The following is a 72,089-nucleotide window of genomic DNA, read 5'->3' as shown; positions in this document are numbered from 1 at the left end:
ACAAGAATCACTATTCGAAAATTATATCAACACTCTGTACATCGTATGTTTTCAGCGAACACTTTTATACAAGTCCATACGGATTGACAGAAGTACGGTGTACTTCAATGCTCACTCGAGCATCTGACACTAACTATGAGAGTATTAACTCCCTAGTAGTCTAGTTGTTGCTAGGCTTCCGGTTACTGATGGATCCGGCTAACCGGCTCCCCAGCTCACCGGGTGCTCACCGGCTCAGGCTTATTCAGCCAATCCGGCTCCAATTGAGCTTGCCGCTCAACAAAGACTACATCATTACTACGATCAGTGTCCAGTTCTCTAGGTCCCATAGTCGGTAGTTGAAGTCCCCATTGGTTCCATAACTGAGAAATATGTATTTAGGTGCATGAGGCGCCAACTTGGTCCTTTTCTCCCTAGGGATGAATGTGTAGGCTTTGCATCCGAATATATTGAGCCTATCATAGGTTGGCTTTTTGCCTGACCATAGTGCCTATGGCACTTCGAGCTTGATTGCTTTCAATTGTGATAGATTTATCAGGTATACTGCCGTTTGAAATGCTTCAACCCAGAAATCCAACTTCAGTTTGGCTTGCTGGAGCATTGTCGTCACCCTCTCGGTGTTTCGTAATGTAACCAACCACCATCAGCCGATCGAGTCCGGCTTGTGACATATGGCCGAGTTGGCCATGCCATAGGTTCGGGTCGGTCTTTCTACGTTCACGGGCCCTTCTGGATTGATCGCCATTATTGGATACAAGTTATTGTACTTGTGTCCGTTTCCAATCTTTAGATTTCCTCGGCTGATCATGCATGTCGACTCACTCATAGTTGTTCTGTACCTGTCTTCGGCTAACATGTCGATGGACACGAGACTCCTTTTTAGTGCAGGTACATGCCAAACTTGGTGTAGGGTGATCATATTGCCATTTGACAATCGGATTGGTACTTCAACAATTCTTACAATTCTGCACTCTTGCCCATTGCCTAGTCGGATTGTGCCACTGGCTTCAGCCAAATAATTCGAAAACCATTCGACGTTCGGGGTCACATGGAATGTGGCACCAGAATCTAGCAACTACGCATGTGCATCTTGCGCATTGTAGAAGACTTCTCCGATCATCGAGTCCTCTAAGGAGAGGATTTCTCCCGATCAAGTGTCAGCAACATTGAGTTGGTTGCCGATTGGAGAGTGGTTCGAGTCAGATCGTCCTCAATGCCACTCAGATCACCGACCACTCTCTTTCCTCTTGATCGACCAGTAGTCGGAAATGTTGTGATCGGTTTTTCTGTAGTGAGTGTAGAATTCACCCGATCGACTCATTCTCAACTTTGATCGTTGTTGGTCTCGCCTCATTCTCGATCGACTATGATTTCAACTGGTTCTGTCGGCTTGTTCTCTCGATCGACTCATCGATGGTATGTCCCATTGATTTTTGCAGAATGTCCTCTATGAGAACTTGGCCGACTATTTCCTCTAGATTTAGATTTGGTCGGCTATTGGCAAATGTCGTGTAGAATACCTTCCAACTTGCCGGCAAGCTCCATAGGAGGGCAAGGGCTTTCATTTCTTCTTTGAAGTTAATCCCTTTGGAGGAGAGTTCAGACAACACCCAGCTAAAGGTGTGGATGTGGGTTGGCTGGATTGGTTTCTCTCATCTTGATGTTGAATAGTTGTCTATTCAATATCAATTTTCAAGGGGAGGACTTCTTTTCGCACACAGCCTGCAACTTCTCCCATAACGAGAATGTTGTCATCTCTTTGGCTAGGCTAAAGTAGACGTTTTCAGCCAAATGCATTTGGATGGTGGAGCGCACAATTTCTTCTATGGATCTCCACTCCTTAGCTATCATAGAAGCAGGTTTTTCACTCTATCGAATTGCTTCGACCTGTCTTCTGATGATCAACACATCCTACATCATCTCCTTCCATAGGGCAAAGTTTTTGCCATCGAACTTTCGGATTTCATCTCCTATTGAAGCCATGTTCTTTTTGAAAGTGAGATTTTTACTGACCGTGTCTTTTCTTTTAGCTTTCTCTGTTGTTTTGTTGCCGCTAAACAACAAGTCGCTCTGATACCAGTTGTTTAATATGGTGGTCGATACGTATGCGGAAGTATGTGAGGACCTGTCGGTTATGTGTACAACAAACAACACAGAGAGTATGATAGAATAAAGAATGGAAAAGTAGACACACTTCAAGCTCTAATGGAAGCTCTCTTAGTTTGTAACTCTTACACTCTCAAAGACTCAAGATACAAGAATATAGATATTCGTTACAATGTTAGGTTAGAGCTTATATACTAAACCCTATTTATTTGGACGTGTTCACTCTAAGATACAAAGTGGAAGGAGTCGGCCTTTTATGCCAAGATTTTGTACTTAGTGGGGATGCATTCAAGATCCTCCACCACCAAGTTCATTAAATATAGGACTTACATCCTTGTACCTATATTCTCCTCACATATGTGCACCCTTGCACATGAGATGTATATATACCTCATTGTGGGCATCTTTGTTCTTTGATGCGTATTAATATAGAGAAAGTTCTTTAGCTACACTCTTGTTAATCATCCCCCATTTATCTCATTGTTCATGAGTGTAACTTCCTCTATCTCTTTCTCTCACACACATACACACATGTCACATAATCTTCCGCAGCTTAATCACGTACGTGATTAACTTCTCACATAATTAGATACTCATTAACCCTTAATTAATTACCTAATTATTAGTATGGTATCAGAGTGTGAGGTTTAGCAAACCATTAAGCCCACCCGATTCATAGTGACTATGTGTTTGACATGCCGACAACAAATCTGGCTATCCATTACTGTAGTGCTGCTACGTAGCACGTTTACGTGACCGAAAGAAGAAAAACCATAAAGGAAGACACTACATCAACATAAATGCACAAATGGGCAGCTCGTTTCCTAGTGAAAAGTTAGAGCGGAGCAATTAATCATCTTGGGAGTACACGATGAACCAATACCTAGTCGGTCAAGGGTATTGGAGCTACATCAACGACGCATTCAAAAATAAACCTGATATCACAAATGCCAACTACCCAATGTGGGAACCAGAAGCAAGTCGGGTAATGTATTGCTTGGCAACATGTGTCCACGATCACATGCTTAGCCACATTCGAGACGCAAATACGCCTAAAGAAGCGTGGGAGAACTTGAAAATCTTTGCTGCCAACACGACTCCTTGCAAGCTTCAACTCCGACAAGACTTGAACAACATTCGGCAAAAAGATATGTCTGTGTCGAACTACACCTCCAAGATCAAGAGCATTTGCGACTCACTTCGCTCCACATAAACATTGAAGAGGACGAAATGTTGCAAGTGTGCTTGGGTGGCCTCGCACAACGGTTCGACTTGATAAGGACAACTCTCACACTTCCAAAAGCTCAAGAGCCAAGTCGAAAAAGAAACCGGTCATCACATTCGATAGTTACAATCGGTTGGAGGCAAGGAGTACTTCTCGGATGAATTCATCTCCTATGTCCAAGGTGAAGGCATTTAGAGAGAATTTTCATGCTGACACACACCCCAACAAAATGGAGTAGCTGAAAGGAAGAATTAGCATATACTTGAGGTAGCATGGGCCATGTTGCATGAGAAGCACATGCTGAATTTCTATTAGGCCGAAGCGACATCCACAACCGTCTATCTCATGAATCGATGCACCACTAATGGAGTGCATGAGCTAACTCTATACGAGATCTTTGTCGGAAGGACACCGATCCTCTCTCACCTCAAAGTGTTCGGAAGCATTGAGGATGTACGCATCCCGAACAAAAAACGACAGAAGCTCGATGCGAACTCGGAGAAATATATCCTTGTAGGATACTCGTCCGAGAAAAAGGGATACAAAGATCTTTGTCGGAAGGAAACCGATCCTCTCGCACCTCAAAGTGTTCAGAAGCATTGCGAATTTACGCATCCCGAACGAAAAACGATAGAAGCTCGATGTGAAGTTAGAGAAATGTATCCTTGTAGAATACTCGTTTGAGAGAAAGGGATACAATTGTTTCAACCCTTCGACCCGAGCAATTCAGGTAAGTCGGAACTTAGTTTTTGACAAATCGGCATCATGGTACGAGCCCGATTCGGCTCCATCTGACCCAACCGAGTAAGAGTTGAACGTCAACTCGGATGATGATATTTGGCCAAGTCCTCTACCAAAGGACAGTCCAAGCTCTACCAAGCTTAGTGGACTACATGAGCCTTCACGTGACAAAAGCACATCGCGCCCAAGTCCGAAATTGGACTAAGGCAAAGGTAAGATGCTCGAATATGAGGTTGACCACCCCAACTACAGTGATTCGGATGTGTCGGCTTGCTCGTTAAATAGTGAGTTTGGTGTACCCATTATGTAGACACCCGAAGTACAAAAGATGCTCACATCGGCAAACGAAAAACTCCGACACTCATCTCAAGAGAAGAACCTAGTCACTTGGTTCGGCTACAACAAGTATATGGCCCATCATTATGCCTTTGCGATGAAGCTTATGGCCAAACAAAAGCCTGAAAGCTTTACAGAAGCTACTCATAACCGCTGATGGTTAGCATCCATGGATGTAGAGATGCAAGCACTCGGCCCTCTACCATTTGGCGCTACAAGCCTTCATCACAGGCTTGAGGGGGAGGAACCGAAAATGCTGACGCCGAAAACCAAACTGAAGCCGGAATCGAAAACCAAACAACGCCAAAAGCAAAACCAGATGTCGAATGCCTCACACTTGAGCTTGAGGGGATGTGTTGAGATATCAAGCTCGTCAACCATGGAACTAAGTAATTACATAATTAGAATCTAGTTAGAAGTATCGACCTTAAAGCCTTAAATAGGATTTTGTACTTTGTGGGGATCCATTCCAGATCCTCCACTACCAAGTTCATATAGGACTTACATCCTTGTTCCTATATTCTCCTCACATATGTGCACCCTTGCACATGAGATATATATATACCTCATTGTGGGTATCTTTGTTCTTTGATGCGTATTAATATAGAGAAAGGTCTTTAACTACACTCTTGTAATCCCCCATTTATCTTATTGTTCATGAGTGTAACTTCCTCTATCTCTTTCTCTCATGCACATCCACACATATCACATAATCTTCCGCAGCTTAATCATATACATATGTGATTAACTTCTCACATAATTAGATATTAATTAACCCTTAGTTAATTACCTAATTATTAACATTTGCAAACTATGGATTTCACCCTCGTTTCAACATTTCCATTCCTGCAATTTCGGTCAATCCTTCGGTAGGGACGCATGCCTGCACTTTACACCATGTCCATCATGACCTCTCTTGGAGCTCCGTATCGCTGGCGACTAGTATAAGGATCAAGCTAACTAACATCGCTTGGCCATGCCGACATTTGCAGTCAAGGGCATGCTTTGGCTGTTACGTCGCCACATCGCCCACCACACGTCCCCACACAAAATTGGACTACAAAAAGCTAGGCCCCTTCCATATCATGGAGTGAATAAACTAAGTCCTCTTCTAGTTAGCACTTTCCCTAACATTCAGGAATCACAATGTTTTTCACGTTTCCCTCCTCAAACTCTACCATCCTTCTCAAATTCCAAGACGACAACCTCCTCCATCGTCACCTATGGAATTGTCGACAACAGAGGACTATGAGGTTGCCCAGATCCTCGACTCTTGCTATCGTCATCGGCAACTCCAATATTTGGTCTTATGGAAAGGTTACCCCATTTTGGATGCCACATGGAAAACTAGTTACACATTTACAAAATGCTCTAGAGGCCATTCGAGATTTTCATCAACAATACCCACATAAGTCGGGCTCGGATCCTGGGAGGCGACCTTGGAGGGAGGATAATGTCATCCTGATGCATTTTCTAGAATATTCCTAGCTTACATGCATACCTCCACATTCTTGTATAAATACTCCGGTGCATCTTGATTACAATCAAGGTGAACAACACCAATTACGGAAACATAAATTTCGTTCTTGTTCTCTCTCTCTCTCTCTCTCTCTCTCTCTCTCTCTCTCTCTCTCTCTCTCTCTCTCTCTCTCTCTCTCTCTCTCTCTCTCTCTCTCTCTCTCTCTCTCTCTCTCTCTCTCTCTCTCTCTCTCTCTCTCTCTCTCTCAGTATTTAACGTTGTCTACTCGTTCGCGAGAGTTTCCCCGTTCTGTTGTAGTTAGTTGCAATATCTGTAGTATAATGTGTGAAGTGTGAACCTCCACATTTGTGTCATGTCATGATGATACATTGGCATTGCAAAAAGGCCTCATTTACAAAGGAATCTAGTGGTGCATCATGAAGCAAGAGTTTCTTGCATTCCATCTAGAGAGAGAGAAAGAGAGACGTCAAAGAGAGAGAGAGAGAATAGAGAGAAAGATACTTCATTATTTCATTCATTCCCCATAAGGGGGTTAAAATAATGCAATGAGGGGGTTAGATACATAGGGGTGCATACCCCTTTAGCCATCCACACATACCACTCGCTCATATACCCTTTCCTATCTGTTCACACACATGTACGTGTTCCCACACTTACGCATATACTCACACTCATAGTTACATTCGTATTCGTGCACATTTGCACATACACAACAACATTGTAATCTTTCACCCTCAAATCTCCATACATCTCGTACGGTAACAGGCACAATGACTCATGATACAATTATACTTGCATGAACTTCCATACCTTATCTAAGATTTGGATAAGAAACACGGTAGATAGAATATAAGACTATTGATTTTGTTGTTATGATATTATTTAGTTCTATTTTTTGGTATGTTTTAAGAAACCATGTATGCATGCGTTGTGCCTTTTTGAAATTCTGCTCAAATAAGGCATTTTTTAACATCCCACCAAGATGTGAGAAAAGAGAATGCAACATATTTACCAGCAATCGGAAACATTGTGGCCAACTTTTCTGCAATGTCTGCAGAATTCACCTGATCAGCCCATTCTTGACTTCAATTGTTGTCGGTCTCCCCTCGTTTTTTATTAACTATGGTGTCGGCCGGCTCTGTCAGTTTGTTATCTTGATCGACTCAATCGAGTGGCGGGATTCTACCGATTTGTCAATGGTGAGTCCCAGCGATTTTCGTCGAATGTCCTCGGTGAGGACTTGGCCAATCGTCTCATCCAGATTTAGGATTGGTCGGCTATTGGCGTATGTCGTGCAAAATACCTCCCAACTCGCCGGCAAGCTTGATAGGAGGGCAAGAGCTTTGACTTCTTCTTCGAAGTTGATCCCTTGTGAGGAGAGTTCTGACAACACCTGGCTGAACGTATTGATGTGGGAGGTAGGTGGATCGGTCTCTCTCATCTTCATGTTGAACAGTTGTTTGATCAAAATCAGTTTTGAAGATGAGGACTTTTTCTCGTACACGGCTTCTAGTTTCTCCCATAGTGAGAATGTTGTCATCTCCTTTACCATGCTGAAGTAGATGTATTCGGCCAAATGCATTCGGATGGTGGAGCGTGCGATTTCATCTGTAGATCTCCACTCTTTTGGCTGTCATCGAGGCAGGTCTTTCACTATGTCAAATGGCTTCGACTTGTCTTCTGATGATCAGCACGTCCTGCATCATCTCCTTCCATAGGGGAAAGTTTTTGCCATCGAATTTTTTGATTTTGAATCCTCTTCCGGATGTTGAAGCCATGTTCTTCTTTGAAAGTGGGATTTTATTGACTTGGTCTTTTTCTTTTCAGCTTTTTTTTTTGCTGTTTGTTGCTACCAAGCCACGGATCGCTCTAATACAAGTTCTTGATCGAATATGTGTGGAAACGTATGTATGAGGATCTGTCATAAAGTTCAACAAACAACACAGAAGGAAGGAAAGATAATAAACAAAGAATGGACATGTTCTAAGCTTTAATGGAAGCTTTGATATATTACATTCTTTCTTACTCTCACTCTCACTCAGAGATCGCTATAAAAGATGATCAAGAATTTCTCTCTCTTTTACACCGTTAGGTTATTGCTTATATACTAAGCCCTAACTCTTTTGGACGAGTTCACACTAGGATACAAATTGGAAGGAGTCGGCCTTTTATGCCAACAACTGTCTTTTCCTAATTGTCGGGGTGCATTCTGATTTGATTATAGCCATTGAACCCATCAAGAAAGCTATATATTTCATGCCCCTGTGATTGCATCCAACATGCTATCGGTGAACGGCAATGGAAAAGCATCAATAATTGTTGCCGAATTTAGTTTCCTATAATCAACACATACCCTAATTTTTCCATTCTTTTTAGAAACGACAACTATTGGGCTTAGCCATGTGGACCTTTTTATTGGTTAAATGAACCCGACTCTTAGGAGTTTGTCGATTTCCTCCTTTACTTTGATTGCATAATTAGGATTCATCCGATATCGTCTTTGTTGGATCCGCTTAGCATCTTTACGGAGATGAATCTGATGTTGATATAATGCTAGATCTAGTCATTTCATACATCCATGCAAAGATGTCTTTGTATTCCTTTAATAAGCGGCTCGACTTCTTTGGCAATGTGTACCAGTTTTGATTTGAATTCAGACCCGAGGTTGACTTCTTATAGTGTCGTCGCATTGTTCTAGAGTGTGCACCTTCGAATGTTAAATCGGGCAATGTGTGCGTAGTGTGCATTCGATTGTGGAATGCTCAGGGTTCAAGCAAGTCATACATTGAATTGCTTGTCAGAAACTTAATTCCTCCTGATTCGGTAATGATTTTTGCAATGAAGCCATAGACATGCTATTACTAGTTTGAGCACTCTATCAATTACCTGCTCTAGTGATTCATCCTTGAAATTGAGAAAGTCGTCCAAAGTGGCTCTTGGAGGGCCGTCAAAAAGGTGTCCATCAAAATCTTCCTTGCGAGGGGAAGATTTTGAAACCAAATAATGAATGGAGGAATTGTTTCATGAGCTTTTTCATAGGTCCCATAGAATTGGCTCATAAGTTCTGGTTACGCGATCTCCTAGTGAAATAGTCTGACAAATTTGTCAATGAGTTGTTTAAAATATTCGTACTTGCCCTAGTCGTGCTTCAAGTACCAGTTGGCTTATTGTCCTTCTAATGACAATCCGAATTCCACAATTTTCGACACATCCACGTCGGTTGGTGATAATCTCTGTGAGACATGGTTGCAACGCTTGCCATGTCATAAGGCACACACATGCACTTCTGCATCTGTTTCATCATTGTATTTGGGATAGGGATACAATATTGTATCCACTTAATCTAAAACTTCTGTCGAATTGATTAGTTGTAGGTGTTGGTCGGACATCCCGTCATCCGAGCTACTGTCGGTCGTAGTCTCCAAATCTGGAATTGCGTATAGTTCCTCTTCAGCCTCTTGTTGAATAAATTCAAAATACTCTGAATATGTCGAATTCTCCTCTTGCGCACATCGAGTTTCCAATCGCATGCGTGGTCGTCTACTCCTCGCAGATTGTTCTGTATTATGTCGACTAGACAACATCCATCTTTGTTCTCTATCTTTGACCGATGTAATTGGCCATGCCAAATTTGTGTTGTCATCTCCCTTGGTCGGAAACACAAGGTCGCATATTTAATTCCTAAGTACTCTATCAAGAAGATTGTGGTTGGAGAATTGGATCACTAGTTAATAACACCGGGTCATTTGAAATAGGTAATATGTCGCAATTTTAGAACTGTCCATCCAAAAAAGACACAAAGTAGGTCATTTCAAAAAAAGGACCATCGCATGCGTAAATGTTTTTGGAAATTGAATCAAAATATATTGATTTATACCATGTCCAAAAATTAGGGCTTTCAGAAAAATGCCTAAATAATCGACCCGTGAAATTTACAAGAGAACATACAAAAATTACAAAAGGACTAACACCTATATTTATACATATTTGTGAGTCGCCATATTGATATAACATATAATATTTACATTGCATACATATATGAGAACCATCACTTCTCAAAGATACGACTTCCCCTTTAGACCCACCCGATGAACTAGAAGAGCTTTGTGAGGTCTCATCCTCGTCATCACTAGCAACCAATGCATTGTCTTCATCCAATTGCAATCCAATGTCATCATGAAAATGAGACATACTCCTTGTTCGTCTCTGTGTAACACCTATATTTATATATATTTGTGAGTCGCCATATTGATATAACATATAATATTTACATTGCATATATGAGAACCATTACTTCTCAGAGATACAACTTCCCCTTTAGACCCACCCGATGAACTAGAAGAGCTTTGTGAGGTCTCATCCTCGTCATCACTAGCAGCCAATGCATTGTCTTCATCCAATTGCAATCTAATGTCATTGTGAAAATGAGACATACTCCTTGTTCGTCTCTGTGTTGCGTCAACATGCACATCTAGGATCTTCTCTTTTATTATCTCGATTGTAGTCTGTCTTAGATGGCCTGTTTTGGTCAAGGAGAAGTCATACACGAGTATGTCGACATTATCAAGTTGAGAGTAGACGTGTTGGGTAGATTCTTTCTTCTCCGCTTTCTGCTTGTGCCTCCAACATCCTTAACCATCTCTAAAGAGTACTTCCCAATAAATGCATCTTTGGAAAAGGTATAATACCAATGAACCACAATGGATTGAACTTAATTGCTTTCATCATCTATAATAATTTCAATGATTTAAGCAATCCAAAAGGGATGGCCCAACCTATCACCCTCAGCTAATATTGCAACCAACATACCAACTTGTAGCTCATGTAGATTGCCTTGCCATCTCACCTCAGCAGCATGTGATAATCTTGGTCCCACGTAAATATCTCTTTGTCGTGGACGAACTAGATTATTCAATTTAAGATTATCTAGTTGTTGTAAACGAGTCATGATCGCCATTGATGGGTCACTAATATTCTATTCGAATTGATTTTGTAGTGACTAGTAACCTTGCAAAGTGGTTATCTAATATTGTATGTTGATGATTAAAGAAGTTATCCCACCATTCCACATCCTGATCACCAATGTACTTTTTGGTTCGCTTAATATTTTTGTGTTTTTACTCAAGGCACCACATCCAATATATCTTTTGCTCTTCAATCAAACTACCCATAGCCAATCTTTTGTGGTCATCATAAGGCATTTGTTTTGCACCATAGATTACTACATCTAGGAAATGCAATAAGAGCCTACATCCGTCTTGTGGCTCCCATTGCGAACTAGATGAGTATTGTTTGGCATACAACATCATTTGGTTGTTGCCGACCACACTTTTTTGGATGAGGAAGACGTGGTTAAAACTTATATTATTAAGCTTAGCAAGAACCCTACATCAAGTCCCATCACCATCCACATAGAAGTGTTTAGAATTGTAAACTTAATCTAAATGGTGTACATCTGGCTTTGGGGTATAAGCTTCAGTGATCAACTTTGACAGCATAGGAAGTGTGAAAGCATCACATCTTGCTAATTTCCTGGAGAACCTACTAAATATTTGATCTATGGTGTGTGACCGACCAACTAGTAAGAAGTTGACCTTAATCTTTTTGTAAATACCCATGTCTACTAACATGTTTAAATAACCAAACAAAATCGAGTTCTTGTTTTCTCTTGTCGTGTTGTCTACTTGCACGTATAGTACCGACGGGAGAATACCTTGCTAAGTCTGCAAAACACTTTGCATGGCTGTTACTATAAGATTAGGGTCGTCGTGGATATTTGGATAAGTTAGGAACACTTGAGGCCTTATTTTCTGACAATATATAATACAACCTACTAAGTGCATTTGCACTAGGCATTCATCTCCAATATCCTTGGGCAACCTTCAAAAGTGTGGCAAACAAGTTTTCTTCTAATCCATCCCATCTATAATCAAGCACTTATACCTTTCCGGTGATTGAAGCGCTTTTTGACGATGGTGCATAGCTTTATCTTTCCAATGCTTGGATTTATCGATGTTCTTTTAATAAATTCTTATAATTGTTTATTTCTTCATCTGTTGTCTCACTCTTTGCCATGCTTTTTTAACTTGCACATACAGAAGAACCTTACAGGGTATGACCACATTGTTAAACTTCAAACTCCATAATCGATTAAAATGCTGATATTGTATGTAAGGTACACTTTCTAATAACACGACATCCTTATACAGTTGGTACACCTCACGACGAGTGAAGTTATCTAACAAATGTAATCTTCCAGTGGTGGGCATAACATCATAACATCACATTGCTTCAAAAAAATATCTCCATCCATCTAATAGCATGTCGATGTCATGATATAGCATGCTATGGCGCATGGTATGGCTTCAAAAGGATTTGAACCCATGATCTTGTGTCACATGGGTTAAAGCATCTTGATTCTAACACATTCTGCCAAGATGATAATAATTGATTAACAACCCAAGACATTGAACACTTCACTTGCCTTTTGGAGTTGACTACATTCCACCAATGTGTTTCTACTCTTACTTTGCCAAACTTGATGCCAATTCTCTAAATAAAGAAAATCACCATTTCTATCCATGGTTGTGTGTTTGCAAACATAGAAATGAGTAATGAAAACCTCTGAGCTACCATATACTCATATACATTCAATAATGCTGCTCCACCAAGCCATTTTGGAGTACAAATATGATCCCATGCCAACCAAGAAATGCCATGTTTCCCTTTTTTCTCCCATAATAATGAACGCATGGATTGGGTAACCTTTTCAACAGCCTTCTTAGACCAGGGCAACAATGGAAGATAATAAGAAACCATGGGTATCATAATGGATTGCACAACTTTAACCCTTATATGAAATGGCCATGACTGAGATCTCTAATAGATGAACTTATTTGCAATCTTTCTCGACACCCAACCAACTAGTTTAACATATGAAACTTCTACTCTAATAGGGTAACCCAAGTGTCAAAAAATTTCCCCATGATTAACAATCTTTCCTGACCAGCCAAGCTCCAATATATTTTGCTCAGTACATGAAATAAGAACTGATTTATGCATATTAATATTTAATCCTGATGCAAGAGAAAACAATTCCCAAACCTTTGTTTGTAGCCTTTGTAACATTATTACAGGTAGCTCCCAAAAACATAAAATGATCATCTGCTAGCGCTTGAGCAATACACTGTCTCCCAGATGGCAATCTTAACCCAACCAAATCTCCATCCACCGTCATATTATGTAGCTTAACAAGTATAGAATGAGTGAAAATAGTAAACAAAAGTGGACTAAGGGGGCACCCTTGTCTAACTGACATTCTCACCGAAATAGGTTGTGTTACTCCTCCATTGAAGCATCCCCCAATGTATATATCAAATTTGACATACGATCACCAAACCCCATTTGATGCATCACCTGACATAAAAAGGACCAATTAACATGATCGCATGCCTTCTCTAGATCCAATTGCAACATCACAATCTCTTGTTTAGTTTCCACAGCAAAATCTATTGCCATCTGAACATTTAAAATATTATGCAAAATATCTCTGTTGGCCAAAAAACCATATTGAGCATTATGGATAATAGTTGGCAATATTGTATGTAATCTATTAGCCAAAATCTTTGTGAAAATTTTATAAATCCCCCCCATCAAAGATATGGCATTGAGCAAAGGACACTAGAGATGGCACTTTAGGTAACAGTTTTTTTAAACCAATCTTCCAAGATTGTGGTATGTGCCCTGTGGACCAAACATTCTGGAATAGAATTGCAAAGGACCTCTTCAAGTGTGTATTATATTTCTTAAAGAATTATTTGTTAAACCATCCTAACCAGGACTCTTTCCATTCACAAGATGAGAAATCACATTTTCTACCTCAACCTTTGATATATCGGTATCTAAAACATTAGAAACCTCTATTTATACATGATTTGTAACTTCCTTCAAGGACACCTCTCGAGCATAATTAACAGTTTCATCAACATGAGTTTCTACATCTAACAATTGCTTATAATAATCCACACATTTTGTCACAATCATATGAGGATCCATAATCATCCTCCCATTTTCTTGTAACCGCACCACATTATACCTCGCATGTGATTCATGAAGGGCATGAAAGAAATTGTGTGATTGACAATTACAATCATCCACTTCTTGTCTCAACTTATGTAGTCTAGGTTGTTGATAACTCTTAACCTTCATATCACATAACGAGGTTGATAATATTTTGTGAATATCCAATAATTGCTCATCCATTAGCCAATAACTTAGTAATGCATTACATCGTCCCAACAATGTAGCCAAAGCCTTTATTTTTCTTCTTCTCTTAAAGGCATTATACATACAATAAAATTTAGATAGCTTTTGCACATTTACAACAAATACATCCCAAGCCTCAAATCCAACATCTTGAACATGTAAATTGAATTTCTCAATCAATTGAAACATGTAACCATGAAATACTTCATGGTTTTAAAAAGATGAATTAAAACGAAGAGGAGATTGTCTTAAGAAATATTTCAATTGATCAACTAATTGATGCGCAAAATCAAACACTAATGGAAAATGATCCGAAAGAACCAAATCATGAGAAATGGAAATATCCAAAATCTCTGGCAAGAAAGAATCAGTATGCATAATATAAATACGATCTAACCTACTCCAAGTAGATGTGTATTGTGCTGATCGAAAAGTATAACCTGGCTCATCACCATGAATCCAAGGCCACACATCACAATGTAGAACATCCATTTCTAATTGCTCCCAAGATTGAGTTTCAGATCTTTTCATTATAGAATGCATAGAAGTTGATTGTGCTTCCTCACAACAAACATTAAAATGTTTTTCCCCATCGTTTTAGTTTTGTAATTTTGGTTGTATGTCGGTTTGCTAGTTCATGGAAATCTTCAGCCAATTCTTCACGGATTATTGAAATGCTAGCCTCATCCACGTTGTTTTAGTCAACCAACACAAAGTGTCATCATGACACTCACATGATGTCTTCAAAGGATTTGAACCCATAGCCTTGTTATACACATGTCAAATCCTTAACCATTGTAATGATATGTTTATATGTATAGTTTTTAGAATATATAATGTAATATCATAAGAATATTCTAGATTACTCTACATTCTAGAATGTCCTAGAATATTCTAGAGTGTTTTATATACTAGAACCTTCTAGAATACTTTGTAAACCTTCTAGATTACTCTATATTCTAGAACCTTCTAGAATACTCTATAGGGGCTTATAAATAGAGATCTATAAATCATCCCAAAACCAAATTGGTTCAACGCCATTCTATAGCTCCTTGTTGCCTATCTCTAGTACTAATTCCCTCTCTGTCTTAGTATTATTCCTGATAGTTTGAACCGAATTGCGCCGTTCTCATCTTCATATCCCTCATTCCCTTCATACAAATCTTCTTATCCTTCCTTCCTCCAATACTATGGAATTTGTTAGCGCTCAAGTTCTCATCTTCATATTCCTCATTCCTTTTATACAAATCTTCTTATCCTTCCTTCCTCCAATACTATGGAATTTGTTAGCACTCAAGAATACCAATCTGTTCTCTTAGAGCTGTAGTGCTTGAAAGAAAAGTTCCTAGCACTAGAACAAGAAAATCAATGGTTGTTGGGGGATCTTCAACAAATCTCTCTAGAGAAGCAGCAAATGCAACTAACAATGGGCCCGGTTCAGTTTCTTGGCCTTGAAACCAAACCAAACCGTTTATGGGAAATTTAGAACCAAACCAAACTGGTTTGCATATAAAATTTAATAAGTTAGAGCCTAGAGGTTTAAAATTAAAAGTTGAAAGTTAGAGCCTAGAGATAAAAATTTAAGAATTTTTTTTAACCTATTAACCTTTAAACCAATAAACCATAAAATTCAAAACCAAACCAAACGGTTTATTTATCTTGGAACCAATAAACCGTTAAGCCATGGTTTAACGAGTCAGTTCGGTTTGAGCTGAAACCGGGCACATTGCTAAACACAACAACAACACGGAGAGTTGGTGTTACGTGTACAACAACTTGAAGCAACCATTGTGTCCTTACAACAACAGGGACCAAGTACATAAAGAATCCAAGATCGGTCTTCCTACGAAATTCGACGGAACACGATCACAATTCAGAGGATTCCTTAATCAGGTACATCTCATGGTTCAAATGAATCCTTCTCGATATCCCACTGCATCACGAGTGGGATTAGTAGGCACGTTGCTTAGTAGCTCAACTTTGGCATGGTTTGCACCTTTATTAGAACAAAGATCTCCATTGTTAAATAATTTTGAGGAATTTATTAGTGAGTTTAAAGCTTGCTTTGGGGACACTGATAGCATTAGGATGACAATCAATAAAATCTAAAGATTGCGTCCAACCTTAGCCTATGTTGCAGATTTTCGCCTACTCGTCATTGATATTCCTTGGGATGATCTAGCATTGATGGAGCAGTTTCGATATGGCCTTCGAAATGATGTCAAAGATTTACTCATGACTTTTCCTGAAGAACCAAAGTCACTCATAAAGGCAATCAGTCGAGCGGTACGTTGCGATAACAAACTTTTCGAACGACGTTCGAAACGTCAATTACAAATGCCAAGAACAAGAGCGGACCCCACATATGCCTGAGCCGTAGCAAAACCATTTGCAAGGGAGTCATATAATGCGTCTCCAGCAAATAATCCAACCCCGATGGAAATCGACACTACACATCATCGCGGACCGTTATCGTAAGGGGAAAAGCAACAATGTCAAGCAAATCGACTATGTCTTTATTGTGGTGGATTGGGGCATATTGCAATAAATTGTCCCCATAGGCCAAGAAGACAGGTAAATCAAATAGTTGCTAGTACTAATAGTATTAAGCCCGAGTATGTTTCATTATGAGTGTTTGATAGTTCTAATAGCCCAAGCTTATCAAACAAATTTGAAGTCCTTAGTCAACTAGAAGAACACAACCCTAGATCTGTGCAGCCCATTAGTGGTTTCATTCCCTCTAAGCAAGTTAGCAATGTCTTCCTAGCTCAAGTAACAATTAGTACTAAAAGTACTCCTCCAGTACACATGTCTTAGCACTTCTAGTTTCCGCAACTAATTCTTGCGTCATTTATAAGAATTTTGCCCAAGCTCATCAAATATTCTTAAGAAAACTCCCTTGCCCAGCCTCTATAGTAGTCATTGATGGTCGCCCCATTGCTTCCGAAAATATCGTAGAAGAGTAAGAGCCAATTAATGTTGTCCTAAACAATTTGGTATGTGTAGTATCATTCAATATAATTAGTAGTCCAGAACATCCCATTGTTTTGGGGTTACCATGATTCGAGTTACACAATCTAGACATAGATTGGAGAACAAGACAAATCCGATATCGATAACCTTGAGAATCTACTCATAAGGTTCCAACCATTTCACTACAACTGCGTGAGGAAGGATGCAAGGAATCAATGTTTGTATTCGCAGTAACAGTGAAATCTTCCAGCACCACTAAAGAGGAATCCATCGTTCAACTTCCAGAGAAGTATCGTGATTATGTCAATGTGTTTGATAAGGTACAAGCCAATACTCTTCCTCACCATCGACCATATGATTGTCCCATTGATTTACAACCAAGAAAAGAGACACCATGGGGACCGATCTATAAGTTGTGACCAACTGAGAGCTAGAAATCCTTCAAGCCTACATAGAGGAGAATTTGGCAAACAGGTTCATTCGACATTCAAAATCTCCAGTCAGCGCACCCATTTTATTTGTCAAGAAAAAGGATGGATCACTTTGTCTCGTCGGCGATTATTGTGGGTTGAATAAGGTCACCATCAGGAATACGGTTATGCCATTCGGCCTTACCAATGGGCCAACAGTCTTCCGGCACATGGAAAATGATATATTCCAAGATCTCTTGTTTGATCATCTATTTGGAAAACACTTCCCATTCCGTAAAATCCTTGGACATCTATATCCTTGGATTTCATTACTGATCTTCACGTTTCAAAAGGTTTTGATGCAATTCTCATGGTGGTTGATCGACTTACCAAAATGACACATTTCTTGCCATGTATGAAGTCTATTAGTAGTCAAGAGGTGGTCGATCTAGTTATGCGGGAGGTATTTAAGCATCATGGTCTTCTGGATGATATTATTAGTGGTCTTGGTCCACAACTAATCTCAAAGTTTTGGAAGCACATGTTCAAACTTCTTCGAATTTCAGCTAAGCTTTCTTCGAGCTATTATTCAGAGACTAATGGCCAAACTAAGCATACCAACTAGACTTTGGACAATATCTTCGTTGTTTCATCAACTACCAACAAGATGATTGGGTTGATTTTTTGCACTTGGCTGAATTTGCTAACAATAACTCAGTCCATTCTTCTATAGGATATTCCCCATTTTTCGCAAATACGGGTTGTCATCCTCGGTGGACGATGAATGTGCATCTAGACTTTCCTACCAACCTTGTTGTTGAGGATCGTCTTGGTCACCTCCAACAAATTCACACTACCATTCTCCACAATTTTCAAGATGCTCAAGTTACACACAAGAGGCTTGTGGATTGTCATCGCCTAGACTCCTCCAAAAAGTTCCATGTTGGGGATCGTGTATGGGCCTTTGCGGTAAATTGGATTACCAACGTTTTGGCATGCACACACACACTCACTCACTCTCACTCTCACTCTCACCCTCTTTCGTAATTACCTTACCCTAGTGGTAAGTTGTTAGCACTACAAGCACTGTGTTGTGGGTTCAAAACCCAACTTTCTCACCTCTCTATTAATTCACTAGATGCCACTGTGGAATGTAGGGGTTGAACCCATGACCACCCGATCTCCATTGGGCAACCTTACCAACTGAGCTACATCCATTTGGGCTCTCTCTCTCTCTCTCTCTCTCTCTCTCTCTCTCTTGATAGTAATCTTCTTTTGTGAGACCAAAATAGTATCCTTGATTGTTACTGATCCCAATCTAGCTATCCAAAAGGTTAAAAAGTTGTTTGTCTTCCCACCTTAGCAACCTTGATGTCACCAAAACTTCCATTTGTAATGAATTGGCACATCCCCTTTCTTTTGGAGGGTTTCATTACACAAAATCCAACATACTTTGCCATGATGTCAACAAAAGATTAACTATTATGGACCCTGCACATTTGACATCCCTTTCAACCCTCATGTTTCTAAGTTGAATTCATGTCTCCTATATAAAGTATGCCACCATTCCTGTCCAAGGTTGTACACCATCAAACATAAATTGAAGAGCTGCCATATGCTCATATAAATTGAATATTGATGCCCCACCAAGATGCTTCGGATTACAAACATGATCCCATGCCAACCAGGACATGAAAAATTCCCCTTTTTCTCTTCCATAACAACATCTACATTGAGTGTGACACCATTTCAAGAGCTTTCTTCGACCATGGAAGATAATAAGATACTATAGAGATCATCATCGATTGGACCACCTCAAGAGCCATACATGAAAAGGTTAGAATTGAGACCTCTAATACATAAATTTATTCTCCAATCTTTTGGATACCTACTCAATAAGTTTCATATAAGAAACTTCCACCCCAATTGGATATCCAAGGTGACAACAAATCATACCACAATGTACTAGTCCTTCTTGACCATCAACCTTCTAGATTTCATTATGAATAAACCTTATGCAATCTATACACCATCATTTTGGCAAAAATCTTGTACATTCACCCCATCAATGAAACAAGCCTCAACTAAACAAAGGAAGATGGAGAAGGCACCTTCGACAAAAGCTTTATCAAACCAATCTTACAAGAATGAGGCATTTTGTTAGAGTCTAACTAATTAACTAAGAAAAATATAAGGATACCCCTCAACTAAACAAAGGAAGATGGAGAAGGCACCTTCGACAAAAGCTTTATCAAACCAATCTTACAAGAATGAGGCATTTTGTTAGAGTCTAACTAATTAACTAAGAAAAATATAAGGAATCATAGACAAAAGAAAGTAAAGGGGGGTGCCAAACTGCCCAACCACCCCATTACAATGACGGGAAACGAACGTGAACCGCCTTGACATCCCATACCATTGAGGGTTGATACGAGTCGTATCTTGGGTCTTAGGAGGATTGCACGTGCTTAGCTAACAAGAATCATAACGACATTCATTTGTGAGTAGGAAATTATGCCTGCTCCTAAACTTTTGATCAACGGGAATTGAACCCGCTACATTAGCCAAATCAGACATCCTTTCAGCCAGACAATGGTTGAGAAGACAAAAATGAAAATTATGAAAGATTTTCTGTTCCTCCTCACAATGGGAGATTAAAATTGTAATTTATTAAAACATTAGTAACATAAAGATTCATTCATAATAATAACAACTAAATAATTACTTAATAATAAATAAATTCATCGTTCATGTATGGCTCACGAACGTTCGCCTCTCATTGTCACATCACTGCCACTTGTTGTAGCTACTATTGTCGTTGTTGCTGTTGCAACCGCCATTGTCATTATTGGTCACACAATACTCAAATAAATATCATAATAAAAATCAAGCTAAAATATAAAAGGTAATAATAAAAACATTTTAGTAAAATAAATTAAATAGATAAATAAAGGTAATAATAATAATAGTAAAATTAAGTAAATAAATAAACGAAAAAATACAAATAACATAATAATAATAATAAGTAAATAACTAATAATTATATCAATCATTGTAAAATAAATAAGTTAGATAGATAAAATATAAAAATTAAGATATTATTATTATTATTATTATTAATTCATTCATTAATAATAATAAATTATTAATTAAATTCCCATCTCACTCATCAATGATTACTTGTATACACTAAACTCAACATACATATAAATAGACACATGGACCTCTGAACATACCTAGACACAATTAAAATTTGCACACATCCAAACGAGCGCAAGATTTGCGTTCTCACTAGGATTCCAGGATAATAAAACTAATTCTTTGGGAAACTTTGACATCCTCGAGCATTGAATCTATAGAGCTTAGCCATTCCATTCTCTTTTGTTCAAGTCTCTGTTGGATGTGCTCTATTTTCACACGCACGTTAGTATCTTCGTGACATAAATTTGGTGAGCCCAATGGTGGCCCAAATTTTAATTATGGACAAAATTTGAGACGGAAATTTGCTTGGAATAATCTTTGACATTTTATTTTACATTTGGTAATGAATTGCGTTAGTTTTAATTTTCATGAAGGAGTTTTAAAATATCTAAAATGATGAGATCTTGATCTTTGTCTGAATACGATTTTGATTTCTGAGTTTTATTTATGGACTTGGAAGTTTTTTGAAGTTTATCAAACTCAACACAAATTTTTCAGTCGGGTTACGGTTGATAGTAAGTTAGGTTATAAGTGACACTAAAAGGATGCATCGTTGAATTACTTGTGACAGAGGCTGTTAGAGGGTGGGTTATCGACAACTTGTGTGCTTTTTTAGGAAAATATCTGATGGTGCGTATCGCACACGCCCCCTCTGAAACAGGCCCTCGCGATTCCTCACCCATTATGATTTGATAGCAAATACGCACGAGCGGGCATGTATGTATGTATGTATGTATGTATTGAATATACATATTGTATCCGTATGTATTGTATCTGATGCATGCATGCATGGATGGATGATGTAATTGTGTATATCAAAAAGCATGCCTCTTGAGTTTGGATTTTTATGAATCTCCACGCCTTCCATTTCACAGAGCAAAGAACAGACAAAACAAACGCAAAGAAATGAAAGAATGAAGCATCGCCATGGCACCTGTAAGTACCCTTAATTCCTCTCATGCCCTAATGTCTTCCCGAGAGCTTAGAAATCCGTGAAACAAAACCCCTATCTCAGACAAGGAAAGGAGCCTGATATATCTTGGAAAGATATTGAAAAAACTCTGACTCATTGCGGTTTGACAGATCAAAGAAATATTGACATACACCCAATTTCTGACAGATCTTTGAAAGATCTGAAAAAACATTATTCAGTGAAGGTAGGATAGATCCTATAATATTAACTCTAATCCAGTGTAGTCACGAGAAGTTCTGGGTAAGCATAATAAATATCAGACTGTGAAGCCTAAGAAAATACTAAATTGACTGAAGCCTAAAAATACCCTAATGTCATTGAATTTATGGAAAATCAGTAATTTGGTGAAACCCTGAAAGTACCTTAGCTTCAATAAAAAACTCAATTCAGTCAAGGTCATGATAAATATTAGAAAGGTCTGAAAACCCTCTAATTTCAGTGATGTCTTTAAAAAACCCTAATGCAGTGAAGGCATGATAGATCCTGTGTAGTCTGAAAAAGACCTAAATTAAGTGAAGAACGAATAGATATTACAGTGAAGGCTGGAAGAAACCCTAATTCAGTGGAGTTGTAAAAAACCACCAATTCGTTCATTTAACTGATCACTGCTCTAGATTACATGGATATGAAGCAGTTTCAAGAAATAAACTTATTCAGGAATCCATGTCAGAAAAGAAGGAAGGTTTTTGTGCCGTCATTTTTGTGAAGAACAAAGAAAGAAAGCATTTTTTGAAAAGAGAAGAATTTGTCAAGTAAGAAGAAGAAAGAACGTTGTGTCTCTCTAAGACATATCTGTTTATAGTGTAATTGCAGGACCTGAAGTAGATATGGTGGAGGTGGATCCAGTTTCCTCTTCTTCTTCAACAATGGCCGTTGATCTGAATCTGAATTTAAATCTTGGTCCTTCGTTTGTCTTAGAACTTGCTCTAGGAAGAGGGCAAGGTGGTTTCCATGGTCCTTTTGCCCCTGTTTCTAGACAGAGTTGGCCAAGATTTGAACCTCGGATGTTAGATGGAGGTCAAGAACATGAACACGAGATGAGTGAAGATCAAATCTCCTCTAACTTTGGCCGAAGAGATCTCCATCCGCTTGACAACGGTATCAGAGCTTTGCAACTGCCAGGTGTGGACATGAACATCAATGCTGATGCAACCAGAGCTTCACAACAAACAAATGTGATGAGGGATATCAATGATGATGATGATGGATTCAGAGCTTCACGACAGATAGGTGTGAATGATGATATTGATGACAGTATTGGAGCTTCGCGACAGACAAGTGCGTATGCAGACATTGAAGGTGATGATGCCATCAGAGCTTTGCGACTGAGAGATGTGGGTGTGAACATTGATGAAGATGAAGGTGTCAGAGCTTTGAGTCAAAGAGATGTAAATGTAAACATCAATGACAATAGTATCGGAACATCACAACAGACAAATCTGAATGCAGACATCGATAATGATGACGTCGTCAGAGTTGCACCAGAGACTGGTGTGAACATGGACACCAATCACAATGGTAACAGAGTTGCATGGCAGACAGATGTGAATACGAACACCAATGACAATGATGATGGTATCAGGCATTCTGAAAGGTATCAAAATCAATATGGAGAAGAAGGTTCATCATCTCAAACCTCTCTACAAACATTGAGGTTTGAGTATTTTCCAACTTCTGGCTAGCTAGTAATTGCTATTATTTAAATGTCTTTGGTTTGTTCTTAGATCTTGGGTTTTTGGTAGGAGTTCTCGTCACACACGCTATCCACGACGACCAAGACAAGCTCTTATTGCTGCTCTTAGAGATATGGTAGAAACACGTGAATCCTCTGCTGGTCATGTATCACCAGATGAAAATAGGGTTCTGATTACCATTCCCTCAGCTACAATCAGTACTCCATTCCCAATAATTTCCAGACTTCAAACCCCGAGGACACAAAACCCTTCATTTTCCAGGCATAATGACGAAGAAGATAAGAAAATCCATGGTAACTCCGGAGGAGCTCATTTTGAATGCAATATATGCCTCGAAATGGCAGTGGAGCCCGTTGTCAGCTGCTGTGGGCATCTCTTTTGCTGGTCTTGCATTTATCAATGGTTACATTTTCATTCCAGCCAAAAAGAATGCCCTGTATGCAAAGGCTTTTTATCCGATGATGTGCTTACCCCTATATATGGTAGAGGTACTTCGGAGGCAAGTGATAGACCACATGGAAATACCCCTCCACGACCTCATGCTCACCGTATTAATGACAAAATGCAATTTCCAGAGACATTCGTTCATGAAAGGTTAATTCATACAAATAATGATAACCCAATCCGTGAAAGATCCAATGAAATAGATAGTATAGCAAGGCAAGATTCATCACAAGCAGAGAGTAGTGAAGCAGAGGCATCAAGAAGTGCTGAGCTTATATTGAATAGGCTGAGAATTGCACAAAGATTGCAAAGGGAGCATCTGGATGAAAGACTGAGGCTGAGGTGGCGGCAACGGATGATGGGGCGACGAGGAAATGCTTTTCGTTCGTTTGCTGCCTTAGAAGCTGTTGCGGCACAACTCCTAACAAGTTCGGAGGATCACATACAAATGCAACACCCCACTATGCAAGAAAATGTAGAAAATATCATTGAAAGCAACCGTGATCAGGGTGGAGGGTCTGGATTGCCAATACCATATTCGTCTTCTTCCAACGAGAGGTTATCCTTCTCTCAAGGAATTGATTCGGATTTGTTGGCCAATGTGGACAATGATCAGTTACATTCAGTTGTACTGTCTTCACATTTGGTTACTCCACAATTGGTTATTCCCTCGGATTTGGTTACTCCATCAGCTCATTTGACAACTACATCACATTCACTTACTTCACTAAATTTGGGTACTTCCCCCCATACTGTTACTCTGGAATCGAATCAACTACCAATTAGGTCTTTGGCAACTTCAATTGAGTCTGAAGACGCTCCCATTGGGCATTCTTCAACTGGCGATTTGCAACAATCATGGAGAGTTTGGCATAACAGTGCATCTGGGTCCTTTGATGTGGAAGCTGAATGTTTTCATGCCCGAAAGAGACGGCGCCTCAACTAGTTTTTGCTTCACTTGGGGTTCATTAAAATGGTGTATGGTCAAATGGTCATTTGAGGTCCTTGCTTATGGAGCTATAAACGAAGCTTTTTGCTCTTCGCGAATCCCAATTCATGTGATGTAAATTCTCCCCCCTGTAAATAACTCGTAATGAGACTTTCACTATGATTCACTCATCTGTGTTGTCTATGAGCAGACATATCCACGGGCGGTGTACGTCTGGCATTGACTTGCATCACGAGAAGGAAATTCCTTGTATTATCTTGTTACAAAGTGTAGGCATATGGATGAATAATTATCTCGTTTCTTGTTAAGGACTCTAGGCATATGAATTGGTACCACTATACTCTTAATTACAAATTTGTCGTGTCTAATGATTCAACTGTTGATTCTACTATATTAATACGAGTTCCTTGTATGAATAGAATCGGAAAAATGGTCCAAGTTCTGCCTCTAATATACTGTAGATGAGTTCTTTGTAGAAATACTGTTTATAGCATCTATAGCAAGGCTGAATGCATGGATGGCATGTACTGAATGAAATTGAGTTGGTAATATGTTAATATGTTTGAACTCCTGTTCTTTGGATTAAGCATTCTGTCCTAATACAAAAACTTTGATTGTATGTGATAAATGAGAATTTTTTCTCCCTATGTATGAGGCAAAGCACCTAGCCCTTCATGTTGCTACCTTTCAAGTGAAGGTTTTGTGATTAACAAGCTTTTTTTCTTCCGAGTATGAAGTGATGCATTTAGCGCTTGATGTTACTATACTTCAAGAGAATCTCTTCTACATCCATGTATTGAATCAAATTAAGTTGGTAATAAGTTTGAACCCTTGTTCTTTGGATTTAGCATTCTCTATCCAAATATGAACACTTCCATCTGTATGTAATTAAAGAGAAAAGTATGAGATAATGTCCTAGCCCTCGTTACTATACTCCCAAGTAAATCTCTTTTACTTTTTTTGAATTGGCACAAATCAAACAACTGAGTACTCCACATGGAAATGCCATAAATTTGAGTAGACTAGAAACATGCACATCCATTTTCACCAGCACCTATATTTTTTTATCTAGTATATTCTTTATAGCTTCTGACACTAGAATGAGCATCCTCTAATGAGGACCCATTATCACGGTGTCATGTTACTTCGCGTAGATGCGAGGAAGCGTAGGCGGGATCGCAGAGGCCTTGGACCGAGGAATGCGAGAAGGGAGATGAGAGAAAGGAACTCAGAACACGCGCAGTACTAAAACAACTTATATTAATAGGGCAATTACAATCGGCTCAACTGGGGATGAGCTACGAGCTCAGTTACCAACACACACACTCCACAGTCGTGACGCAACAGGGCCTCTACCGGGAGCACTCAAGCTTCCTACGCGAACAGAGACGTCTGTGCGTCCAAGACAACAAAATCCCAAGATCAGGAGACAAGAAAACGAAATTCGAAAACAAAAAAAACAGAAGACCGAAAACAGGAAACAAAAGACAGATGCTCGGTTCCCAGTCCAATAGCACCTCCTTCCCCTCAAAACATGTAGTAACCTTTCAGCCTCCTCCCCCCTTCCTTTTATAGGCCGCTGGGGAGTGACTGTCACATCCTTCTTTCATCCTCTTTATTCTCTATCCCTTTTGGCAGAGATAGACTTCGATTTTCTAGTTAATAACTATATTCTTCCTAGTATATTTACATCGCGTTGACCTACTCCTAGTTATGTACAAAGTTAGTAATGTGCACGTCCCCATGTAAAGGTCGGTTCACCCGCTTCATCCTCCAATTCCTCTTAAGGACGGTTTTCTTCACGACATCCACCCCCACCAAACTGTGCATCCACCAGCATGCCCAGAAAGGAACAAATACCGGAGAAAACCGGCTCGCGTTCATCCGTCACCCTCCGAATCTTCACTTGCTCCGAACCGGTTGTCATCGTCGTCTACACTCCCCGGGTCAGGCTCGTCTTCATGCCACTTCTTGAAGGCCTTGACCCTCTTCCCGGCTAGCGACACCACTATTCGCGTCCCGTTGAGCTCTGTGAGATGGTAAGTGCCGTTGTCGTTTGCGCTCGTTACGGGGTAGGGCCCGAACCACCTCCTCGTAAACCAACACCTAGTCGCCTTCCTCGATCTTCTTCGATCGTAGCTGGTGTGTCCGGTTGAACCGGCCTTTATTCTTCACCCTCGCCGCGTGCAGCTTCGTCTTTGCCCGGTCCACGTCCTCTGGTCTTCGCTCGAGCTGGCAAATCCGTGCCGCCAACAGCTCTTCCCGACTCATCTCGTCTTTCCAGTCCACAACAGCCTAGGAGGAGATCGTTCGCTCCATCAGCATGATCGGCTTCTGCTCGTACATTAGCTTTATCGGCATGAACCTAGTTACCGAACTATGCGTGGTTCGGTTCGCCCACAATGCGTAAGGTAGGATCCGCGACCAATTCTCAACTCGCCCTTCACATGCTGATACTAACGCCTTCACAACCGGTCCGTGCCCGTGCTCTATCTTCCCGTTAGCTTCTGGATTGTACGCCATTGTGAGGGAGAGCTTGACCCCTAACCAAGTGAACAATTCTTCGGCTTCCTGTGCATCCAGCTCTCCCCAGTCAGCCACGATCTTTCCCACACACCCGTATCGACATATCACTTCCTCGATCAGAAACTAGCACACAATCGTAGTCATCTTATTTTGCAGTGCGCGGCCCTCCACTTGGTTTGTCAAGTCCTCTCGCGCAAGCACCAGGTACCGCATCTGCCGTACCCCCATCGACATCGTCACTAAGTCTACCATCCATTTGACATGGATAGTCGGCGGGTAGGTCGGGTGTAGCTCGTCTCAATGTCGGATCACAGACTGATGCACGTTGCGGTATAGCCCCGACCACCAATACTTCTCCTTCAGCTTCTCGAATGTGGCCCACGTCCCGCGATGTTCGGCCCAAGGACTCTCGTGGTACGCCGTCAACAATGCATTCTGCTCTTCCTTTCCTACCATTGCGCGGAGCGGAACGTCGCATCACTTTTTCGGGTGCTTCCATATGTTCCCGTCTCGCAAGAAGAACCGATACGCCTTCTTTCGGATTCACTTCGTTTTGTCTCTTGTCCACGCTGCATCTGGCGTCATTGTCTTCAAGAACCTACCGATCTGGAGCCACTCCATGCTGTACTCGCCTTCGTCGTTAAGTGTCGGAGTGCTCCTTGCCCTTGTCGCCATGTAAGCCGACTTGAAGAAGTCTACGCCGACTTCCTCGTCCTCTGATACCATGCCGTCCTCGTCGTCGAACCTTGCTCTTGAAAGCATGTCGGCCATAGCATTGTCTTTCTCGGAGATGTGCCGTATCTTCGGATTCAGGGACTTAATGTATGCTATCCACCTGAGCATCGCCACGTCTGGCATCGTGCATCCGGAAACCATACCGAGGATTAGTAGGCAGTCCGTCTCAATTATCACTTCCGTCCCGATCAAGTAGTCTTTATTGGCCTTGATTGCCGAAACGATACCCTAGAGTTCGCGTTTAACTTGGGCGTACCCTTGCTGTCGCTCGCTAAGTACCTTTGCTCCGAACCGGATGGGGAACCTCGCGCCGCTCTCGTCCTCCTAGTTGATCGCCCATCCGATCCCGGTCGGGCTTGTGTCTACGGTCACGTATATCGGGACCTCCTTGCTGTAAATAGCTTTCCGGAGTGCTGGCGCTGCGGTAAGCGCCTCCTTCAACCTCCGGATCGACTCCACATGCTCTCTGCCCCACTCGAACTTACGCCCTTTCTTCAGCAACTCATAGAGTGGCTCTGCGATGTGTGTGTAGTGCGGGATCAAGATGTGGTAGAATGCGCATGCACCCAAGAACCTCCGCACCTCCGTAACCGACTTGCATTCTTCCTTCATTACGAAGGTGGCTTCTACCTTTGCCGGAGACGGTTTCCGACCGTAAGACCCGTACAAGTGCCCGACCACTAGGATCTCCCATTGCCCGAAAGCCGATTTCTCTTTGGAGAAGGAGAGCCGCGCGCTCTCAAGTTTCTGTAGCACCTTCTCGCAATCGCCGATGTGGTCTTCAACGAATCTCCGACATCCTTCCGGCCCAACTGATTCATCCTTATCTTCCACCGGATAACCTTTAATCGGGACGTCATCCAAAAATGGCATGGTGATGTCCGGGATGCAGTCCCCCAGCACCTTGTTCATCGCGTTCACCATGTGTGCCACCGAGTTGGTCCCTCGTGGCAGGGTACGCATCCGCACTAGGCCAAGGGGAGTCTGCATCGTCGTAATGTCTCTGCTCTCCACAACTAGTTGGAATTGGTCATAACCCGAGTACAGATCACCGATCGAATAGATCGACCTTCTGGCGAAGGCTTCCGCGAACTCGTCAATGGTGGGTCCGATCCCTACGTTCCGAATGGTCACCTTGTTGACCAACTACAGGTCCTGAATGAAGCGCAACGTGCCATCCTTCTTCGGCATGGTAAACCACCGACTCGAGTATGGGGCACTCGACGGCTCGAGGATGCCCATCTCCACCTTTTTCTTCAGTAGCTCCATCAACGTCGGGATGTGAGCTCCGGGTACCAGAATTGGTTTGAGATTCCACGGCACATGCGGTACCGTGAAGATAACCATCGGTTCTACGATCGTCGGGTCGATGCACCCGATCTCCTCTGGCAAGAATGCAAAGGCCCTCTGATGCGTTCTGAGCATCCTCCGAAAACGTTCCTCCTCCGCCGACAATAGGAAGCCACCCCCACCGATCTTTAGCTCTCGTAGCGTCTCGTTGGAGAACCGGTGTCCTATGCTGGCCAGATTTCGTAAGGTTGGGTCCAACGCGACCCCTTTCATTCGCTCCTCATTGCCCTCCGGCAAAGGAGCTGCGACTGGTCTTACCTTCCGGTCCATAGTCTTGTACTTGGTGTTGACTTGGGCCGTCCCCTCCGACTCGATCATCTCTCCGTAGTCCGCGATGACTTCATACATCTCCACGGTACTGATCGGGATGACCCGATCTTCACTTAGACCATCATTGGCTACCCTACCGATCTCTCCTAGGGTGTCATCGAATGAGACCGCCTCCACGGCGCTACCGATCTCGTTGCCGGAGCCAAGGCACCGCACGTCCTCAGACGTTCCTCGACCTTTCTCTTTTCCCGGCCGCTGATGTTGGCTATAGTACAACCTCTAATGTCAGAGAACCAAAACTTCTTACCTATGGTACACGTGTGGGGTCTCTCGGGGTTGTCCGGACTACCGTGGCCCCACGCCTTGGCAGCCCTCTTCAAAAATCCTCCCGGTCATTACCGCTGAGAGATCCACGATTACGCTCGTGGTTAGGGCGAACCATCAAAAATTGGATGGAGTTACGCCCGTCCTAGCTCTTCACTCGCGCATATGCCAAGCCGTTGTCTAGTACCTTCGTCTCCATACGGGTTGCCGTAATGTATGGTTCTCCGAGAATCACCGGGTGCAAAGAGGTCTCTTGCACGAAAAAATGCTGATCTATCTCGACATCCCCGATCTTTACTCGCATGTTTGGGCATGCCCTGTGTAGCTCCTTCGTGGCACACGTGGCTGCGCGTATCTTCCACCCGTGATTGGTGTTGATCAGCCATTTCCCCTTTTTGTAGAAATCCATGGACATCAGGTTGATGTCGGACCCGTGGTCCACTAGGGCTACCACCGGTTCTTGGACGTCCTCGATCCGAATGGGGATCTCCATGGTTGCACTTGTCGAGTGCGACTTCAAGTAATGGCTCTTAGCCACCTCTCGTCTTCCACGACCGCATCTTCTAGGCGCGCTGTGCGCACCTCCACAGGTTTCTTCGGCTCCGGCTTGGTCACGAGCCTCTTGCGCTTCACTAACTCCACGATGGAGTCGTGGAACTCCTTCTTGGTGATCCCTAACACTTCCCGCAGAGATAACTCTACCCGACTATCAAGGATCCGTTCCTCGAGGACCTTTCGTAAGTCCGTTGCTCTTTCTATTTCGGAACCTAGTCGGTAACCCGCCGGTTTTGCTCTTTCCTGTGAGCCGGAGGCCTCCGCATTGTTCTTCTTCAGTCCGCTCCGGGTGTTGTACCGGTTAAAGGGTCCTGTTCCACTGCCCTTTCCTGCACGCTTATCTTCTACCAGGACCTCGTAGTTCTGGCATGCCGCTTCCACGAAACCGGTCTTTTCTTCGACCGGATTGTTCCACCCCGTAACCTCCCAGACCCGCTTCTCCGCGCAATCTGCTTCCTCCTTCCTCAACCGCACCCCAGAAAGGCCTTCCAACATTAGTGGCCAGAACATTGAGTCCTTCGGTTTCGGGCCACCGTCAGTCCCAACCTGGATACCAGCTGATGCAGAGTAATGGATGGCCTTGGCGTGTTGCACCGCAACTCCTCCATTAACCGTTTCATCCCGCCCCGACCAATGTTCCATCTCAAGGCCTCCCAAGTTTCACTCTCGTGCACCTGTCCATTCCGTAGGTACACCACATTGCTTCTGAGTGCCTCTGTGAAATCCGCGCAATCCCTTCGAGTGTGGCCGATCGCATCGCACCACATACATCGCTGATCGGTCAGAGGCTTTTGGTTGCGGGCCTATCCCTCGCTATCCCTTCGCGCATGCGCAATCTAGAGGTCCCGTACCATCTTCGTGAGCTCCTCAAGAGCCGTGCCTCTAGATGGCTCCTTGACCGCATCGGTTGGGATCGCGCCAGCCTTAAACCACCTTCTTGTCTCTTTCGTTTTTGCCGGGGTTGGTTCCCCCGATCTCTTCCCGGCCGCCGCGCCTGTTGCCCTAAGGCCTTGGTCGCTCCATTCACGTCGTTTGTCGAAACAACTGCAGACCCCTTTGACAACGGCCCAATCGGCCGTAAGCCCCTCATCCGTCTCTAGTAAAGAACCCACACTTTCCCGATCAAGCGCGTTCACCGACTTGACGAAGAGCACGACCCGGGTCGTATAGAGCACGATCTGGTCGAGCGTCGGGAGTCGAGCAAATCGCTTTTCAAACTCCTGGAGGAGTGCCAACGTATTCCTCTCTTTACTGGGACTCTTGACCTAGTCCATGAACTCCCGCTTCGACAACCGAAGCGAGTCATCGTACCCGTACCTCTCGTGGAGTCGTCCTTTAAACTCCTCCCAATTTCGGCAGACTGCCTGCACCTCGAGCACCTCCACGTGAATGCTTGACGAAACCACCCGAGGGAATCTAGACAACCATTTGTCCGCCGGTATGTCCCTCATTACCATCTCAGACCGGTAAGCCTCAAGATAGCTTGTTGCGTTTTTCCCACCAAATCGGCCTATTGCTCCAATGGTTGATTCGATGGCCCTATCAAGGGCTCCCATGCCCCCGCGAGTGCTCACTAGATGGTCTACCGCTGCCGCTATGGCCTCAACGAGTTCCGTTCCTCTCATCTTCAAGATTCCTCTGCTGCCTGTTTCACGTCAGGTTCACCAAACGTCGTGTTACTTCGCGTTGATGCGAGGAAACGTAGGCGGGACCGCAGAGGCCTTGGACCGAGGAATGCGAGAAGGGAGATGAGAGAAAGGATCTGAGAACACGCAGAGTACTGAAACAACTTATATTAATAGGGCAATTACAACCGGCTCAACTGGGGATGAGCTATGAGCTCAGTTACCAACGCACGCACTCCACAACCGTGACGCAACAGGGCCTCTACCGGGAGCACTTGAGCTTCCTACGCGAATAGAGACGTCTGTGCGTCCAAGTCAACAAAATCCCAAGATCGGGAGACAGGAAAACGAAATCCAAAAACAAAAAAAACAGAAGACCGAAAACAGGAAACAAAAGACAGATGCTCGGTTCCTAGTCCGATAGCACCTCCTTCCCCTCAAAACATGTAGTAACCTTTCAGCCTCCTCCCCCCTCCCTTTTATAGGACTGTCACATCCTGCTTTCATCCTCTTTATTCTTTGTCCCATTTGGCAAAGATACACTTCGATTTTCTAGTTAATAAATATATTCTTCGTAGTATATTTACATTGCGTTGACCTACTCCTAGTTATGTACAAAGTTAGTAATGTGCGTGTCCCCATGTAAAGGCCGGTTCACCCGCTTCATCCTCCAATTCCTCTTAAGGCCGGTTTTCTTCACGACAACGGTATGTCTTCACCAAATTTGTTGTGCAAAGTAACATGTTCCTTAACAAATAGCATCAAATTCATTGGCAAATGACTCTCAAGAAGTGGAAATTTGCAACAAAATCCTCAGCACATTTGTTGCATAAACTATGAGCAAATAGCATGAAGAACAATATTTCTACATAATCCTCACAACCGTCATTGTATTTGGCAAATCACATGAGTTCATTCACAAAGATGAATCCTCAAAAAGTAAAGTGTAACATAACCCTGACCATATTTGTTCCATAAAGTTCCTAGTGTTTCACTCAAAACTATTAACTTGGAGCTGCATGTTATTTGAAAATAGGAAGATTTTTTTTAACATAATCTGCACCACTTTTGTTGCACAAAATTACATAGGCTTAGCATCTTATTTAAAAGTAATGTCAAAAATGACAAAGAGCAGAATAAAGGTCTTAAATGAATTTCTTTACCTCAACATTGAGGACTTTTTGCATTATAAACACTACCAGGCTTACATTCTTGAAGCTTTTTTTTCTACTAAATGCTCTTGACCTTCATCCCCAGGCAAGTGCAATAATATTATTAAACCATCCCTTCTAATCGAGAAATTATATCAAATCATCACCTTTTTTGTTTTCTTTCAAGTTACAAAGTAAGAAAAGTCACGGCATCTTGGAAAAAGAAAAACAGGAATAAAAACGGCATCCATAAATGTCAGTGCATACTTTCTCGTACACATCACAAACATAAGCCAGAAGAAATACTATTTAATCATTGAATAACACATACTGGATTAACAGAACAGAAAATCTCTAATTATATCCTTCATTTTCTTTGCACCATACACTATCCATGGTTATATGAATACAATGTATAAGTTTCAACTTAAATACTATTGCATTGTATCACAAGGTAAGTCATTTTGATGGGTATGCATTTTTAAAGATGTACACCACCAAATAGCATTTATTTGGAGGGCAAAAAGCTTATCTCATGATGTAGGACTCATGACAAAGAAAGGTGTCATCATAAAATCTTCAATCAAGCAGCAAGTCGACAGGAAAAGGGTAAAAGTACTTTGGAATTAAGATTAGGTTCGAGTGAGCTAACTATACATGGCCCATTACAAACTTCCGCATGGAATAACTCTTCTTTTCATGAATGGAGCATTCATTCAAGAAATAAAACCACCTTGCCATGTGCTTGCTTTTTCTCATGAATCTCATGAGCTTCTGCAGCATCCCAGAGTGAAAACGATTTACCAATAGGGATCTTCATTAGTCCATTCCTAACCAATTTTGCAATGTCCTCAAGGGCCTCAGGATCTGTTCTCATTATAGTCCATGAATACTCTGGAGAAATAGGGGTTCTTTTCATTAATTACTGGGCAAATTCATAAAATTTCATTCTAGTTATAATAATTTCCTACTACTACCAGATTCCAAGAATTGATTTGCCAATAACAAGTTTTTGAGCACAGTAAAATTAATGATTTTATAGGGAATCACCAAATCAATAATTAGGTTTTAATTAGGAACTAAACATCGTGATTCTACATTTTCAGATCCAAATTTCTGAAAATTAATTAAGAATTCATGCTTACTCTACTTTTTCCAATCCAATTTATGAGCTTCAGAAGATTATCTTAACCTTGTGGATGCTAGTGACTTAGTTGCTAATTAAAACCTAATCTAGTAATGAAGATTTTTTTTGTAGCATTTTAGGAATTTGGTACATGTGAGTTGAACTTAAGGAACTATGGAAAACTTAAGTGGCATTTTGATCATTGTCTTCTCAAAAGGGCACACAAATACACTCACTGTTGTAGACAAATAGTAGAATAATTACCAATGCCATGAGATTGTCGGTATTGTATTTGTTTCCTAAACAAAACAGCTGCTGCTACAGCACCACCAGCTATTAAACCCAATTTATCAGCATAGCTAACTGTTTCTCCCTGTGAACAGAATAGCATGGTTTTTACATTATCTTGAAAAACTCCATTCATCAATAGCTCACCAAATAGTGAAGGCCAAAGTTTCTCCCTGTGTATACAATAGGGGTATTCTTGCAAATATCCAATAGATCAGGTATTTACAAGAATACCCTACTTTCATATTACCAGGGCAACCCTCTGGAGCACAACTTGAGCATACTTGTCGTATTTGGAAACTACAGGTACTCAGGTATGTATCAAAAAGGTCTTGTTTGGTGTTTGTCCCAATAATAACTATTTTCTGACAATTTAAAGACGTGTTCCCACATACCTGAAGAGTCATGTAGTGGCCACCTTTCCTCAGACTATTAATACCCAAAGCCTCAGTTTCCTGCATCCCAATAGTATCTAAAACAGCATCATAATGTCCTCCAACTGTATCTCTGATATTCTGCAAGCTACGGTTGAGTTGTTCTCTTAGACAATACAAGTATTAAGAACAGAATAAGAATAAGAATATTGATATCAGATATAGTTGTCACATGCTCATTATTATCATTTCAGCTCTTTAAAAGTAAAAAGCTTGCATGCTCTGACTGGTCCTATCCATTATTGACCTCTTAGTACTTCAGAAGCGGGAAATGAGTTAGGCTAATTTTCCAGGATTTTGGAAACATCTGGAAATTGCAAAAACCAAGTCTTTGAAAGATTCACCCAAATTTACAATAAATTTCTTCAAAGTACACTACATATTGCGAATATTTGAAGGATTATCTTGATATTCTAAATATGGACCATGCCCTATAAATTTTAGAGATATGCCTAAACGTTCCAAGTATTGAAAAAATATGAATGAAACATATGTTATGTTCGTATATAGAAAAGGCTCTCTGTAATGAGATGAATTAGATTAGAAGGTAAGGACCTCAGAAACCCAAAAAATTTAATAGCAAGAGCTCAACAAATTAGTGACATTCTTCCCAAACCCTAATTAAATCCATAGTCATAAAATAGCTCTACATTAATCATGATTTAATCAATAGTCTCATGGTCAATACTCCAAATAATTTCTCATAATTTCTTTCTATTCCAACATTCTAGTATCAATATCTTCATAATCCACTTACCCTATCCTAATTCCATTACTCACTTCTTAATCCATTTATCTTACCTTAAACCTTGCATAATTTATAGTCTACTTGATTAAGTAATAATCCCTTGTACATTGCAATAAAAGCTCATCTATTCACATTGTGTGAATACACCTATGGTAGAGCACATTTCTGAATTGAAGACCACCTCCCTTGTCACTTTTGTCAAAGGTGATTAACCACCCTCGTCATATGTAAGAGACAGGCCAAAATATTCTATGTATAGGAGATCTCATATCTCACCCACTCCCAACATGATAAGTAGTAAGAGGGGTAGTACCATAAAAACCAAGCCCCCTGCTAGGGATCGGCAATGGTTCGGTTTAGGCTTAAATGGTTTGGCCTTATCCAAGCCAAACCGCTTAAGCCTAAACCATTTTGGGGTTCTCAAACCTGAACCAAACCGATCCCTAAACTGGTTTAGGCTAAACCGGTTTAAAACCAGTTTGGGAACCTCACCATTATTCTTCTTCCCCTCAACCTCAACATCATAATCAGCACCACGACCACCATCACCATCCTAGACACAAATATATGATGGCTATGGAGACATGCATGCCAATTTCCATGCTTCTACAAGACACCTTGCTTGCTAGCACATGGACATGGCTTGCCCTTGGCCTCACCACCATAGCCACCTTAATCCAAGCTTTCTTCACTCGGCCTCGTCTCTATGAACTTCTCTCTCTTCCTCCCACAAATCAATCCAATATGTTAGGTAAGGAAAATGAATCCGCTATCGCAGATACAAAAAAGGGAAGCCATAAAAGGTAAGGAAAATGATTGTATTAAAGAAGAAGAAGAAGAAGAAGAAGAAAAGTATGCTATGCTCATATGATGACTCTGAGGTTCTCCTGTTGGCTAACAATTGTATACAAAAACCTCCAATGATTTAACCCAAGAAGCAACAATTACATAATATAATTAGAGAAAAGGAAAGTATACATCTTTCACATTCTTGGTTCGCAAGAAGTGTTTTGGCTTTGAGAAGCAATTTGGGTGGGATAAATTGCTGGAAACTAAGCTTGGCATGTCATGGGCATGTCACATAGACCCAATTTTTGGCCAGATAAATCGGGGGAAAATATCAGTGGCTACTATTGCAGAAGATAATCACGGGAAGATATCAACGACCATCATCAAAGAACTTAAAGGTTGAGAGTGCCGAAGAGGATCAGTAAATCAGTGATTAAAACAATGTCACTGATTACATGAAGGAGTCTAGGCTACAGGCAGTCCTGCTCGTTGTTGTCCGCTATGTAGTATGCAGGCTCCCTCTCTCTCTCTCTCCGTCTCTCTCTCTCCCTCTCTCATGTCTGTGTGGAGACTCGTGAGTCGTCACTCTAGTCTCTGATTCAACAGTCGTTGCCTATGGCTATGGCTTCCTCTTAACAATCAGCAACGGCCGAACTGCGAAACCACGTCTTAACGGTTCAGTTCAGTTCGGTTCAGGTTCAAGTTTTTTTAACAGTTCGGTTTGGGGGTGAACGGTTCGGTTTCGGTTCAGTTCGGGGGTGATCAGTTCGGTTTTAACAATTTGAAACAACCTTTTCATTTTTAAGCCTAATTCTCACATTTTAGGAAAAATCTTTAAATTTTTGAAAATTCAAAATTTGACATAATAAAATATATTAAATTTGACCTAAGTTGAAAACCAAAACCGAAACACGAAATTGCGGTTTTAGCAGTTTAATGGTTTAACGGTTTAGAATTTCATGTAACGGTTCGGTTTAGGTTTCAAATTTTTTTAGAGGTTTGGTTTGGACACTCTCGAACCGAACCATTGCCGATTGTTACTTCCTCTCAATGAGTTAGTCTCTCTCTCTCAAGTTTCTAACTATCTAATTTCTAACTTTTAAGTTTTTCTCTAACCTAAACTATTAAATCACATAAACGGCCCCGTTTGACAAGGTTCAAGCCAAGACAAGCCAAGCCGAGCCGAGCCAAGCTCAAACCATTTAGGCAGGCTCAAGCCTAAGCCAAGCCAAGCCGCTAAGCCGTTTTAAACTAGTTTAGCTAAACAGTTTAGGCTTGGGCCGAGCCGTTGCCGATCCCTACCCCCTACCTTATATAAAGTGTTGATTAAAGTTGAAACTCTATTTCTAGTAAGAAGATTGATCAGAGTAGCTTTATACCATGGAAACATAAGATGCATGAATACCTTGTAGCGCAAGGCTATTGGATTTTACATTGAAGGTGACCTTGACATGATCAGCACAATGCACATTGACTGCAAGATGACAACAAGTTGAAAGTTGCATCATGTATTTTCTAGAAATGCACATACACAACCACATGTCCAAGATGCTAAGACATAGAATGAAGCCTGGGTAACGTTTAAGAAGATATTCACTGCCAACCCAATCACATACAAGCTTCAACTCCAACAAGAGTTGAATAGTATGTCATCATGAAGAGCACAGCCTCCAAAAGCTAAATGCTCTATTCACACCGACAGCATTCACAACCATGGAAGAGAAAGAAGACTAGGTTGTGGATGATACAAACATGAAAAACACACAAAATATGGACTCCCAACCTCAACATGAAATGAAAGGGAGTAGATGTGGAAATCCTAGAAGAACAGGAAATTTCTATGGCAGTGCAAACCGCCAAAACAAACTGAATGTTAGTATTGCAGCAAGCAGTCACATTGAAGCAGGTTGTCGTAAGAAAAACACTGATGCCACCAAACAATTGGCAAACCACTGACTAATTTCCAACTCTGACCACGACGACTATAGTAGAATATGATGAAACACAAAGCAAACTCAATGTTGGCAAGCACTAGGTGGATGACGTGAGATTTGTCTATTTGGCACAAGCCATGGAGAATAGTTTCATGACTTGGGGACTCACACGCAGCCCAACTATGTGAAGACAGACGACAACACCACATGCCTCATTAATCACATCAATGATACCTCCGTTCAGCAGCAGCAATGAGCATCGGGTGTGTATTACAGATGTGTTGCAAGATGTGTATTACAGAACTGAAGAGTTAGTTGAACAAATAGTGGGGCAAGGTATGCAAGTTCGATTCAATGGTCATGTTTTCATTTTTCAGAACAATGTGGTGAAATTTACAAGGCAAAGACGAAGCACATACAGTATCACTTCATCAGAGATGTACTGGACAGCAAGAGCATTGAGCTTGTCAAAGTGCATACAGATGATAATCCTGTGCCTCTAATGTACTTGACAGCAAGAGCATTGAGCTTATCAAGGTGCATAGAGATGATAATTCTGCATATCTTCTCACGAAGGGTCTTCGAGCAAAGTGGCTTGCTCATTGCCAACAAATGATGGGAGTTGGATAGGTATATGTATTTCAGCTTTGTAAATACTTAGACTTAATTGATCCCTTCTCCTCTCAAGGCACATTGCCTTTAGATGGGAGATTGTTGGGATAAAGGGCCATTGTGCTTTTTATTTGTGCACAGGTTGAATGCCAAGGCACATTACCTTTAGATAGGAAGCTGTTGGGATAAAGGCCATCGTGCTTTTTATTCGTGCATGGGTGTGAATGCACCCTTAGCACAGTTTTTATATATATATATATATATATAAACCTAAAGGGGAGACACCCAAATAAATAAATATTGTGAATCTCTCTATCTCAGGATGTGTGATGTGGCGGTGCGCTGAATTACTCTTGGCTCACTTTAAAGTCTAGAACTAAAGCCATGATCATCTGCTTCACCAATGGAAAAGAAAAAAGCTTTCCTATCCAAGAGAAGGGCACTCATGGGTGACAATACTTTTAGATGACAATCTCAATCCAACTCAAGCAGCACATCACAAAGAAAACATACCATGAGTGCTCCACGCAAGGAAGGCAGGCAAATCGGTTGTATATAGAGATAGAAAGGTCATTATTACAAAGAAGAGAGACGCATATGGCCTATGAGACCTTACACATGACTCTATGCAAATGTAATGGCTCTTGATGAACAGATGTCGAATTTGAAGATACCTTCAAGAACATATATATTGCTATGTATCAAAGACCCATCATTGATAGTAAACTCCCATAGTACAAGGATATAGATACGAGCCCATATGTCATCACCAAGCATTAGAGCCTCCATAGGAGTGGTTGTGTTGTACGAAAAGGAGTTCCACAATAGAGTGCATGTTGTGAATAAGAATATAGGTGCACATTATATATGTGGATACATATCAAAAGAGGGGATCTAAGACAGCTATATATTGCAATTTTCTACTTTCCACCTGCCTACTCGAGGTTTGCACCTCTACAAAAATCACCATAAATACCATTATATGACCATATAAGAATTGCTATCGTGGGGTATTTACTATTAGGAGACTTAAATTCTTGAACTAAGGATGAAAAATCAACTAAGTTTTACAGAAGTGAGTCTATTTATGGGGAGGTTGTGGCAGAATAAGTTGGTGTAAAGCGACAAGTTCAATATATGAGTGACGTAACAGATTATGGCAAACACTTTCTAGAGTTGGGAAGTGAAGGGCAGCACGAGGATTAGGGTTTAGGTCAACCAGAGAGGGAGAGAGTCTGAGTGATAGACGTAGGGAGAGAAGAAAGAAGAAAGAAAGATATATTAACGTCTTTTAAGAGGCCAAAATGGCCTATAAGACCAAATAAGAAATTCCATCTTGAGTGTTTTCTCGTCTTTGAGAACAAATCAAAATAAAATAGATATTACACAGTAAATATAAAGGTAAACGAGATGAAAAGAGAAAAAATGAGGGAATCTGGTTTTTGGCACATGTGAGATTTTCTCAAGTTAGGTATATTGTAGCTTTTGTCTTCGAAAGATCTCTAGCATAGGTCAATCCAGAATGGAAATGTCTCTGAAGCGAGGGAAGCAACTACGATGGCAGGAGATAATGGCTTTTATCTGTCGATGACAAGGGTGTCGAGGTCGTGGTCCATGGGGCCAGGGCCTATGTGCATGGCAAATTGATATTGCCCGATCAATTGTAACCCCTTTGTTATGTCCTGGTCAGGAGCCCATTTGTGTATCCCGTGATGGACTTGTAGCATTAGTAGGAGTGATGGGGCTAAAGAAAGTTGTGATGGTTCTTTGTGGATGAGCTTGTGTGGTTGTATTCTTCAACAACTTTTCCCGATGTCTCTTGAGCTCTAGCAAGAAAAGTCCTAGGCATCGTTGGTCCTCATATTCCATTACCTTGCGTAGTGGGCCAAAGCCTTGTTTAAAGAGGCAATGGTATCTCCCTCTGATTTCATAAAAGACACTATAATGACAAACATAGTGTTCCTCAAATTCCACTCCTTGATGACACAATTGGCAAATTCTCTCTTCTAGAGGTAGAGAAAAAGTGTATATCTGCCTACCTCAATCTGTAGCTGATGTGATGAAGTTCGTTGCTGCCCTATCGCAGTACGCAACGCATAGGATAGATGTATGTCCATATAAGGTGGCCTGATGACGAATCCATCCTCCGATGTATGTAAGAAGTGCGTCTTATAGTGGGCCATCTTTGTACCAAGTGGTATTTTGGGGCTGATCCATGTTATCTTGTTTTCCAAGTTAATAAACTCAGTCCGGATCACTCTATTCTTTTCCACATTGGTCATATTTAGGTGGGGACAATCCAAGCTATATTGAAACGGCGGTAGTGCATTTATACTCATGCTATGTGACTCCAACCATTGCTAAATTTCAGCATACCAACAATGAGTGTCTCCCTTTTCACCTAGTTGTCTTGATGACATAAGTGCCAACCTTGGGTACCTCCGTTTAGATAGCTCCCAAAGACGTTGGATAAATGTCACTGATTGGAACAATGCCTCAGTTATTATAGGTGTTGCTCCCATCTCTGCCCAGATTATATCGTGGGGCACCGATGCTTTGCTCCTTATCATGCGAGCAATCATTGACACTAAAGGTCTCTCTAAATCTTCCCAATGATTTGCCTTGTTAAGACTCGGTCCCCATGTTTCTACTCCATAGAGAAGAGTTGGTGTGACAAGTGTATCAAATAACCATAGCTTAGTCGGTGGCTCTTGGAACTACAAATGTGCACATTGTCTCTCGAGAGCACCAAGGGCTGCATATCCATGAGAAGGTCGGGCACAAGCAGCCTCTTGTAAGGAGAACCTAGGTCTTGTAAATGTTAGTCCTAGGTATGTGTAGGAGCGTGTGTATTCCACCTTTTCCTCTCCCAAGAAGAATTCTAGTTCTGATCTTGTTACCCATGCTTGAGTGGTGTTAAACACCATCACTTTAGTTTTGTCCATGTTGATTGACAAACCTTTGTCCGTACAAAATAGTTTTAAGGCATTTAGATGTCTTTGTAGTACCTCCGGAGAGTCAGAAATCAACACAATGTCATCAGGATATAGTAATATTTGTATAGCTATACCTCCTAGGCATGCACCGGAACACCCAAATCTCTCTATGTAATGTGATACCTCATCTATATAGAGACCGAAGAGAGTGGGGGATAGTGGGCATCCTTGCTTCACTCCAATTGTGCTAGCCACCGCCTCTGACAAGCCCTTAGAAGACTGCACTTTTCCTGACACAGATTCATAGAGTGCATAAACTCCCCATTGCATATAGGAACACCAAGGGCTTCTAGCCGTTGCATAAGCCGAGCATGTGGCACAAAGTCAAAGGCTTTTCGGAAATCCACAAAGCAGCAATAAATCCTCTTATTCTGGGCTCTACCCTCCTCAATAAGGGCCCGGAGGGTGAATATGTGATCCAAAGTTGTGAACCCCTTCCGAAAGCCTACCTATCCAACTGAACGGCAGCCATTCTGCTCTGCCCATATACTCAATTCTGATTCTAGAATCAATCCATATAGTTTAGCCAAGTAATGGCCAAACATGATTGTCCTATAGTTGCTTGGCATCATGGGGTCTCCACTTTTGAGAATTGGCACAATGGTATGCTGAGTCCATATAGTAGGGAAGGAAACTTTCACACATGGCTCTATTAAAGATGTGTGCTAGCAATGGAAGCAAGGTGTCGCGGGCATAGATAAAGTGCTCACCCACCAATCTATCATGATCTTGGGCCTTCCCAAATTGTAGCCGATCAATGGCATTTCTTACATTTTGTGGTGTAACGAAGGTTGATTCATGTGGGCGTGAAGCATTCGGGTGGGGAAGAGGAGGTTGCCCCGGGATATCATATAGAACCTTTGCGTATTCATGCCACGCTTGAGGTGAGGTCAGTTGTGTGGTGGGTTGCCTCTCATTAAACATTTTCCATGCTCTTTTACTCTCTTGTCCTAGGAACAAGCGATACAAATGATCCTCAAATTTAGCCAAATACAATCTCTTCTTCTTCCTTACGAGACATTGTGCTCTTTTACTCTCTTGTCCTAGGAACAAGCGATACAAATGATCCTCAAATTTAGCCAAATACAATCTCTTCTTCTTCCTTACTAGACGTTGGAAGGTTGCTCTTGCTTGGTTGTGTGTATAAATGCCTCGAGTTACATCACGCTGCAAGCATCTCCTTGTAGCACGACATTCCTCATCATACCAACTATTTTGTATTACTCTACCAAGTTTGGGGGGATTGGCTGTTGTGTGAGGGAAGGCATTTGTGGCTGCTTTATGCAATGATTTGGTCAATCCTTGGGTAAATTCTTCAAGGGGTGTGAAAGGATCTAAATCAGATTCCACTCCTTGATGACACAATTGGCAAATTCTCTCTTCTAGAGGTAGTCGTGTATATCTGCCTACCTCAATCTGTAGCTGATGTGATGAAGTTCGCAGCTGCCCTATCACACACTACACAGTGCATAATATGAGTTCGGATCACTCTATTCTTTTGCACTTTGGTCATATTTAGGTGGGGACAGTCCAAGCCGGGGGTAGTGCATATACAGTCATGCCATGTGACTTGAACCAATGCTGCATTTCAGCATACCAACAATGAGTGTCTCCATTTTCAGCCAGTTGTCTTGATGACATAAGTGCCAACCTTGGGTACCTTCCCATAGACGTTGGATAAATGTCACTGATCGGAACAATGCCTCGGTTATTATAGGTGCTGCTCCCATCTCTGCCCGGATTATATCGTGGGGCACCGATACTTTGCTCCTTATCATACAAGCAATCATTGACACTAAAGGTCTCTCTAAATCTTTCCAATGATTTGCCTTGTTAAGACTCGGTCCCCATGTTTCTACTCTAAATCTTTCCAACAATTTGCCTTGTTAAAACTCGGTCCCCATAGAGAAGAGTTGGTGTGACAAGTGTATCAAATAACCATAGCTTAGTTCGTGGCTCTTGGAACTGCAAATGTGCAGATTGTGTCTCGAGAGCACCAAGGGCTGCATATCCATGAGAAAGTTGGGCACAAGCAGCCTCCTATAAGGAGAACCTAGGTCTGCGCACAAGCAGCCTCCTATAAGGAGAACCTAGGTCCTATAAATGTTACTCCTAGGTATGTGTAGGAGCGGGTGTATTCCACCTTTTCCTCTCCCAAGAAGAATTCTGGTTCTGATCTTGTTACCCATGCTTGAGTGGTGTTAAACACGATCACTTTAGTTTTGTCCATGTTGATTGACAAACCTTTGTTTGTACAAAATAGTTTCTTAATCTCTATATACGGCCCATTTTCCTTTCTTGCATCAAGCACTCGTGGCATGTTTCTTAATCTCTATATACGGCCCATTTTCCTTCCTTACTTTTAGAGAGGAAAGCTTTTTCTTGTCAATATCCATGAAGCGGATGATAAGGGCTTTAGCTCTAGACTCATCTCTTCCCACCCTCCACGCCGAAGCAAAAGGAATATCTGATGCTCCAATCTTTGTTCAGAGATTCTTGGCATCTTCTTGTGGACTTCCTTTTTCGGCCCAACCAACCACTCATACATGCAACGCACGAGCTTCCCTCTTGGCTTCTTCTTCTAATGTAGCATTCATCATTGCCGTCCTATCCATGGATGTTCCTTTTTGCTTTTTCACTACCTCTATCCAAGGAGCATTTGCTTTAATTGTTGGGTTCACTACTCCACTTTAGGGTTACAAGAGTATTTTTTAGACAGGAGGAAAAAACCTCCTAAAGAGGGAAAAAGTGCCCCTGTAGTCCTAAGTGTGTTCACACACATTACTGTCCTAAGTGTGTTCACACACATCACTGTCCTAAGTGTGTTCACACATTATTGTCCTAAATGTGTTCACACACATCACTACCAAAATATGTCAACAAATCCCCCTTGGGAGTGATGCAGTGAACAAGGAGCCGACACTCATGGTTAAACAAGTGTCAAGCTATGTGGATAGAGATGAATCCACAAAGCCTAAAGCTTTGCGGAAAGCTTCAAACTTCTCCCTAGGCAGAGCCTTTGTGAAGAGGTCTGCAATGTTCTCCTGCGTGGGCACATAAGCCAAGCTGATCTCTCCAGTAGAGAACCTTTCCCTAACATAGTGATAATGCACCTCAATGTGCTTAGTGTGAGCATGGAACACAGGGTTCCTCGCAACTGCAATTGTGCTTTGACTGTTAGTGAAGATGGTGGTGGCAGAAGACTGACCAACACCCAAATCAGGTAAAAGGCGTCTGAGCCACACACACTCAACTGTAGCTATGAAAGCTGCCCTATACTCAGCCTCACAACTAGAAGTGGCCACAATAGGCTGCTTCTTGCTCAACCAAGATATGCATGAGCTACCAAGCATGAAGCAAAAACCACTTGTGGACACACGAGTGTCATAACAACCAGCCCAATCAAAGTCCGAAAAAGCATGCAGGTCTGGCGGTAGTGATCCCCCCTTGGGATAAAACAACCCAAGTGACCGGGTACCACTCAAGTAGCGAAAGATGCGCTTAACTACCTGCCAATGCTTAACTCCTGGGCAATGCATAAACCTGCTCATCTGAGAGGCAGCAAACTGAATGTCAGGTCAGGTTATGCATAAGTAAATCAAGCATCCAACTGCCTGCTGATAGAGAACAGCATCAAATGCATCTCCAGCATCATGAAGGCTCAAATGTAAACCTGTCTCCATGGGAGTGGCAATAGGTTTACAGTCTTCAAGGCCAAAACGCTGTAATAATGTGTCAACTTGCATCCCACCATCAACTTGCATGAATTGAATGCCCAAATAATGATACAAATGCTCCAAATCTGAAATCTCAAAGGAGGCATGCAAATCAGCCATAAAGTCAGCAATATGCTTCTCATTGGGACCAGTGGGCAACATATCATCGATATACACAACCATGATCAGAAATGCATCATCAGCACGCTTAACATATAAGGTGCTTTCAGTTGGACTATTCTCAAACCCAAATGCAATCAAATAGGCATGTATCTTTTCATACCAAGAACGCGGTGCTTGCTTCAAGCCATATAATGCCTTTCGCAACTTGCACACTTTGTGTTCATGCCCTTTTTGCACAAAACCACAGGGCTGGGATACATACACTTCCTCATGAAGATCACCATTTAGAAATGTTGTTTTAATGTCAACTGATGTACATTCCAACCACGATGAGCTGCAGTTGCACAGATGCTACGAACAGTAGTCATACGGCAAGTGGGAGCAAAGGTCTCATCAAAATCAATGCCTTTTTCTTGGGCATAACCTTTCGCAACAAGCCTAGCCTTATACCTATCAATTGTTCCATCAGGTTTACGCTTTAGCTTATATACCCACTTAGTGCCAATAGCCTTCTGGAGGCAAGTCACATAAAGACCATGTACCAGTCTTCATAATAGCATCATATTCTGATTGCATAGCAGCCATCCAAAATTTTGAATTTTTTGCTTCATCAAAAGAAACAGGCTCATTCTCATTGCAAAGACTAGAGGCAGCCATTGCATAACAATCTGATACCACTGTTGGGTTCTTTCTTTCAGCAACTCCATTTTGTGGAGGTGTATATGGGCACTGTGCACTGATGTTTTATCCCACGTTCAGCCAAAAATGCATTAAACTCAGAAGACATATACTCCCCCCCTCGATCAGAATGCAGGGTGCCCATTTTACATGATGACAAATTCTCAGCCAAAGCTAGAAATTGTTTGAAGCACAGAAACACTTCGGACTTTGCCTTCAATGGATATACCCATGCATGCCTAGAAAAGTCATCAATGAAAGTCACAAAATAAAGATAGTTCCCAAGAGAATGTGTCTGTATAAGACCACAGACATCGCTATGAACAAGCTGCAATTTTTGCGTAACTCGAACTGAACCATCTTTTGGAAAGGATGAACGGTGCATTTTGCCCAAAATGCAGCCTTCACAAACATGCTTTTGAGGTGCCTCAAGTTTGGGCAAGGAGGACACCATTTCAGATTTCTGTAGGTGAAGCAAACTTGCAAAATTTAGATGACCCAAGCGTGCATGCCAAATCTTTGCATCTGAAATAGCCTGAGAATCTTGTATTGCAGAGGCTGAATCATTTATAGATCTTTCATAATATATGAGCTTATACAGCCCACGACATAAAATGCTAGAAGCAATGATAACATCCCCGTTGGACAAATCATGAACTGTACACCTGTCATCAACAAATTTAACAACCAAGCCAACCTTGGCTAATGCTGAAACTGACAACAAATTTTTCCTGATCCTTGGCACAAACAAAGCATCTGACAAGATGAAAGGACTACCATCAGTAGTAGTCAAAATGATCTTACCAACACCCATAACTGGATAAGATGAGTTGTTGGCGCATGTGACAGTATTCCCTATAGGGGCAGGCTCCAATGAAGTGAAGAAATTGCGCTGCGAGGTAATATGTTTGGTTGCCCCACTGTCGAAGTACCAAACATCTGATTGTACAACAGACATGCATTGTTCAAGTGAAGATGGGTCAAAACTGCAAACAATAGTAAATGCCCATTCTTCATTCTGCACAAGATTTGCAGACTCTGTTTTTGGTGTAGAGACTTCTGCAACAACGAGTCCTGCCTCTTTTTTCTTTACCTCTTTTGCAGCCAATTTTGGATAGTTCTTTGTAATATGATCAATTCCTTTACAATATTTGCAAAATAGTTTTTGTTTCTGCTCTTGTTTTTTTTCATTCACTTGTGAATTATTAGCAAATCTTTGCTTGCTAGCAAAAGAGTTCCATTTACCTTTGCCCTTCTGACTAGCTAGGAAAGCTTGATCTACAACATGCATAATAGACCTATTTTGCCTAGACTGATCTTCCTGTAACAAAACAGAGACTAGCTCCTCGAATGATAAGGCATTGGGATTGCCTTTCATCATTAAACGAAGAGTAAAAGCAAAACTCTGATATGAATCAGGAAGACCATTTAGAATGGTCTGCACAAGTGAACTATCTAATATCATTTCATCAGCAGAAATTAATTGTTCCTTCAAATCTTTGATTTTTGTAAGAAAACTGTCCATAGAATCACCTTCATTCATGTGCTTGCTCTCCAATTGTTTTCGGTGAAAGAGGGAAAAAGTGCCCCTGTAGTCCTAAGTGTGTTCACACACATTACTGTCCTAACTGTGTTCACACACATCATTGTCCTAATTGTGTTCACACATTATTGTCCTAAATGTGTTCACACACATCACTACCAAAATATGTCAACATTAATTTCGTTTTGGGCATGCTTAGCTTGAGCTTTGGCATCTTTGGCCATGTCTGCCCATGTTTGCATTTCCTTAGTGACATTGGCTTTCACTGTAGAGATGCATCTTTCCACTACTTCTTGTCCTTTTTCTAAATCCACTTTTATAGCTCCTAACTCAACCTTCCTTGAGGATATTTCATCCTTAAGGTATTGTGTCATGTCATCCTTGAGCTCTAAGTGTGATTTCTTCACATGGTTTATTATGTCTTTCCGCATCTCTTCTAATAACTCAGTCTTGAGAGAGGCATAAAACTCTGTTTTCTGTTTCTCTCTCTTTTTTCATTTCTTCTTTTAGTGCTATTTCTATATCCTCTCTAATAAGATTGATCTCTTGCGCAATCAAATGGCGTAATAAATCATGTTTCCCATTTTCGACATCAAATGGAATGTTGAATGGGGCCTGCATTCTAGGTGCCTTGTGCACCTTTCTAACACTATTTGGGGTGCTTCCATCCCTTCCTTTTCGTCTATGATATCTTCTTGGGGTCTTCCATGGATCCGGACCCTCGTCATGCTTGTTAAGATCCATCTTTTCATTTTCGGTCCATTCAGACTCCATGGTGCTTAGGACAGCAAGTATAGGAGATGTTGAGGGCAGAAAGAACAATATAGATTCTAGAAATTTCTATTGGGCAGAAAGCATAGAGGTACAGATTTGGCAGAAGATACAGGGAATCAGATTTGGCAGAAAACGCAAAGGATTAAGCATTGCAGAAAACATAGAGGACAGACATTGCAGAAAACGCAGAGGATTAGACATTGCAAAGAACACACAGGGCAGACATTGCAGTAAACGCAAAGACAAAGACAAAGCCTAAACCCTAAACGTTGAGACAAACATTGATATCCATGACCATCCATTGGCATTCTTTTCATTCATCCCAATGACGCTGGCTTGACCTCTCGTAGTTCAGACATTTAAAGGCATTTAAAGCGTTGCAGATTCTAGAGAGAGAAGGCATTTAAAGAGTTGTAGATTCTAGAGAGAGAAGAGTCCGGGAAAAGAGAGAATGTAGTCCAGAGATAATAAAGATGAAAGCGAGTGCAGGTCTGGAGTTGCCACCCTCCAACAATACTTCCTCAGTCTTTTCAGGTTGTTTATGCATGCGATTTTCTTGGAAGATAACATCATTGCTGCATACTATTTTTCTTTTCTCGGGATCCCACAATCTATACCCCATTTCACCCTCGTCCCCGTATCCTAGAAAAATACATTTGCAGGACTTTGGCTCATGTTTGTTGCATTCTTCTTTACGAATGTGCCCAAAGGCCTCACAGCCAAACACTCTCAAGTGAGCATATGAAGGTGGCTTGCCTGACCATGCTTCTTGGGGTATTCCCCCTCCCAAAGACCTGTTAGGTGACCGATTAAAACCATGGGGTAACGCAGCATGAGACAGCATAGTACGGACCTTATCTTGAATAGTCCGATTCATACGCTCTGTAACTCCATTTTGGGGTGGATTATAAGGGGCAGTGAGTTCCCTCTTTATCCCTTTGCTATCACAAAATGATTGAAAAACCTTGGACACATATTCCCCACCATTGTCAGAGTGAAGACACAAGTGTCTTATCAATTTGATTCTCAAATAATGCCAAGAATGTTCGAAACTTGTCGAGCACTTCATCCTTGCTACGAATAGAGTAAATCCATACCTTCCGTGTAGCTTCATCGACAAAAGTGACTAAGTATCTTTCCCCCTAATGATAGCCTTGGCATCTGACATACATCTGAATGTACTAACTCAAGCAGGGAAGACTTCAGCGAAAGAGACTTTTTATGAGATGTTTGTACATGTTTACCATAAATGCAATGATCACAATGTTCGAAATCAGCATAACAAAGACATGGCAAGTAACCCAAACGAGAAAGTACTTTCATTCCAGTTTCACTCATGTGTCCCAACCAGCCATGCCACAAAGAAACACTTGGCTTCTCGGTTATGGCAACAACATGGTCGCTCACACTAGATACATGGAGAGGATACAAAGTATCACTTTTACTACCCTTGGCAATAACTCTAGATCCCTTACAAATCTTCCATTTCCCTTCACCAAAGGTGGTGTGAAATCCATCGTCATCTAGCTGTCCTGTGCTAATCAAGCTCTTCTTGAGCTGAGGTACATGTCGTACATGCTGAAGTGTGAAAGCAAAAGCATGCTGAAACTGTAATTGCAGAGTGCCAATACTTGCAATTTCACATGCATAGTTGTCCCCAAGATGGACAACACCATGTCGAACCCCTGTGTAATCTGAAAACCACTCACGATGAGGGGTGACGTGAAAAGAAGCACCGAAATCGAGTATCCAAGTGTGCATGTCACCATCCATATTTGCAAGTAAAGCATGTTTTCTATGGCATGAAGAGACAAAGAGTACATCATTTCCACTATCACTGTCATGCATGACTACATTCACCTCTTCAATTTTAGTATTGTCTTTCCTTGGTTGAATGTCTCTCTTTTCTTCTATGCAATCATCTATCTTCTTGCCCTTTCCTTTCTCTTTCTTCCATTTGAAACAATCACGTTTAAAGTGACCCTTTTTGCCACAATGATGGCATTCTACATTTTTACCACATGATTTACTACGGCCATAACTATCAGATTTGCCTCTCTGTTGTGACCTACCCCTTGTATGCAACGCACTAGACTTAGTTGATGCATTGTTTTGCAAGACTCATCTCTTCCAAGAGTAGAGAACTCTCTACATCGGCATAAAGAAGCATCGCATTTGAATTGTTCATAGCAGTCCTGAAAGTATCCCAACTTTCTGGCAAGGTGCAAAATAAAAACGTGGCCTTAAACTCATCATCAATGATGAATTTCAAGGTAACCAGCTGGCTGAAAATGGAATTGAACTCACTCAGGAGAGTGGACATGGGTGTGCCCTCTGTCATGCGCAAATCCATAAGTTCCTTAAGCCAATAAACTTTGCTAGCTACCATCTTCTATGTTAGAGACATAAACTAATGTAAGCATTAGATAAGGATAGAATATAGATCTAGATAGATAGGAAGGAGAGAGAGAAAGAAGGGTGCCGATCCACCCGACCACCCTTGAGTGAAGGGATCGAGACGGACTCGAGCCTCGATCGGCGTCCCATACCACCGTCGTGGCGTCGAGTCGTACCTAGTGCTGGCGCGCTCGCTACAAGAGTTGACCCACCACAATTAAGTCTCGACGTAGTCAACAAGATGATCAAATGAGGGTAGCTAGGCCTCTTATTTATAGCGATACCCAAGGCCCCCAACCATGTTCACACTTGGCCTAATGGGTTGTCTCAATCCCGAGGATTAAAAGTAATCCTCCCCTTCTTTACACTCTCGTTTAACCCTCACATTTATCTATGTATATAGAATACTACGGTAAATTCTAACCACGGGATATTATATGGTCATGCCCGTAACATACTCCCCCTCTTTAAAACATTGCACTCTTGCAATGGAAAGTTAGGGAAGTTAGTTCTGAGAGTATTTTCGTGTTCCCATGTGGCATCTTTTATTAATTTATTCATCCATTTTATTTTAAATTCTCGAATTTCTTTAGTACGTAATTTTTTTGTTTTAACATCGAGAATTCTTTCTGGTACATGTGGTTTAGAAGATAATTCTTTAGAAGTAACCAGAGTTTCAGTTGTAACTGTATTGTCGCCAGAACCTAGAAGTTCTTTTAAACGACTCACATGAAAAACTGGATGAATTTCAACACTATCGGGAAGAGCGAGACGGTAGGCCGATGACCCAATGCGTTTGAGGACTGTAAAAGGTCCACAAAACCATGGGGCTAACTTAGAGCACTTACCCTTAAACAATGTCTTAGAATTGTGAGGTACACCTAAAAATACCTTCTGTCCAGGGTTGAATACACGAGGTTGCCTATGATGATCGGCATAAAAACACACTTTATCTTGAGCTATTTTTATATTATCTCGTGCAATATGCAACATATCTTGCATATCCCAAAGAAAGTTTTGCGTACTTCACAACTCATCATGACGTATATTAACATCAATCGGGGCTCGTGGCTGAAAACCATACATCAACATAAAAGGACTATATCCCGTCGATGTATGCTTGGAGCTATTATAAGCAAACTCCAAAATTGGGAGATAACGTTCCCATTTTATTGGTTTTGCACCAACATATGCTCGAAGCATGTCCTCAATAATTTGATTTACTCGTTCTATCTGTCCATCAGATTGAGGATGATCAGTGGAACTCATGCTCAACATAGTTTCTAACTTCTTAAAGACTTGCGTCCAAAAGTCACTAGTAAACTTTGGATCTCGATCACTCACGATATCCATCGGTAACCGATAAAAATGAAATAACTCGTCAACGAATTGGTAAGCCAATTCAGGAGCTGTTACCGTGGTTTTAATAGTAATAAATCTGGCCATTTTGGTTAGTCTATCAACCACAACCCAGATGGCATCATGACCTTTTTGGGTGCGAGGAAGGCTAACAATAAAATCCATGGATATACTTTCCCACTTATTATTGGGAATGTCTAAGGGATGTAAAAGTCCTCCGACTTTAAGTCGCTCGGCTTTGTTAACCTAACATTGGTAACATTTAGTCACATAGCTATATATGTCAGGGCGCATCTTAGGCCAATAGAATTGAGTGGAGATGAGAACGAGTGTGCGATGTATTCCAAGGTGCCCTGCTGAGGGTGCATCATGGCATTCAAAAAGAATTCATTACATGGAAGTCCACTTCCTCTAGATAAGTATCAATAGAAATTCCTAATGAATGAATTGCCCCATTGATGCATTGTACTCTTCCATCAACCAAGTGCACCGTATAGGTGTGATGACTTACGGTGGGTTGGATTCCTAATATCTGAACCAAACGATCATTCACAAAGTTGTGTAAGTTTCCCGAATCAAACAAAAATTGTACGGTAGATACATTGATATACCCGTTTGCACGTAGTAAATCATTGGGACCCAACAATACATATTGAGGGAAAGAACATTGACAATTAATTAAATGATGTATATAGACCTGAAGGACATTAGGAATCTGACCTTTATGGTCTACAACTTTAGCTTTGTTGTCGTGCTCTTTCCGTTGGAGCTTTCGACCTTGCTCTTTTGTATGACCCTTCTTTTTGCAGAATACGCAAAAAGGATGTTGTCGCTTACAATCACGATCGATGAATTCGTTGGGTGTCGCGTTTCCCAGCGAATTGCAATTGCTTAGTCCCGGGCGCTTCATTGGGTTCGTTGTGGTCCTTCGAAGTGCGTTGATAGCGAAGAACTATTTCAACGGCCTCTTCGAAGGATTTTGGATCCTTATCGTGCACTATCCAGTGATAGTCCGAATTCGGGATGCCATTGACAAAACAAGCTATTAACCAATTGTCCCCTTCTAGACCTGATTTTTGGATTTGGGTTCTAGCATGGTGGACATAGTCTTCTAGCGAGGAAAACTTCCTGCTAGAGAGGTTCATTAAAGCTTGAGCTGCCTCGGTTCGAGAGGGAGGTTGTAGAAATTGGCCCTTAAAAACTGTGACAAAATCTGTCCAAGTATCAGGCAATTTCCCCAAAGTTTGGAGCCCTCGCCACCAGGCGGCAGCCTTACCCCCTAATTCTCGGCCGACATATGCAATATTCGTACCATCTGGCATGGGATAGAGCTCAAAATGAGACTCCCATCGGCCCAACCACGTGCAGATTGCTTCTTCAATTCTTTCTTTTTTTCTTCCCGTAAATGGCTTAACGACAAACAATGGTTCACCTTGTCACTCATCAGGTCTATTAGTCTCACGTTGTAAACTAATGACACGTGCCTCGAGAGCACTTTGAGATTGCCGAATTTCGGTCATCTGTTGAGCGGTGAAACTAAGGTATTGGCTTATTTGCGAAAAATACATCTCAATGGACATTTGTCCAAGAGGATTCCCTTGAGTTCCTTCCGCTTGAGCGGATGACATCGGGTCGTTATTTTGAGCCATTAAATGATTATTTTTGGAAAAAATTAGAATAAGGTCAGAGAGATGGTCATAACATCATGTCGTGATGTAAACATATCATGGGCAAACATTAATCAATATCATGATCTCGCGTCAATACCCCTCTAGACGTATGAGATGAGGTTCAAGATCAGGTTACTATAGTAACACAAAGGTGTTTTAAAAACCATGGGGGTGACAAGTAAATGTCTTTCCCTGATCTCTATATCGATTTTTTCATGGCAGCTCCCCGAGGCTCAACCATATATGTTCGCGCCATGAATAGTTTATACACGAAAAAAATGTTAACAATAAATTATGTTTCGGTGCCCACATGTGTGGTTTCGGCTCTTTAAGTCTTATTACGAGGACCCCGAAGTGCACTTAGACCTTAAGTCTAAACATGTGTTATAGTCATATGTATCAACGATGTTGTATGGTCTTGGTCATATTTGAACTCGAGACCTCGAGAACAAATACATTAAACAGTTGAGCCAACCAAGTAGGTTACTCTTCTTAAATGTTTAATATTTCATGCGTATAAGAGATATGCAATATATGTTTTTTTTAAAAGAAACATATATGTCAAGAGTCCTTATTTCCCCCTCGTTTACCACAAAATATGTTGGTACGTTACCTAACCTCAAGTCTCGTAATTACGATGGCATACGCCAAAGTGCAACCTAATGGTCAAGCCAAATGAGCCCTCTTTTCGTAGTAGGCCCACGTGGCCCATCACATGGTTACGTCATTACGAATGTCTCTCGTAAGAATGATTTCATGGTGGCATCATATCCATGTAATGAGGGAGGGATGTTGGATATGTGTGTCATAGGAGCGACCTCACATGAAGTGGGCCAAGCCCTACGTACTCAACATCATTATGGCTATAGGCATTTCCTTACATAACGAAATATCGAAGTCACCAACGGGGATTTCAACAATAAAGTAATCTTCTGCAACAAGATGTTGTAGCACTACTTTTTCCATACCGCAAAGTTATGTGCACCGTCAAGCTTCTTGATGTGCATAAGGTGGCTACTGTCACTACTGTTAGTCATGATTTCTTAGCCCAAATGGAGGACCAAACCTGCTCTGCAGAAAAGGGACTTGCTCTGTAGAAAACATGACCTACTCTGCAAAAAAAAAAAGACTTGTTCTGCAAAAAAACGTGATCTGCTCTGTAGAAAAAAAAAGACTTGCTCTGCAAAAAACCCTAAACCCTGCTCTGATACCAGTTTGAAGGGCAGCACGAGGATTAGGGTTTAGGTCAACCAAAGAGGGAGAGAGAGAGACAGAGATACACGCTGTCTTGGGTACAAAGAGTGTACCACTTTTTTGGTTTTTAGATATTATGTATATACAAGTGAAAAATGTGCTACGAGTGCATTCACACTCGTGCACTAATAAAAGGCACAATGGCCCTTTACTCCCAACAGGAAGTGCACATGGTTATGTATATACAAGTGAAAAATGTGCTACGAGTGCATTCACACTCGTGCACTAATAAAAGGCACGATGGCCCTTTACTCCCAACAGGAAGTGCACATGGATTTATGATATATGATGGTTTGTCAAAATAGCCCTAATCAGATGCATTCACTTGTTGGAACCCAAAAGGAGGTGCAAGCACAATCCTAGTAGACCTACTAGCTTGGTAGCAGATCACACATATCTACCCTTTGTGGTGAAGGATGGATGCACAAAGGATGTATATAGTAAAATACCGATTTACTCGGCAGATAGTTGATGTGTATAGTTTTGGAGTATACAATGGCATTCTAGGTTTGGATCCTTTCACACCCCTAGAAGAAGTCACACAAGATTATCAAAGTCATTGCATAAATCAGCCACAAAGGCTTTTCTCCACACAACTGGCACTGCATCTACACCTGAAAGTGTCCTACAAAATAGTTGGCATGATGAGGAATGTCATGATACAAGGAAATGATTGCAAGGCGAAGTAACTTGGGGAATTTGTACACGCAAACAAGAAATAGAAACCTTCCAACACCTCGTAAGGAAGAAGATATCATATTTGGGTAAATTTGAAATCATTTGTTCCCAAGACTATAAAGTAAAAGAGCATGGAAAATGTTTAATTGAGAGGCAACCAACAACATAAATGGCCTTCCCTGAGGTGTGGCATGAATATGCAAAGATACTATATGTTATCCCCAGAAAGCCCTCACTCCCCCACCCAAATAACACGCCCACGTGAATCTATCTGTTTTACTTCACAAAATGTAAGAAACACCATGGATCCTTTACAATTTTGAAAGGCCCAGCAAGATCATCAAGGATTGGCAGTTGGGCACTTTATCTATGCCAGTGACATGTTGCTCTTGTTGATAGCAGACATCCTTAATGGAGCTATGTGAGATGGTTTCCCGAGTAACTGGACAGAACATACTAGTGTGCCATTCAAGAGTGGAGACCCCATAAGGCCGAGAAATAATGGAAAATCATGATTGGCCATTAATTGGCTAAACTATAGGGTTCACTCCTAGAGTAATAATTGGGTATATGGGTAGAAAGGAATGGCTACCGTTCAAGAAGACAAGTAGACTTTCTAAAGAGGTTCACAACTTTGGATCACATAGGTACCCTCGGAACCCTTATTGAGGAGGACAAAACCCATAAAAAGAGGATTTACTACTACTTTGAGAATTTCCTAAAAAAGCCTTTGACATTGTAGCACGTGCTCAGCTCATGCAGTAGCTAGAAGCCCTTGGCATCCCCATAAATATGCATTGGGGAATCTATGCATTGTATGATTCTGTGTCAAGAAAAGCAATTGGAGTAAACAAGGATGCAAACTATCACCTCTCTTTAGTCTCTACATAGATGAGGTATCACATTATATTGGGAGATTCAGCCATTTGGGAGTATGCCTAGCATGTATAGCCACACAAATATTACTTTATGCTGATGACACTATGTTGATCCCTGACTCTCCGGAGGGACTAAAATGGCTAGGAATAACATTCATAGGGCCTCGGTTCTCCTTACAAAAGGCTCTGCATGTGCTCAATTTTCCCATCAATGTGCAGCCATTGTGCTCTTGAAAGACAATGTGCATCCATATAGTTCCAAAAACCACAAATTATAATGTGGCTATTTGATACACTTGTCACACCGACTCTTTTCTATGGAGTAGAAACCTGGGAACCGAGTCTTTGCAAGGAAAATAACTAGAAAGATATCGAGAGACATTTCATCTCAATGATTGCCCAAATGATAGGTAGCAACACATTAGTGTCCCATGCTATAATCCACACAGATATAGAAGCAGCCCCAATAATCACTGAGGAATTATTCCAATCAGTGACTGGCATCCAACTACTTTGGGAGTTCCCTAAAAGGGGGTACCCAAGGTTGACACTTGTGTCATCAAAACAACTTTCTGAACACAGATATAATCATTGTTGGTATGCTAAAACACAACAATGGCTCAAGTTGCATGCCATAAGGAATTAAGGCATTACCCCTATTCCAATATAGCTTACACACCCCCCTTTCTCGCACACAAAACACATACCTTACTTAATCTATTCTGCTACATAGAACTATATTTTCTAGTTCTTTACATTTTTACATATTGTTCGCACTCAAGAATTTAAACAAGAAACTATCACAGTATATTGTTCATATTTTTCGGAAGTATATTTCTGAAATTTTTCTTTTTTCTTGTCACTAACTTGAGGAATCCAAGCAACATTGTTTAAGAGATACCTCAGAAGTGTAGTCTACAGTGGACTCTGCACCTGCATCCCTAGTACGGTCCATGCTACGCTTTCCACAAGTACATGTAACATGGCAACCCATTGCCTTCGCAAGTTGTATTGCAGCTAGGCCTACAGCACCTCCACCTCCTAAAATCAACACTCTTTGCCTGCAGTAAAATCAATGCCCAAGGTATTAAGTGTTTCAAGGCAAAAGAAAATAAGAAACTTACAGGTGACGTCTAAATTACGAGATGTGATGTCAATAAGAACATGGTCCTATGCCATGCTATGAATTTTAGATAGCAATAAACCAAGAAACCAAGTATACAAGTTGGTCTTGCAAGGCACTTTCCTTCAATTCCTTTTCCCTTTTGAAAGATCAACTCTTTAATATTAATAGCTTATATGCACATCTGGTTTGTTTTTGGTGATAATGTAAACTTTTTGCAAGAGAGAATAATATCTTCTTGATGTTGGTGACTATTCTCACTCTTCTCTCCCCTTGTCAGTTGGGACGCACCATAATCTTCTTTATGTAGGTGACTATTCACACTCTTCTCTCTACTTACAATTTCTAACTTTTACATCTACGATTTAGGATTTTCTATTTACCGTCAATGTTGACAATGATGTGTTAGGCAGATATTCTGATGATTTGGAATATGGAATCTGTGTGCCTTCGCTGTATATCTGAAATTAGGGTTTTGTCACATCTAGAAAATTCTGTTGTTTTAACCGCTATAGATTTTTGCAGTATTCCACTCTGTCAGGATTACGTTACAAGTGTGATGCGTCTTTTGTTGAACAATATTTTAACCCCATACTAACTTCTGTTTTCAAATAAAAGATAATGAAACCCCTGAGAGAACACGTGCTTTTGGACCGACCAATATTGAAATTATAATAGTGTCACTAGATTCCAAATATAAGGATTCACAAACATCTAAATTTATTGAACTAAATTGATCAACATATTTTGTAAATACACAATATTTCTGGTATAAGAAATAAAAGGTTTATTTATGAGAAATACAATGAAAAAACTCAAAAGTACCCTTCTTTTATTGCAGCTGTGCCTTTCAAAGCTCTCCATGCTGTCAAGGCAGCAAAGGGAATTGCCGATGCTTCCTTCAAACACCACAAAAACACACGTTTTTTAGATTTTACCAGTCTGCAAGGTAAATGTCATTTAAAAACCTTATAAAAAATCTCCGAAATACCCAATTTTTTCTCTATTTTCCCAATAACCCTAGGTCCACCTTCTCTTGAGCAATTATATGCACTATTTGAGTGATTGTATGGTCAACATGTTCACCTTTTCCTTGTTTTCAGGGTTAATGAGGGCATTTGGGAGGAAATGGAAAATTCATGGTATTTGGGAAAATAAAGAAAAACCCGAGGTTATTTCATCCCAAAACATAGTATACAGTGAAAAACCTGATTAGAATACTGAATGATACCATATGAGTTAAAGATGCCGGTTTAGCGACAAGTTGGTCTTCAGCCAGAATTGCAAAGTCAGAATAAGTGCCCCTCACAGCTGTTGGATGTAGAGCCCCATATACTTCCTCTCCAATTTGAAAATCTTTCACAGAGTTCCCCGTAGAGACTATTACTCCACTAACATCACGCCCAAGAATCAATGGTAGCAATGGTTCAAATAACGAACGCCCATAGCCCTCCCTTATCTAGCCAGATGAATCCACAATTTCAGTTTGCCTATTTCCATCTACGCCAAATATTTACTTTTACAAATCTTATATTTATGGGATCGATCTTCAAAACCCTCCCTTATCTTGCAAAATGAGTAATCCACATCTCAATTTTCTTATTTCCTGTTTAAACCAAATCCTTAATTTCATAATCCTACATTTAAGTAGTTAATATGAATAGCTCTTACTGAACTCGCCAAGTGAACAGATAATTCAAATTGTGGATTACACTAAACCAATATTTCAAAATGAGTAATCCACATCTCAATTTTCTTATTTCCTGTTTAAACAAAATCCTTAATTTCATAATCCTACATTTAAGTAGTTAATAGGAATAGCCTTTACTTAACTAACCAAGTGAACAGAATTCAAATTGTGGATTACACTAAACCAATATTTCAAAATGAGTAATCCACATCTCAATTTTCTTATTTCCTGTTTAAACCAAATCCTTAATTTCATAATCCTACATTTACGTAGTTAATATGAATAGCCCTTACTTAACTAGCCAAGTGAACAAATAATTCAAATTGTGGATTACACTAAACCAATATTTCAAAATGAGTAATCCACATCTCAATTTTCTTATTTCCTGTTTAAACAAAATTCTTAATTTCATAATCCTACATTTAAGTGGTCAATATGAATAGCCTTTACTTAACTAGCCAAGTGAACAGATAATTCAAATTGTGGATTACACCAAACCAATATGTATTTCTCTTTTACAAATGTTACATTTAGCTAATTCATCTAAAAAAATCTTGTAGCATGGAGGTGTACAAACTATCAGTCCACTACATCACATGCAAGAAAAAACCAGTGATTCAGATAACCAATTTCCATGGCCCTCTCTTATACAGCCAAATGAATCCATAACTTGACTAGCAGATCTCCATTCTGAACCAGAATTTCTACTTTAATAAATTTTAATAATCTGTCAAAGCTATAGCCAAGTTAAGCTGGATTTGAATTCTAAACCATAGTTTTACTGTAACAAATCTTATACTTAAGCGATTAATATTTATAGCACTCTCTTATCTTATCTAGGCAAAATAATCCATATTTCAATTTCCTATTTCCAATGTGAACAAAATCCTACTTCTCCAATTTGTATAAGAGATTACCATTTCCTTGCTAATTCAGACTTCAACACTACAAATCTTACACTTAAATAATTAATCTAAAAAATTCATGATGCTAGAGACTTTTACCCCCTAGAAATGCAATATTATCTAATTCAAACTTCAATGCCAAAAATCCTACACTTAACTAATTACCGTTAAAACAATTCATGATGCTAGAGACTTTTACCCCTAGAAATTCAATATCATCTAATTTAGACTTCAATACTACAAATCTTACACTTAACTAATTAATCTAAAAATGTTATGATGCTAGTGACTTTTCACCCCTAGAAATGCAATATAATCAAGATGCAAATTTCAGTAAAGACAACACTGCTGAGATCTTAAAAGATCCTCGAGTAATCAAAACCATTGTGTTTCAAGGTTTTCCAAATTTTATGATCTCAAATTTTTGCTGCACACAAGCATATCAAACATAAAATCTTGTACAGTATTGTACATAAATATTATACAAATGCATACAAAAATATTATATATACATGGATATAGTGGTGCAATGCTTCTTTTTTTAATGCAATTTCTATTGCATTAATTTTAAAAGTTAACTCTTGCTAAGATTTTTTTTTAATGAAATTCTTATCACATTTTATTTTACAAAGCTCAACAATAATTGGTTTTCAAGACAAGCAAATGATATATATGCATGTTATTTCAAACCAACGAGTCAAATGAAGAGCGTATTGTTGAAAATAATAAGCGTTAAGCCTGAAAACCAAAGAACCAAAGGAGCGAATCACAGAAACCAAATCAAATCTATCAAGTGCTGAAAATGTGCCAATTCATGAAATCTCTAAACACGATTAGTCAGAAAAACAAAAGGCAGAAAGAACCCGGATAGACATAGAACTTACCCTAACATCAAGAGGATTGACAGACACGGATTTAGTTGCGAGAAGAACTTCGTGTGTAGAGAGCTCTGGAAGCTTTTCATCGTTTCTGAGTTCGAGGACGTCAGGACCTCCGAATCGGGGAAGAATGATGGCTCTGCAAACACTGCTGAAAGGTCGGCAGTGGCGATGGCGATGGAAGCTCCGTCTCAACAGAAAAGAATCGAAGAAGAATGTCATTTTTTCTGGCGAGAAAGAAAGAAGCACGTAGGCCGGACAGGATAGTACAGAGAGAGAGAGAGAGAGAGAGAGAGAGAAATAAATAAAACCCCAGAGTCCAGAACCCCACGTTCCCTTCTTTTTTTGTCGATATGAACGTGACATAGACGGGCGTCGGGAGGTTATCGATCATGTGTAACTTTTTTGTACATACATATATTATAAATGAAGACTTGTTCACAATATGTTCAGTTCGGCTTGAGCCCAAACCGTGCCCATTGCTACTAATTACTAATAACTTATAATGTCTCACATACACACACGTATGTAATTGCACTCAATGTTATGAGTTGACATCATCGCCAAGAGTCATAATGCACAAACTACTAGCACTTGTCTTACTAATATATTTTCGATGGAACTCTTCGAAAGGTGTTGAGCATTAACAAGATTTTTGGTGGGTTCCCCAACTCCACTCAGTGAGCGCGTAACCTAATCAATCCACAATGTGACGAGGTTTTATTGTAGGCAACCTTCAAAATGCCTTCAACCTCATACTCGAAACCCTTAGCAAGTTGAACCAAAGGTGGGGAAGGATTGAGACTATTCGGATAAGTGTTGGATGCATAGGGCTCCAAAAGCAACATATAGAACATTCGGTAAAGATGAATAAGTGAGGAGAGATCTAGACATTATGTAACGTCATTCGGCTAGCCAGAGATCATGAAGAAGTTAGGGATTTGATCATTTTTTATAAAAAGGAACTTTATAAATAATGTTTTCTTAGATTCATTAAAACAATTTGTTTGAGGATTTGGAACTCACCTATTCTTTTCAAGAGTATTTTTGTTTTGCTTTTGGAGCATTCCACTATCCGTATGGGCATGGATATTTCTATTTGGCTTGATGATTTGTGCATTGATAATAAAATAGGGATGACAAGTTTTTTTAGAAAGAAACTTATTTAACATTAAGTCAGGGAATATGTATAAATGTACAAGACAAATAATTCATCCACTTGGTTTGGTATAGCGGAATTGGGCATATAGGGATTCAATGAGAAATGGATCTTATTAAAATTGAAATACATACCGGATTTCCCGATTTATTGATAGAAGAACATCAGTCTAAAGATTTATCAGCTGAGTCAATTGGAGAAGTCGAATGTCAGATTGGCTAGGAGCCTACAAGTCATTTGAGGCTTATACTCCTATTTTAGAAATAGGAATATTTTAGGTAGTTAGTGTCAGTAGCTCTTTTATGAGCATTGAAGTACTAGTCAGTACTTCTATGCTAGCCGATTGGCTTACCCAGAGTCGGACAAAGGTGAAAAGGAGTCGGAGTCGAAGTCCAAGAGTATGAACAAGAGTCGGAATGTGAAAGGACAGAATTAGAATATAATGTAACTTTGCCAAGTATAAAAATTAAAGTAATATTAGGAAATAGAACGATTTGGTATAACTGTAGGTTCTTGCCAAACAAGGCAAGTGTAAATCTTGGAGGGAGACTCTCAAGTCACCTATAAAAAGGGAGCGAGAGCATTGTATTTTCTAAAAACGAAGGTGCGGAAGCATTAGACAACCGGCTTAGCCGGATAGCAACAGAGAGAGAGAGAGAGAGAGAGAGAGATTAACACACAAAAGGTATGCAGAAGAGACAGAGAAAGAGCAGAACAACTTAAATCTATTATCAACAACTCTGTAAAAATCTCTGTACATACAACGTGCTCAACAACACTATTTATACAAGTCCTAAGAGGACTGACAAAAGTACAGTGTACTTCAATGCTCACACGAGCGTTTGACACTAACTATGAGACATTAACTACCTAGTAGTCTAGGCTGCTACTAGGCTTCCAGTTACTGCTTGATCCGGCTAACCGGCTCCCCGGCTCCCCAGCTCACCCACCGGCTCACTTGCTCACCGGCTCATCCTTTCGAATGCCGATCCGGCTCAGGCTTATTCAGCCAATCCAAATACGGTTGAGCTTGCCGCTCAACACTCCCCCTCAAGCTCAACGTGAGGTCGGATCGTAGTGTTAGTCTCCATGGCAGTCGGTCCTTCCACCCTGCTCCTTCAGGCGTCACTCCGCCTCGCTCGCGCTCCTCGTCCGGTCCGTTCCCGTTTGCCGCGACCCTTCTTATTCTGCGCACCTCGACCTCCTCGGTCGGCTTGTCTGCTCAACAGGCCCAATTTAAGCTCCCTCGCTATTGTGACTTCGATGCATGCCGATTCGCCCATTCCTTCGTGTTGGCGTCAACTTTTGCAGTCTTCTCGTCCTCTTGGCCTTGAATTGATTCGGTTCTTTTGAATCCTTCTGTTGAACTGAATCAACTGTCTCTGATTCATTCCAGCTCTTGTCCAAATCAGTCGCTCCCGATTCGTCTTTCGGCTCTAGGCCCTTCACCACATCAGACCATGTCCGGGTCTTGGCCTTCTTCTTCCAGTCGGCTCTGTCCTTCTTGACTCTGCCGCCGTTGCCGCTTGTTCCGACTTGTTCGGATGTGTCAACTTCCTTTGTCAACTCAACTCCTTTCTTCTTCTTGTCTCTCCCTTTGTCGGTTCTTCCCTCACTGGCACAATCGGCAGTTTCTTTGCCTTTGCCCGTTCCGATGTCTTTGCCCGTTCTCCCCCTCAAGTGTGGCACGTCGAGATGCTGAACACCAAGCATTTTGGTGAAGTGCTGCAACTTGTCCGATCTGAGCGGCTTCATGAAGATGTCGGCAACTTGCCGATCCGTATGAACATACCAAAGTTCGACTTCACCGCTTAGGACCCGCTCACGCACGAAGTGGTAATGCACTTCTATGTGCTTTGTGCGAGCATGGAATATGGGGTTCTTGGCGAGCTGCATGCTGCTTATGTTGTCGCAATAGATCAAGATCGGGGTTAGCACCTCGATCCGCAGGTCTTGCAGCAGTCACCGAAGCCAAATGGCTTCACAGATGGCAATGGTAGTGCCTCGGTATTCAACCTCAATGCTCGAAAGGGCCACTATTGGCTGCTTTTTGCTGCTCCTCGTAACAACCGTGCTACCAAGGGAAAACATATATTAGAGGTGGATCGGTGATCCGATGCATCGCCGGCCCAGTCGGCATTGGTGTAGCCAACTAGCTCTTCGGTCATACAATGCTAGTATAACAATCCTCAATCTTTCGTGCCGCTCACATTTGCACAAAAGGTGCTCCACGGTCGGCTTCTGCATATATTGGCTGATCACGCCGACCGGATAACTGATGTCGGGTCGGGTGATTGTCAAATATATAAGGCTTCCGACGATTTGTTGGAACCGTTTCTCATCGCAGGCTGGTCTGGAGTCGGGACAGAGCTTTTGGTTCCGGTCTAGAGGTGTGGAGATCGGTCGGCATTCCGTCATGCCGAACTTGTACAATATATTCAACACATAGTGTCTTTGTAAGAGCAATATGCCGTCGGGGGTTCGGATCACCTTGATCCCAAGGGAATAGTGAAGGTCCCCCAGGTCCTTCATCTCAAATGCGTCTGACAGCTGGGACTTGACTCGGCTGATTTCATCGAGTCCGGGTCCGGTGATGACTAGATCATCAACATACAACAAGATGCAAACCAGACCGTCTGAACCTTACTGGATGAACAACGAAGAATCGGACTTGGAGGACGCAAACCCCATCTTACGCAACTGGTGCGTGATCTTCGCATTCCAAGCTCGGGGGGCTTGCTTCAAGCCATAAAGTGACTTCTTCAGCCGGCATACCGCCGACTTGTTCATCTCCGATTGGAAACTGGGGGGTTGGGTCATAAAGACCTCTTCTTCAAGATCGCCTTGAAGAAATGCATTCTTCACGTTGTCATGGAGAATACCGTCCCTAGGCGGAATCAGAGATTAATGTGCGCGAACTGGCCCTTATACGTCGGCTCAAGTTTTGTTGTAATATATACATTTAGGCACAAGTCGGCTGATGTGAATATCCTAGGTAGCACGCATTTAGACTCGAGTGGCAATGCCGAGCATCCATGCGGAGGTGCTCAAGGTACGGGCTGAGAGCCAGACCTGGGAAGAATTTGAAGGTCGACTCCTTGAGAAATATGGGCTTGATGACGCGCTTCAGCTATCGAAGCGAGACTTCATGGAATGGGTGGAGACCCCCCCGAAAAGGGGAGAAACGCGTCGGTGCTCCTCCGGGAGTTTGAAGAACTCTTTGCGCATCTTTTGGCGCTAGACCGGACCGTACTGGACACAAGTCGTGTCCTATTGTTTGTTAAATCAGTGGACGTGAGGGACCGGGAGCAAGTGGGCCTCCTGCGGGAGACCGACGATGGGTTGACGGCCGATTGGGCCGTGGTGAAGAGAGTCTGCGGCCGTTTCAACAAACGGCAAGATTGGGTCGATAAAGGCACGGCGGGGGCAAGCTCTGTTGCGGCAAGTAAGCTCGAGGTACCCCTACCGACACGAAGGGAGGAGACCCAAGATTGGCTAGACACCGGCTCGACTTCGACCAACGTGGTCAAAGGCCCGTCCGGAGGTGCGGCTCTGGAGGAGCTAACTCAGATGGTGAGGGACCTCCAGATTGCACATGCATGGAGGGACAATGGCGAACAAGCCCGTGACCAAAGGCCTTCGGCCGGGCATCAGTGCTTATGGTGCGACGCGGTCGGCCACGCCCGGAAGGACAACGGGGATTTCGTTGAAGTGATAAGGTCTAACGTTGTGTACCTGTGGAATGGGCGTGCGTGTACACGTTAGAGAAACCAGGAGGACCCTGGAATTGAATGTTGGACGAGGGGGAATGGAGCGGCTGATGGAAGAAGCGGCGGCTCGCCACGTGGAGACTGTCCACTACTCGGCGGCGGCAGGAATCCGGGTCGAGCGACGAAGTCCAGAAGACGAAGAACTCTGGGTTCTGGCCGTTGATGCTAGAAGGCCTCGCTGGCATACGATTGAGGAAAGAGGAAGCGGACCGCGCGGAAAGACGGGTCCGGGAGGTAACCGGGTGGAGTGACCCTGTTGAAGAAAAGACGGGCTTCGTAGAGGGTGACGATGCCGATGAGGGTAGGGCAGATGCGATACCTGGTGCTGGCACGGGAGGACCTGACAAACCAGGTGGAAGGTCGAGCACTGACGAACAAAACGATCGCGAGCGTATGCTGATTTCTGATCGAAGAGGTGGTATGCCAGTACGGGTGCGTAGGAAAGATCATAGCCGACCATAGAGAACTAGACACACAAGAGGTTGAAGAGTTGTATGACTGGCTAGGGGTTGAACTCTCGCTCACCATGGCGTACAATCCGGAGGCGAACGGAAAGGTGGAATGCGGACACGAGCTGATCGTCAAAGCGTTAGTGCGGGCAGGTGGAGGCCAAGTCGGAAATTGGCCGCGACTCTTACCCTATGCGTTGTGGGCCGACCGAACTACGCACAGTTCGGTAACCGGGTTCATGCCAACGGAGTTGATGTACGGGCAGAAGCCGGTCATGCCAATGGAGCGAACGATCTCCTCATGGGCTGTGGTGGACTGGAAAGACGAGATGAGCCGGGAGGAGTTGTTAGCGGCGCGGATCCGGCAGCTCGAGCAAAGACCGGAGGATGTGGAACGGTGGTTGAGTAGTTGTGTTTAGCTGGTGTGAGAGTGCGGCTAATGAAGGTGATAGCCTTTTCTTGCCCGTGGCAATTAGCTTGCAAGAGGACGGCTCCTAACCCATGGTTTGATGTGTCTGTCTGCAAAGTGAATGGTTGGTCAAAGTGTGGATGGGCGAGCAACCCCCATTCCTAGACCATGGTTTTGGGGTGACAAAACCTAACTTCGCAAGGAGGATCCCTAATGAATGACACACCTTTCTTCAAGAGTTGGTAGAGGGAAAAGTGACCAAGGAGAGGTTCGTGAAAAGGTGATCATGCCCAAAAAATGTTGCAATGATTTTATTGAGGTGGGGTTGGGGTAATCGGTGATGGCTACCACCTTTTGCAATGTCCATATGGATTCCATCACTAGACATGATGAAGCCAAGAAAATGGAGTCTAGGGCTTCCCCATCGACACTTCTTCCATTGGAGTTGCACGTTATGTTTAGTTATGCAAGCGAGGACTTCGGCGAGAGTTTGTAGAAGGTCCTCCCAAGTGTCTGTGTGAATAAGGATGTCATTGAGATAAACGAGGACACCTTTGCTGATAAGGGCGGTGAAGATGGAGTTTTCCATGCATTAGAATGTGCTGCCGGCATCCCACAGGCCGAGCGACATGCGCGTGAATTGGAATACCCCGCGATGTGTGCGGAATGCGGTCTTGTGGGTGTTAGAAGGCTTTACGGGGATTCGCCAATATCTCGAGGCTAAGACTAGGGAGGTGAAATAATGAGAGCCACTGATTTGATCCAAGGGGTTGTCCATGCAAGGGAGCGGATAGAGGTCTTGGATAGTCACTTTGTTGAGAGTCCTGAAGTCGATGCAAAAGCGGAAGGTGCAATCATCCTTCTTGACTAGGTGGGGTTCCAAAACCTAATCACAGGTGGAAGGAATGATAATACCTTTGGTGAGCATGTCGGTGACGGCAACATCAATACGATCGTGGTCAAGGGGGGAACGTCGGCGGGTAGCCATGTGGATCGGAGTGGCTTCACCGGTATGAATGGCTTGTTGTATCGGGAAAGAGATAGTAGGAGCATGCGTGGGTTGGAGGGTTAGTGACGGAAAACGAGCTAATAATTGGCGCATGGAGACCAATGGATCCTTTGGACTAAGGGCCACCTGGACTTGGCTAAGGTGGGGGATAGGGGAGCTATTGTGTAGAAGGGGGATAGCGGGAGCATGTGGGACAAGAAGTTTATGGGCATCAAAATCAATCACAACGTGACGCTTGAGGAACCAATCACAACCTAAGGTCAGGGTAAAGAGTTGGTGGGGCAAGACATAAAAGTGGTGTGAGAAGGTCAGAGTTCCTAAGGTGAAGGTGCTCTGGACTTGCGTGCAAGAGTGGTAACGATGTTTGATCGCCAAAAAGGACTTGGATGGAAGGAGCGGTGGATGTGGGGCGACCTATATGGTGAACTAAGGCGGTGCTAATGGAAGAGATACTACTACCAGAGTTTAACAAGATGGTGTGGGTGTAGTGATTAATGGTGGCGAGAGCGGTACATACCTGCGAACTGGAAGAGACAGACGCTTGGATGTGGAAGGCTAGCTCTTCCATCAGTACCCCGGAAACTCAGGCAACGATGCCGCGTCATCCATAGTTATCTAGACTTGTTGCTTCTCAGACTGTTGTTGCAATTTCCGGTAGTGACGTCGGACGTGTCCATAATTGTTGCAATAGAAACACTTTGGGCGCCCTTGGGCATCGCGATTGGGAAGGTTGTGGCGAGCCTACAATTGTATGTTTTGGACATCAATGTCCATGGGGGCCGCCAACGTGGTTGGGAGTCAAATAACGTACAAGCTTCAATGAATTGGGCAATGAGGATGGCGTCGTTGACTGTCTTGGGACCTTGGTCCCGAGCGCGACGAGTGATGTCATGGCGCAAACGGGGCCATAAAAAGAAAAGCTTCACATGCTCGAGCATGGTAGTGTCAGCACGAACGAGGAGTTGATTGAGGCGAACACCAAATTGGCCCACGGGTTCGTGTGCTTGTTGCCGCAACATTTCGAGTTGTTGTAACACCGTTTTGGCCGAATTTTGATGGGCAAAGTTTTGCACGAGGAGATCTCGGAGGACCACCCAGTTCTCTATCAGGTCGCTTGATTGTTGGACGTACCAGGTGGCGACGACATTTTCAACGAACTTCCAAAGCTTTGTGCTCGTCAGACCATCGGTGGTAGCTGGAGATCATCTCAAAGTGGTCCAACTAGGCTAAGACATCCTCGGAAGGCAAGCTGGAGAAGGTCTTTCGGTGGACGTTGAAATTTGACCGATCTTGAGTGTGGTCATTGTTAGCGAAGAGGAAGGAGAGCATAGCTTGATTTGTGTGGTTGATTTGAAGCATGAAGTTGGAGAGGAGTTGGAGGAGCTGCTCTATTTGGAAAGGGGGTGGTCGTTCGTGAGGTTGCGAGAACTCGGGCTCCATCGAGGTATCGATGTTTGAGGCAACGGAAGGGAATTGGGATGCCATGAACTAAGTGGTAATGGCTAAAATTTTACCTCGCTTCTCCACCAATTATGTGAAATGCACATAAAAGGAAACCAAACCAGCTTGCCTAGATTCTTACTTATCGTTCAATTTATAGAAGATACAAAGGTACCCATTTTGGGCCAGCCTAGCTACATGCGTCCCAAAAGGTTGTGCGAAAGGGTGGTGTGTTAAGAGGCATGCACTCGCATGAAAGGGACACCACAATATAAAATATGTTTGTAAGAATGTGTAATGTATATATATGTAACATGTAATGTTATGTATGTTATATATATATATGTATGTCAATATATATGGTTGATTCTAATATGTAATGTATATATGTATGTGTATGTACATATTTACATATGGTAATATATATTTGTACATATATTTATGTTTAGTCAGAATGCATGTATAAATGGGTATAATGTATGTATATACATATTCATGGATGTAATGTTTGAATGTAGGTATATATGGATGCATGCATGTATATGTATGTATGTATGCTACTCCAAATTTGAGTATTGTTTGCATAATATATTCTTTACTATCTCATTAAAATATCTAATATTTCATGGGCTTATATAAAATTGTTTTCCAGCATAATTGATAATACCCTTATGTAAATATATTTTCAAATATTTATTAATACCCTTATATATATATTCTATATGTCACCGATTAATTTAAACCCCTTCCGTGGGTAGCTGTGTTTACTAGCTCTGGAGATTTTGGAAATGGATTAGGAAGTCGGAAATGGGTTCATGGTCATACTATCGAATCGACTAGAATTGACTAATAATTTCTTGTTGTGGAACGTGTCAATGGAACATGCGAAGGAACACCGTTCGTAGTTGTTCGAAAGTCGTAATCATGGCCAAGTTGACCTGTGAATGTTGCCTTGCCGCCTTGCCGTCGAGAGTGAGCCCGAACTCTGCGATTTCCGACGTGTTGGCATCATCTTTCACTTGTTGTTGCTACACGTGGTTGGCTTGCCACATGTTGAGGAATGACCTCACACGTGCCTCTGCATCAGGTTCACCATTTTAATGGGGATACGAAAACGTCATGTTGTTGGAGTTGTAAAGGTTAATGTTGTCATGCACATGATCTGTTATAAGCGGTGTGTGATTACTACTGTGGTTGGTTTCAAAACCACTTCTGTTGGTGGTTTCGAAGTCTAGGTGAACTCCGGAGATGACCTCCTATCCAATGAAGCCATGCTCGATAAGTGTAGAATCGACCACGCTTTCATCGAGATCCAGCAAAGGAATGTCTAATCGCAACTTTTCCGAGGTGAGCTCTATCGCACGTCGGGATTCCACCCGCGTCTGGGGTATACCTCATCGCATTATCTTCTTCCTGCCTCGTTGGGAAGCGTTACACAACCGGCTCAGCCGGATAGCAACAGAGAGAGAGAGAGAGAGAGAGAGAGAGAGATTAATACATAGAAGGTACGCAGGAGAGACAGAGAAAGAGCAGATCAACTTGAATCTATTATCAACAACTCTGTAAAATTCTCTGTATATACAACGTGCTCAACAACACTATTTATACAAGTCCTAAGAGGACTGAGAGAAGTACGGTGTACTTCAATGCTTACATGAGCGTCTGACACTAACTACGAGACATTAACTACCTAGTAGTCTAGGCTATTACTAGGCTCCCGATTACTACTGGATTCGGTTAACCGACTCCCCAGCTCACCGACTCACCGATCCGGCTCAGGCTTATTCAGCCGATCCGGATCTGATTGAGCTTGTCGCTTAGCACTCCCCCTCAAGCTCAACTTGAGGTCAAATCGTAGTGTCAGTCTCCATGGCAGTCGGTCCTTCCACCTGGCTCCTTTTGGCTTCAATCCTCCTCGCTCGCGCTC

At 41.7% G+C, this 72,089-nt stretch overlaps 2 protein-coding genes and 1 pseudogene across 5 annotated transcripts; 1 reads left to right on the top strand and 2 right to left on the bottom strand.

The window, feature by feature from the left end:
• The first annotated feature begins 21,547 nt into the window (after positions 1-21,547).
• On the top strand, positions 21,548-25,105 carry LOC147869121 (uncharacterized). Of its 4 annotated transcripts, none has more exons than XM_087326600.1 (3): positions 21,548-21,673; positions 22,513-23,364; positions 23,435-25,105. In XM_087326600.1, exons 2-3 carry the CDS (start codon positions 22,538-22,540, stop codon positions 24,792-24,794), a joined length of 2,187 nt encoding a protein of 728 aa, XP_087182726.1. In that variant the 5' UTR covers positions 21,548-21,673; positions 22,513-22,537; the 3' UTR covers positions 24,795-25,105. The 4 variants fall into 4 exon arrangements, with proteins under 4 accessions (XP_087182726.1, XP_087182745.1, XP_087182737.1 ...); XM_087326619.1 differs by having other exon boundaries at positions 22,513-23,304; positions 23,453-24,967; XM_087326611.1 differs by having other exon boundaries at positions 23,453-24,967.
• An 8,644-nt stretch (positions 25,106-33,749) lies between these two features.
• LOC147869119 (GroES-like zinc-binding alcohol dehydrogenase family protein) lies at positions 33,750-62,209 on the bottom strand. Its single transcript, XM_087326599.1, has 7 exons — positions 61,933-62,209; positions 59,685-59,912; positions 59,279-59,352; positions 58,232-58,391; positions 35,143-35,262; positions 34,724-34,832; positions 33,750-34,227 (listed from the first exon to the last, which is right to left on the bottom strand). The coding sequence occupies exons 1-7, from the start codon at positions 62,146-62,148 to the stop codon at positions 34,046-34,048; spliced, it is 1,089 nt and encodes a 362-aa protein (XP_087182725.1). The 5' UTR covers positions 62,149-62,209; the 3' UTR covers positions 33,750-34,045.
• LOC147869120 (secreted RxLR effector protein 161 pseudogene) lies at positions 45,016-45,990 on the bottom strand (annotated as a pseudogene).
• Positions 62,210-72,089: the final 9,880 nt, after the last annotated feature.

The sequence above is a fragment of the Azolla caroliniana genome, unplaced genomic scaffold (assembly GCF_043228905.1).
Source record: "Azolla caroliniana isolate FFs.n. ecotype wild unplaced genomic scaffold, voAzoCaro1.0.p SCAF_1, whole genome shotgun sequence".
In the NCBI taxonomy this organism is placed as follows: domain Eukaryota; kingdom Viridiplantae; phylum Streptophyta; class Polypodiopsida; order Salviniales; family Salviniaceae; genus Azolla; species Azolla caroliniana.
The sequence above is the reverse complement of the archived record's forward strand: the minus strand, read 5'-3'. Positions and strand labels throughout refer to the sequence as shown.

What these genes read in the sequence shown, in the direction of transcription:
- LOC147869119 (XM_087326599.1), bottom strand. Translation starts at nt 62,148, where the DNA reads ATGACATTCTTCTTCGATTCTTTTCTGTTGAGACGGAGCTTCCATCGC. An exon ending in CGGCATCTTTAACTCATATG is followed by an intron (nt 59,353 to 59,684) that starts GTATCATTCAGT and finishes TGGTGTTTGAAG; the next exon opens with GAAGCATCGGCAATTCCCTT. An exon ending in CTGTAGACTACACTTCTGAG is followed by an intron (nt 35,263 to 58,231) that starts GTATCTCTTAAA and finishes CGTAGCTTGCAG; the next exon opens with AATATCAGAGATACAGTTGG.
- LOC147869121 (XM_087326600.1), top strand. Translation starts at nt 22,538, where the DNA reads ATGGTGGAGGTGGATCCAGTTTCCTCTTCTTCTTCAACAATGGCCGTT. An exon ending in ACCTCTCTACAAACATTGAG is followed by an intron (nt 23,365 to 23,434) that starts GTTTGAGTATTT and finishes GTTTGTTCTTAG; the next exon opens with ATCTTGGGTTTTTGGTAGGA.